Source organism: Brassica napus, chromosome C9, assembly GCF_020379485.1.
Source record: "Brassica napus cultivar Da-Ae chromosome C9, Da-Ae, whole genome shotgun sequence".
Taxonomy (NCBI): Eukaryota; Viridiplantae; Streptophyta; class Magnoliopsida; order Brassicales; family Brassicaceae; genus Brassica; species Brassica napus.
In genome coordinates, this window is record NC_063452.1 from 15,792,302 (window position 1) to 15,858,505 (window position 66,204).

Below are 66,204 nucleotides of genomic sequence, written 5' to 3' on the forward strand. Positions count from 1 at the left end.
AATACATCAATCGGATACATCGACATTCTCGTCATCACTAGAAACATCATCATTTTCATTAAACTCGTCTTCAACAGCTTCGTCTGTGGCATCATCGGTAAGATCTTCGTACTCGTGATTATGCGGATCAATGAGAAGGATGTCATCAATTTCTTGTTCAGGTTCCTCAACTTCATTTTCTGTTCTTCTTGCAATGGTGGTTCTTCTCCACTGATGATTCGTCCTCGAGGTGTAACTTTGATCACTGCTAACCAATTTATACCTGAATCTCTCATCCGAGGGTATGGAAGGAAGCTAACTTGGTCTGCTTGTGAAGCTAAGATGAAAGGCTCGAATTTGTTGTACCTTCGTCCACCGTTGACATCAACTACACCGAATTTGTTAGACCGAACACCTCTGTTGACGACGGGGTCGAACCATTCACATTTGAAGAGGACGCATTTCAGCTTCAGTATCCCTGGAAATTCGACTTCAATAATCTCCGTCAAGATCCCGTAGAAATCTGTTTCCCCTTTCACACATATTCCATAGTTACTGGTCGCCCGCTGTCTACCATAGTCATATGTATGAAAAGTATAGCCTCGTGTGAAATACATCTGTGATGTGGTGACCTTTACAAGTGGAGATTGAATTACTTCGTGTAACCACTTAGGATAATCTGCATCGTCGTCGTCATAATCAACCTGCAAAAATAAAGAGAATGTTAATGAAATACAGATAATGTATGAAAAAAAAGTTTTAGTTAATACCTGATTCCGCAACCACTTAATGAAGTGTTGATCTTTCCTTTTGTCTACGTCACTTGTGGATATACCAGGAAATGTTTCTTCGACTTGAGAAACAAATAGGCTGTAAAATCACATTTTATAGGAATGAATCTCTCGCAATTATACAATTAATTATACTTATATGTGTTTCGAAGTGTCAATATATGTTACCTTTCAAAATAACGCATCAATGGATCTTCGCAATTGAGTAGAATATAGGTGTGTGCACTATGAGCGTCTTCTTCACTCGACCACCAAACCTCTTTAGACTTCCCACCGAGTCGCCCAATCTGGCTAAAGATGTCTGGAACACCAGCAACTGCATATGTTGGCGCAACACCACCATCATCATATCTTCTTGGAGCTCTTCTCCGTGTACGTACTTTTGACGCAAAGTAGTACGATGTGAAGTGAGAAACTTCTTCCGTCAAACTTCCAGCAATTATAGAACCTTCAACTTTGGCGAGGTTCTTTGCTTTTCCCTTCAAATATTTCATGGCTCGCTCATACTGATACATCCATCCGTAATGTACAGGTCCACGAAGCAATGCCTCATATGGGAGGTGGACAGCTAGATGCTCCATGACGTCAAAAAATCCGGGAGGAAATATCTTCTCCAAGTTGCACAATAAGATGGGAATGTTCTCCTGAAGCTGTTCCACAACTTCTTCTTTAAGAGTGCGTGTGCTCAGATCCCTGAAAAATGCTCCAATGCCTTTTATATTCAAAAAAAAATTAAACACATTGTTAGTCATATATTATTTTGTAAATTATTGTGATATAATACACTACGTACCTGCAAGTGCTTCATGTACGTTTGTTGGAAGTAGCTCCGCAAATGCAAAGGGCAGTAGTCGTTGCATAAATACATGACAATCATGACTCTTCATCCCGGAGAACTTTTGACCCTTTTCAACACATCTAGAGAGATTCGAAACATACCCATCGGGGAACTTCACTTCTGATGCCACCCAGTTGAACAACACCGACTTTTTTTCTGAAGATAATCTGAATATCGGAACGGGAACTTGTCCATTGCTTTTAATATGTAACTCGCTTCTTGAGCAAATATCCGGCAAGTCCAACCTCGATTTTATGTTGTCTTTTGTCTTCCCTGGGACATTCAATATTGTATTCATGATGTTCTCAAAGAAATTCTTCTCTATATGCATCACATCGAGGTTGTGGCGCAGAAGAAGATCCTTCCAATATGGCAACTCCCAAAATATACTCTTCTTGTGCCAGTTGTGATGAACACCGTAAGAATCTGGCATATTACGAGGGACATGCCAATTACCACCCCAACGAACTGTTTCGTTAGCTCCGTAGTAGTCGATTTGCGCTTCAATTTGTTCTCCAGTTAGATATGGAGGAGGAGTGTCTCTCACAACCCTTTTGTGCCTAAAAAAATTCTTGTTTCTTCGGTAAGGATGGCCAATGGGAAGAAATCGACGGTGACAATCAAACCAACTTGTCTTCCTACCATTCTTCAGTTGAAACGCATCTGTCGTTCCATTACAATATGGACAAGCTAATCTCCCATGTGTAGTCCATCCAGACAACATCCCATAGGCAGGGAAATCACTTATGGTCCACAAAAGCATCGCTCGCATCGTAAAATTCGTCTTCGTTGAACAGTCATACGTCCTCACCCCTGTTGACCACAAATCCTTCAACTCTTTTATCAGTGGTTGTAGGAAAACATCCAGGGACCTTTTTGGATGGTTCGGACCAGGTATTAATATGGTCAAGAATAGTAACTCCCGTTGCATGCACATCTCCGGTGGCAGGTTGTATGGAGTAAGAAAGACTGGCCACAATGAATATTGTCTCCCTGACATTCCGAACGGACTAAATCCATCTGTGCATAATCCGAGATACACATTCCGGATATTGCTAGCGAAATCTGGATGTACTTTGTTGAAATGTTTCCAGGCTCTTGCATCTGATGGATGAGTCATCTCACCATCCGTCTGAGTATGCTCGGCATGCCATCTCATCTTTCCAGCAGTCTGCTCTGATTGATACAATCTTTTCAATCTGTCTGTAATTGGTAGGTACCACATCCTTTGGTACGGTACCCTATTACGTCCCCGTCCTTGCGGCTTGAATCGTGGCTTCTTGCAGAATCGACATTCTTCTAGCTTCTCATCATCTCCCCAATAGATCATGCAGTTGTCGATGCAAACATCTATCATCTCCGAAGGCAACCCAAGACTATAAACCAGTTTCTGAATCTCATAATAAGAATCAGCAGACACATTGTCTTCCGGCAAATACTCTTTAAACAAGTCCGCCCATTCGTTCATGCAACTTTCAGGTAGATTGTGATCAGTTTTAATATTCATCATTCTAGCAGCTAACGACAATTTAGAGAGACCTTCTCTACAACCACTGTAAAGTGGTTGATTCGCCGCGTTTAACATTTCGTAAAACTTTTTTGCATCTATATTAGGTTCTTCATCTTCATCATGAGCTACGAATGCATCAGCTACCATATCATGAACCCTATCATAATCTACCATCTCCTCCTGATGGTAACTATGTTCATTATGCAAATGATGATCAACCGGTTCTTTTTCCTGAAAATTGCTATTACTACTACTAGCTTCATTCTGATCATAATTAAAACCTTCTCCATGTTGAAACCAGATATAGTAATTTGCCGTGAAACCTCTATTTATTAAATGCTTCCAAACATTTTCACGATTTGCCAGTTTCGAATTGTTGCATTTCCGACAAGGACAGAACATCTTACCACTTTCTTGGGCGAGCGGTGTTGAATCTGCTTGATGCATAAATGTCTCCAGACCCGCAAGGTATTCTTTCGTCACTCTCCCGTTAGCATCTCTATGCATATACATCCACTTCCGCAACTCGTAAATAGTCCCGGAGCCAGCCATTTTTTTTCTTTCACGTTTTTTGTTGTTGGTGTGTTTAAAATGATGTTCAAACATCCATATTTATAGGAAAATTCGAATCTGGTAGTTGTAATTTTGCTATGAATTTACGACGAAAATTAATTAGGTGGGCAAAAAAAACGTGTAACACCTATAAAGTTGGTGGATTCAAAAATTTCCTCGCTAAATACACGTAAACTATTCCCTCGTAAATACCACGCAAAGTTTACGTCGTATTTACGAGGAAATAGTTTTTCCTCGTAAAATACTCGTAAAATTACATCCACTTTACGACGAAACAGTTTTGTCGTTACGTTACGAGGAAATAATGATGACTTTAGTTTTTCACGTAAATTCGTCGTAAACTCGACGCAAATTTACGAGGATTGTTTTTCCTCGTTAATTTTCGTCGTTAAGCATGTGTTTTCTTGTAGTGCTCCTCTCAACTGTAAACCCTAAGGGAATGACTTGTTTCCCCGCTACCAACTGTAAAAACAACGTTTGCGGTTGGTATCAGTTGTTGGTGTTTTGCAACAATCACTCAAACCTCTCTAAACTGCTTCAAACAGTTCTAAACCTCTTAAATTCAAAAGCTGGTTTCAGCTAGCATTTGGAGTTGCGGACGGTCACGAGAGGGTAATTTTTTAAAAAAACAATATAAATACAAAAATAAAAAATAAAAATTTTAAATTGAAATAATAGAAATATGAAAATATGTCTATGATATTTTAATTATTATTATAAAATTTTAAAATAAAAATAGTTTATATAATTTTTAAAAATTTAAAAATATAATTTTATATTTATTATAATATTATGATGTTTAATATTTTTATAATTATATAAAATATAAATATTGCTAATTTATTATTTAACCGTTGTTGTATTCGGTTGTTAACCAGTCATAAGTATCCTGCAAACGCACCAATTTCTAACCACAGTACCAGTCCTACAAATCTCTTAAAACCACTTAAAGCCGCAACCACCCGCATCTAAAAACTCTCGCAACCGTAACCGTTGCGGTTACACCAGTCAGGTCAACTCTAGATTAGCTAACCTTAGGGTTATAAATGTTTTTTTTAATATGATATTTTTTGGTAATTTTCGTTTATAATATCAGTAAATTTTAACATTATTTTATAAGTAATGTTTAAAAAAAAATTTCTTACTGTATTTAAACACTATATAATTATACTGTTTTATATTTATATTAAATTGGAAAACTATCTTAATATTTGTTAATTTTGTTTTTAATTATTTCAACTCATTTCGTTACGAAGATTTAATAAGATATATGTAATTTGTTTGATTAAATTTCTGATATATACTTATTTAATAAATTTTTAATTATAATACTTATTTGATGTTAATTTATTGGCTAACATTTTATTTATATAAAACTATTTGATGTCAACTTAAACCAAGCATAATATCGCATATATAATTATATGTTATTAAGAATAAAAAAACCTAAGAATAAGAGTCTAATATTTATCAAGTTTAAAGGAATTCAATTATTTATTTATGAAAATACTAAAAAATAATCTATTAATTTCATATTAAATAATTTTTTGTAGTATCTAAACCCACAAAAATAATTATACATATTTTCAACTTTTTATAAATTATTTGAGTGGTTTTAAAACAAATAATTTAAAAAGAAGATAAATAAAAAAATTATTAAAAAGTATGACTTAATATTTTATATTGTTTGGACGCAAGATTAGTTATTGTGTCGTTTGAAAACACATTTAGAAGTATAAATGTTATTTTTATAATTATAAAAGTGAATTTAACTATATAATATAGTGTGCATTTAATTTAAAAACTTACAAAAAAAAAATCCGTTCATGAGAATAGTTCTGTTTAAGTAAAAGAGATATTAATAATTTGTTTTTTAGAACCTTATTTAGAAAACTACCGATAAGGTTGCTTTTAGAGTATTCGGTACAGTGTGTTCAAAAAAAAAAAAGAGTATTCGGTACAGCTTACCCAAACATACTCATATTTGGATTTGAGGGATCTCCCTATTCTTACATTTAGATATGTATGAATCTCCGAGTTGAATCTTATATGATTTTGGTTAGGTCTAACCGATAGGTCCGATGATAATCTTATATGATCTAATTTAGCAAGTGGCTAGCTTCCCCATTTTTATCGACCTCAATAGACTGCTTAAGTTGTCGTTCTTGAGCATTCTTTAGATTGCATTAAATTTATTTTTCTTTGCGAGAGCTTCACCAACAATGTTAGTTTCTACAAGATTTCGGTTAACTTATTTCATATACAGCGGTGAATGACGGTCTACACGATTTAGTATTTTTATTGTTTCGTATGGAGATATTACGATGCTTCCACCATAATACCATGATCCTGATGATAAAGAGGTGTCATTTAAGCAATGTAACATCATTCGATGTATATTTTTCAAAAAAAAAAAACATCATTCGATGTATTCTGACATTCTGTTGGTTAATTATCTAAGGTAAATGGATGATTAAAATTAAAAAAACTTTTAGAAGGAAATTATAAATTTAATGAAACGTACATCAATGCACAGTAGTGCGGACATTTTGAAACTTAAAGAAAATGGATTTATAAAATGAATTATCTGTATGAATCCGTTTGTTGATGACAAAAAAAAAATGAATTATCTAAAAAATGGAAAATATGAAATGAGTTTTTAAAAAAGTCAACGGAAACCTTTCTTTTGATTATTAATCGATAAATAGAACGGCAATGCACAATTGTGTCGACATTATGAACTTGGGTAAACCAGACATAAAAGCAGAGAGAATAAACAATTATATACAAACTAACGAAATTTTGACTATAAATAGATCACAATACATGGATATGTTTCACAAAAACTAAGTTTACTGGCAAGAAAAACAAAAACAAGTTTAAGAAAGAGCAAAGCAAAACCAAAAGAAATGGCGAAGAACCTTAGCTCCGTCACCTTTACCGTTCTATTGCTTGTCCTCTTGATGGCTTCAACCGGTATAACTTTGATGAAGTTCTCTATTATGCTTTGCAGTTGTCTTTTAAATACTTTGTTTAGATAATCTTGATGAATATGTCAACATGTAGAAATCCTAAAAATTGAGGCTATGAACATCAAGGCCAGATGCCTTCCACAGGGATGCAAAAATGCTACATTCTCCGAGTAGTGCGGGCCGGAGCCGTTCACAGGTTCAAATAACGATTGCTGTCACTGTTGCGTAGCCAAATACGGGAGGGAGGCAGTCTGTAAAGGAGTTGTTGAGGGACCAGACAAACACTGTCATTGCTACAAAGAACGTGTTTGAAATAACCTCATACAATTACCAAGTGTAATTGTGTAACTTTTGTATTCATTTGGTGTGAGGACATTACATGTGTGTATGTGTATGTTCAACTTTGTTTTGCTTCCAAATAAAACATCAAGGGCAAAGCATATCAATGCTTTCCCCGAAGTGTAAGCTCATGTTGTGTGAATTTTTTGCTTCATTCTGAATATTTGACTTGTTTTTTGTTTGTGTTCCTCATTTTATCGCCGCCTACATTCAAATTTTTGTCCCGAAAAAATAATATATAAATATTGACTACATCTTGAGGTATAGACTTGGAATAGTAAGAACAATCTTTAAGAGGAATAATTGTGTCATTTCAATTTATTAACTCATGTACAAATGTAATGACAGTTTGTAATCAATCACTGAAACTGACACTGATCAATTCAATATATGTTCAAATGGTGTAAAAAGACTGTCAATTCAATAGAAACTAGATTCTTGCCATCCGCACAGAAATAATAAACGAAAACCTAAATATAAACACTAAACCAAATATCAAAAACACACAAGGGACATAAATAACCACACTAGACAACATAAAAACACAATCTTCCATTTCAATTGACTGATTATTCCTTTTTGGACGAGGATTGAATATTTACCATGAATGTGGTCTACTACTTTGAGGATGTTCGAATTGTCCCATGTCAAAACCCTAACCTTAGGCATAGAAGATAATTCGGTGCGCGAGAAGTAAACACCCTGAACCTCTCTTAGGCTACGACGTGATATCAGAGAGAGAGAGAGATGCTTCGTGAAAAGTAGAAGTCGACACTGGGTTTTGGAGGAAAGAGTAGTACGGAACATTAGGGTTTCCGATTTTAGAATGTTTGAACGTGACTTGGGCATGGGTAACATAATTAAAAAAGGATAAGTTGACACGTATGGTCCTTATGAAAAAGGATGAGTTGAACCGTGGAATATCCTTACACTATATTCCCCCATCGGTTGGTTATCATGTCTCTCAAGGGTTTATAAACAGTTGCATATTATAAAAGATTGTCAATTGGTGGGAGGTGGGAGTTCATGATTCAGATTCGTGGAGATGGTACCCAGAAGATTGAAAGATTAAGGCACCATTTCTATTGGATGACATGGACCAACCTGTTCTCTTACCAGTTGACGTTTTTGAAAAATTGTTAACTAGATTAAGACGCAAGATTGCGCGAGACACTAGTAAAAAATATCATTATAGCCACATTACTTTTTCGTAGCTATAGTAATTTTTTTAATTATATATATGTTTGTTATCTGATATGAAACGAAAAAAAAAGAAGGACGTGGAAAACAAGATAGAAATTGTTTACAATGACACTGTAAACCAATTGAAAGGGATGTAGCGCAGCTTGGTAGCGCGTTTGTTTTGGGTACAAAATGTCACGGGTTCAAAACATGTCATCCCTACATATTCCTGCTCTTCTGAGCAGTAACGAGGAATCTATTTTAGATTTATTTTTTAAAAATAAAATTGGACATACATATAATTCCAGTGGACCAACCCCAGGTCCACCGGTTTCTGCTGCTTTGGTTATTGCTGCTGGGTTGGCTGTTGGGCTTACTTCTATTGGACCCGGGGTTGGTCAAGGTACAGCTGCGGATTAAGCTGTCGAAGGTATCGCGAGACAACCTGAGGCAAAAGGAAAAATACGAAGTACTTTATTACTTAGTTTGGCTTTTATGGAAGCTTTAACAATTTATGGTCTGGTTGTAGCATTAGCGCTTTTATTTGCGAATCTTTTTGTTTAATCTTAGAAATAAGAAAATTATGAATTTTATTTTACTTTTTCGTAGCTATAGTCTAAATTTCGTAGCTATATGGAGAAAAAGCTACGAAAATTAAATCATAGCTATACGATCGTAGCCAAAATCAATCGTGTCAAATTCCGTAGCAAGTAAATTTCGTAGCTTTTTTTTTCCTATGAAATTTTCATGGCTAATTTAGCTAAGAAACAAATAGTAGCTAAGATGTGTCTTTTAAAAAAAAAAAATATTAAAAAAAAAAATATTTCAAAAATACATAAAAATAAATTTTTATTAATTAAGTTACAAATTATGAATATATACATATATATATACACACAAATATATACACAGGCTCAACCACCGACTCCACCACCGGTTCCGCCACCGGCTTCACCACAGACACCTCCACTGGCTCCGGATGCTACGTCTGAAGCGGCGACTCGATCTGCTTCTGGAGCCACCGGTGTAACGGATGAAGCAACGCGTCACGCCTGCTCCGCCATCACGCTTCTTCTGCTTCCTCACCGTAGCTTCTCCTTCTTCACCCTTCAAGCCGGTTCTGCACACGAGTCACGAGCCACCACCACCTCTGCTAACTCCTCCTCCATCAATCTCCTCTGCCTCTTCTACCACTACGCCGAGAAGCTCCGATGGCGTCCAGCAAGAAGACCTGAAAATATCCAGAAGAAATAAACAGTTATGCCTTCTTCATTGTAATAAATTTTATATAAATCAGTTTAACTAAAACAGAGCAAAACTAAATCCCAAATAAGCAGTCGCAATAAAATTAATCAATTTTTGGTTTGCTACGGTATGTGTTAACGTAATCATGACTAGTGAATAGTGATTCGTCAACTATTTCATTCTGCATAGATTTTTCAACTATCACCGACTTGGACTGTTTAAAAATGCTAGAAAAATGGGGGAAACAAAAAAGAGACAGAGCTAGGGGTGTTCAATCCGGATATCGGTTCGGTTTAGGTTCGGTTTTTTTCGGTTTTCAGTATTTCGGTTAGTAAAATATAACTACCATTCTAAATCCATATTTACTTCGGTTCGGTTCGGTTTATATACCGTCGGTTTTCGGTTTATTCGGTTTTATACAAAAAAAACATAATTATTTAGTTTGAGATCATATAAAATGAATTTTAGAGTCATATTGTAAACACAGTCATTTATTAAAAATATATTACATGTTCAAATAAATGAACAAAAAAGTAAAAATGCTTCTACCATCATATAAAATAATCAAATCTATAATTAAAATCAGAACTTAAAATTTTGAAAATAAAAATATGAAACAAAACAGAAACATGAAATAAAAGTTTTTCCACTCTTCTATATTTAGTGTTCATTAAAGTCATGTTTTTTCGATTGAACATGAAACTCTGTTTGTTTATAGATAAGAAAAAAGTTATTAAAATTTTCCATTAATTATTTTCTATCAAATTTATAATCTTCATATTAATTTAGTGAATACTAAAATAAAGCAAAAAGATAAAAAATAACTTAAAAATAAGATGTGTGAATTGCGATGTATTGTTATTTAATTATAGTTCAATTGTTTTACAAATTGTTCTTTATTACTATAACATTATGGTAATAGTTATTAACACAAATTTAACTTATATAACAAATAGATATTCATGTATTGTTATAAAATAGATACATATTTACATGTTTTTACTTTTAGTCGGTTTTGTTCGGTTTATTCGGTTTAGTCGGTTATATACCAAACCATATCCAATTCCTACGGTTTTTATAAAATTATATCCATTCGGTTTATATGGTATATACCAAAACCAAACCATATTGTCTATTTCGGTTCGGTTCGGTACGGTTCGGTTTTACCATATTGAACAGCCCTCATAGAGCTCACAGCGTATTGAAGCGTAAAAGTTCCTAAAAAAATTAGTTGCAAAAGCCGAGAATCGAACCCGGTTCAGAACAGTGGCAGGATACTAACCTACAACTAGACCCCTGGTGCTAGTTGTGTTATGCCCTCCTTCATTTTTTACTTATCATAACGGATAAGTGAACAAGTTTAACTGCTAAAAGCATGCCAGTGTCTGTTTGAAGAAGTTACCATACAATTTTTTCCCAGGCAGCAAAGCGAAAAGTATATGTAGTTTTAGGTTACTAATATGGATTGTGTATATAATCTGATGTTGTCTGGTAATTTCTAACCGGTAAGAGGATAATAACATAACTACAAGGGGTGTTTTAATGAAACCAAAGACCTATCATTATCCAATACACACCTTGATTGTGTCTAGACAAGTACTAAATTGATCTAGACAAACCAATATCTCCGTACAACAAAACCCCCAAAAAAATACATTCAAACTTCTTGCTAAGAGGTCCAAAGAAACTAAAGAAAGATCAGTAGCCCTCGTAGTCGCCTTGCGCATACTTGTTTTCAGGGTAATACACAGCCACCACTTGGTTTCCTCTAAACTTTCTTCCATTCATCCCCGATCTTGCCTTTGCTGCGCCGTCCAAATCCGCATACTCTAAGAAAACCTGCATTGATGTTAAATATAATAACATCATTAAGAGGAATGTGTTGTGTGCATGAAATTAGTAAAAACTGCTTCTCTGAGCTGAAAAACGAACCTTCTCAACTCCTGGTGTTGGATCATGCTCCGGATTGGGCCTCGGAATCACAACATTCACCAAGTTACCTGCGCAGAACAATGACTTATCAAAAGTTCCAAACATGTAAAAAGAGCTCGACTGTGAGTAGATATGGCAGATCCTCAGGAACATAAACACAAAAACTGAAATTGCTTACCGAGTTTTCCACCTTCCTGTCTCATGTCCTCCATTATTTCTTCATATTCTTTATCGTCTCCAAGAACATTAGCTGTAACCACGTGAGTCAAACAGACAATCTTGGTGGGCGTGCCTCCTGGTTGTAGCATAAGCCTCTGTTACAGAAGTTCAAGAGACACTTAAATCAGTGATATTGAGAAAGTTTAGATATATAGTAGTAATAGGACAAAGCATAAAGTAAAACAGTCACCTGCAAAGCAATCTGCTGTTTGGTATGAAGTAGTCTATCTTTTTGCTCAGGCTTAGGTTGAACCCCACCTTGGACTGCACGCCTCACCGTAAGTGTCTTATCGCCCATCTTAATCCCGTTTAGAGCAGCACATGCCATATCTGAGACTGAAGGATCCTGGAATACACAGAATGCCTATCCCATCGAGTTTCCGGTTTCCCTGTCTTTGACCAAGTTGAAACCTCTTAGCGGCCCAAAGGACTCCAAAAGCTCCCTGATCTGATCCTCTGTCAAGTGATATGGAATCCCACCCACAAATAAGCGGTCCGGACCCTCAAGCCCACCAGTAGACCCCGAGGAAAATCCAACAGCCGCTAAGTTGAGATTGGGATTAGGCTGGCTCGGACCAAGAGCTGCAGCAAGGGATGGGTTATAGTCAGTAGGCCTCTTCACCTTTACAGGAACCCCCTGGAGATGAGCATAGCTAATATGTCAGTACATATTGTACTTAATAAAGAAGAATAAGACTGTACATCTAAACTGAGCAAGAGATAATGAATCAACTCTAATATAATTCCGTCTAATGCCATTGCATTACTAGCCTCCTCAACTGTTCTCATCTCAACAAAAGCGAAGTTCTTTTCATGGTTTATGTAAACATTCACCACCGCCTCGCCTATGAATGAAAAGAGAGAATGAGTTATATTGTCTACGCTTGTCAAAGGTATAAGACAAGAAAAAAAACACTGGAAATTTAGATACCTGGCCCAGCAGTGTTTCCCCCAACCGCTGACATCACTTGGCTAAAGAACGTTGCAACAGACTACAATATGAAGTTGAATTCTCAGTACTCATGCAATGATATTGCCAAAGTCTGTGGTTTTAAAATAGTTACAATAGACAAAAAAAAAAAAAAAAAAAAAAAAAAAGTAACAAAACCTGTTTGTTTGCAGTGGGTGGAAGGCCACCAACATAGACACGTCTAGCATGCCTAGTTGCCTGCGATCATAACACAGTATTAGGAAGTCAATCTTGATAAAAGGTGAAGAACCAAACAATAAAATAGATCTTACCTGCTGAGTCATTGCCTGAACTGGCAATAAAGGAAGCGCTCCCAGTTGCTAGGTGAGAAGAAATAATGAGAAGTTATAAGTAACAAGAAAGATGTTCTTCTCTTTTCAAAGTGAAAGCAGCACTCACTTCGTTCTTCTTGTTCTGTATCCCTTCACTCCTCCTTCTTGCAAAAGTTGTAACTCTCTCTGTAGCAGCGAATTAGTGCAGGGCGTTGTAAACATCGGTGACATCGTGGAGACTGAAGATGTCCACGGCTGAGAAAAGCAAAGAGGTGGCTAGAGCCACGGCATGACATCACTCTTTGATGACGCCAGCAATAATTAAGCGGCGTAGAGCTTGTGCATATGAAGCATGGGAGATCCATTCTCTTTGGAAAAGAAAGAACAAGAAACGTTGAAATTACGAACAAACTCAGGAAAAGAAGAACCGACCTAACCATTCAAAAACCCTAAGACTAAGACCGATGCAAAACCCTGAGTGATTCAATATTCAAAAACTCAAATTGATGGGAAACCCAGACCGATTCACTATCCAAAAACCCAGAAGTAAGGCAATAACTATAACAAGAACATGTAAAGAAAACAGATATTACCGAATCGATTTTCTGAATTGGAGAGGAAAGACTTGATCAAGCACGAAGTCGTAGTCCGAATTCTCGAAGGGAGAGAAAGCACGAGAACGAACACAAATTGTTTCCGTGGGCGAAGAAGCGGGAACTGAAAACCAAAATCGACTAAACCGTTCGACTCTTGGATCTGTTCGTTTATATTAACATAGTTATATAATGAGCCTCTTGTATTTACTCTCGAGCCAGGCCCAATGTGGGAATAGAAAGCCGTGTTGTGAATTAGTAGGCGAATAATATATATATATATATATATATATATCAATTAATGTATATATGATATGTTAATAATATATGTTCCCTCTTTTTTATCTTGGTAAAACATTTCTATTTATAGGAGAGAATGAATTAAGTCGGTTAAAATATATTTTTACAAATAATAAATAGGCAAATCTCCAAAATATCACCTTTCTAATTTTATATCACAAAAATAGCATTCAAAAACTAAAATGACCAAAATAACACATTTCTAAGTTTATCATTTAAAAATTTTAATTTTTTTATTTTTCAAAATTTGAAATCTTATCCCCAAAACCTCATTTCTCAACTCTAAACCCTAAACCCTAAACCCTAAACCCTAAACCCTAAATCTTAAACTCTAAACCCTAAACCCTAAACTCTAAACCCTAAACCCTAAACTCTAAACCCTAAACCCTAAACCCTAAACCCTAAATCCTAAACCCCACCCTTTAACTCTAAATCCTAAGTTTGTGACTTTTGATAAAACATTAAGTGCTATTTTTGTGACTTTTGACCTTGAGTGCTAGTTTGGGAACAAAAACTTGATTTAGTGCTATTTTTGTCTTTTTCTCATAATAAAATAGTGATGGATAGATATTTATTGTCCATTATCGGTATATATTATTATCTTCAACATTTTCCCTTAATTATCCATTTCATACTAAGTATTGTTTTTTTTTAAAAAAAAATTCATGAAAAAAATCGACGGGATAAAAACTATGTTGAATGAGAAAGAATATATTGACATAATCTTCCTTTAAGAATGATAAACATGTTGACAAAACCTCTCTGACACGTTTCCCAAAGCAAAATCAATGGCTCGTCCCTGGCCGTCTTTCCGGTCTCAAACCACCGTCTGTTGATGCTGATGACCCCTCCCTCCCTCCCCCGGCTCCTCCTGACCCTCCTGACTGTACTTCACCTTTCTCACCCCAGAACTTTCCTCCCCTAGCTTTCCAAAGATGTTCTTCTCTTTTCAAAGTGAAAGCAGCACTCACTTCGTTCTTCTTGTTCTGTATCCCTTCACTCCTCCTTCTTGTACCACCAGAGGTACCAGGACCACCAGAGGGACCAGGACCACCAGAGGGGCCAGGACCAGCAGAGGGACCAGGAAGCTGCAAGTGCAAGTCTAAGTTCAGGTCAGGCTGGGGATGGTTGTATGTGACACAGTTCCTGCTGTTTCGTTGAAAACAACCGTAGCAGAGTACGGAGTTGTCCTCGCGGCAAGTTATCACAGCCGGTTGAAGACGGCAGGAACGGCAGAGGGGTGAATGTAAATGGCCATCTTGATTCCAAGCGTAGTCAGCTGAGTCATTTCTTGACATCACACATAATCTTCTTTCCGTATGGAAAGAGCAAAAATTGAAACGCGTAGGGTTGCTGCACGTATTACACCTAAGATATGCAAGAGACTTAAAACTTACAACCCAGAAAATGATAGAGCGATTGACAGAAGGAGATGAATATAACATTGATTGAAAACCAAGAGAAACAGACCGATTGATTGAAATACAAAAGTAACAGAGCGATCGACTGAAAGAGAAGAACATAGAGATGATTGAAAGAATCGAATCATATTATTAACAACCGTACGTCGACCCAATTGAGTTTGGTGACTAAACGATGCGTTTATCCTTGGGCCACTCTTGCGCGTGGATCTGGGCTCAAATATTTATCCACCTTTCGGGTTTGGCCCGGGCCAGTTCAGCCCAAATTAACATCCCTAATTCGCCCAAAAAATTGCAAGTGATTGCTGATAGAAAATGAGCAAGGAAAATAACTACAAATCACTTTGACACTCACCATCGACCGTTCATAAACTCGTCGATGACCCGTTTCATTCTGTACCAGGGGTTTATCCAGACTATGCCGGAATTTTTTGTTCTACAATTTTAATTATTTTTTGTAACAGTTTTTAATTATTTTTCTATATAAATATAAATAATTATTTAAATAAATAATGAAAAATAAACAAAACTTTTTATATTTTTAAATTCTAATATTTATATTTTTTCTAAACATTTTTTTCAATTTTTTTTTTTTGAAATTCGAAATTTTTTTTTTAAACTATTTTTAAAATTTATTTTGAAATTTTAATAACTTTTTTAATAATTTTAAAATCCACCGAATACTCCATCCATTAATTCTAAACCTTAATTTTATATTAGTTAACCATAAATGTATAAATGTATAATGTAGCCTTTGATAAAAAAAAATTCAATTGTAGGCTCTTTTAAAGAAAACAAATTAAATAGATCATCTTACAGAATTTCTATTTTTATATTTAAATGTAAAATATATGAATCTAAAAAAGAAAATTTTCTGTAATTTAGTAAAATACTAGGATAAGATATGCACCTTGCGCGGGATAAGATGATTAAATTTGTTATTTTGAACATAAGAAGATATTACACTATAAGAAAACTAGGCAAAATCCGACGGAAATTCTAACAGAGACAAAAATCGTAGGAATATCTCGACAGTTTTCCAACGAATATCCGACGAAATGCTAATTATGCTAGTGGTAGGAAATTCGTCGGTATATTTCGACGGAATTCTGACGACATATGTGCTTGTCGGAAAATTCTGACGACAAAGCGACGAAATATCGAGAGATGTAAATAACCGTTACACGATAGTTCGATAATTTGGGTTTCGTCAGTAAGTCGTAGAGAAAAAACGACAAATTTCTGAGGAACATTTTTGACCGTTGAAAATATTTTAAATTATTGAATATCCGACGAATTTCCGACAAACAATCCAAAAATTTATGACGGAATTCCGACGACTTGTTTTTGACCGTTTTATAGCCTTTTAAATTTTTCTGATTTCTGACGGACTTCCGACGACCATTCCGTCGAAACTGTCGGCATATTTTTCTATAAATACGAGCTCCCCTCATCCACCTCATTTGCTCTCCACCCTCTTCACTCTCTTCATTCTAAAAATTCGAAAAAATCATGTCTCCTTCAAATTATTTTCGTTCGTGGATGGATAAACCTCATATGGATCCAAACACCAACTTACTTACGGAAGAATATGCAAAACGCATTACCGAATTCATGACGTTTGTTCAACAACAACCAGAAGCAAATACCGGTATGTTAAGATGTCCTTGTTCTTCCTGCAAAAATAATAGGAATTTAAAGGAATGGGATGTTTGGACTCATTTATATATGAAAGGGTTTATGCCGAATTATAAATTTTGGTATCTTCTTGGAGAAACTACTGGTTATGAATATGGTAGTAGTAGCGAACCTCAGACTGTGGATAGGTTAGAAGAATCTAGAACGGAAGTAGATTATGGTGTAAGTACCGAACAGATGGTAAATGATCATTACCGAGGGGAAGAACCCAAAGTAGAAGCTAGGAGATTTTTTGATATGTTGGAAGCAGGAAAACAACCTTTGTACAAAGGATGTAGAGATGGTCATTCACCTTTATCATATGCAACTCGATTGATGGGTATTAAGACAGATTATAATTTGGTTGAAGAATGCGTGGATGCGATTGCTGATTTTGTTAAAGGTGTTCTGCCAGAGGATAATCTCGCACCGGATTCATACTATGAGGTTCAGAAACTTGTAGCGGGTCTTAATTTACCGTATGAGGTGATATATGTATGCATCGACAACTTCATGATATATTGGAGAGAGGATGAGAACCGGGATAGCTGCAAATTTTGCGGAAAACCTCGTTATCAGGATATGAGTGGAAGAGTTCCGGTGCCATACAAGAGGATGTGGTATTTGCCTTTGACGGAAAGATTGAAGAGGCTTTATCAGTCCGAACGCACAGCCCAACCAATGAGATGGCATGCAGAGCACTACACAGATGATGGTCAGATTCGACATCCTTCAGATGAAAAAGCTTGGAAACATTTTCAATCAACATATCCAGAATTTGCGCATGAGAGAAGAAATGTCTATCTTGGATTATGTACCGATGTTTTCAACCCCTATGGGAAGCATGGAAGACAATATTCTCAATGGCCAGTAATTATGACACCGTACAATTTACCCCCAAGTTTGTGCATGCGACGAGAGTTTTTGTTTCTCTCCATTCTCGTTCCCGGGCCAGAGCATCCTAAGAGATCACTTGATGTGTTTCTTCAGCCACTGATATATGAGTTGCAACAACTATGGATGCATGGTGCTGAGACATACGAGTTTCGTGTAAAGAAAACTTACAGATGCGGACAATACTTATGTGGACAATAAATGATTTTCCAGCATATGGTATGTTATTTGGATGGACAATGCATGGAAGGTTGTCATGTCCACATTGCCAAGATAGCACAAATGCTTTCCAACTTAAACACGGAAGGAAATCGTGTTGGTTTGACTGTCACAGAAGATTTCTACTACCCGATTATCCATATCGTAAGAGTAGGACTTTGTTTACGAAGAACAAGAAGGTCTTTGACAGTCCTCTTGAACTAAGTGGGGATGATTTGTTGAAACAGTTCAGAGATTTTGGTGCAGCTAGGACGCCAGACGTAGGTGGACATGAACATGTTCCAGTCGATGTTGCTGGTTTAATTCACAACAGGCACAAAAAAGCATCTTCTGGGATCTTCCATACTGGAAGGATCATCTGTTGCGGCATAATTTAGATGTCATGCATATTGAGAAGAACTTTTTCGACAATCTGATGAACACGATCCTTAATGTCCAAGGTAAAACGAAGGATAATTTGAGTCAAGACTAGATTTGGTCAATATTTGTGATCGGTCTGAACTTCACGTTGATGAGAACGGCAAGGCTACTGTTCCCAAATACCGGTTAAGTGAAGCTGCGAAAGAGGAGTTCTTTGATTGGATTACAGAGAGTGTCATATTTCCAGACGGTTATGAGTCTAATTTGCGCAACTACGTCGATAGAAGTGAAGGAAAATTTATTGGCTTGAAGAGTCACGATTGTCATGTAATGATGCAGCGCCTCATTCCGTTTGCATTTTCAGGACTTTTACCACGTAATGTTCATGAAGCAGTCGCATGTATTCTATATTTTAACCTTTTTAGTTGGTTGCATATTAATTTATTATTATTATTAACGTACTTATAATGGAATTTGTTTTATTTATATGTGTGCAGGGATAAGTGTTTTCTTCCGCGATTTATGCACGAGATCAGTCACTGAAGAGGGTATCAAAAATTTGAAGGATAACATAGATGTGATCCAATGCAACCTTGAGAAGATATTTCCTCCTTCATTTTTTGATGTCATGGAACATCTTGCTATTCATCTCGCAAGAGAATTGGAACTTGGTGGTCCTGTGCAGTATAGATGGATGTATCTTTTTGAGCGTTATATGTTTCACCTGAAGAAGAGAGTCAAAAATTTGAGCAAGGTTGAAGGATCTATCATCGCACAGGTGATCAACAAAGAAACTTCAAACTTTGCTGAAAATTACTTTCCATCAGAAGTGCAGACAAAAAACCGAAGACCTGCTCGACATGATGACGGAGGGGAAAGAGCAACGTAATATGTTTACGTCCCGAACATCTTCACGGATATTGGACGACTTAGTGGAAAACCAAAGAACCGCAGACTTACTGAGAGGGAGCACGCTCATTTGCACACATATTTGCTTACCAACTGCGAAGACATTCTACAATATGAGAGGTAAATAATTTTATTTAATTAATAAGATTATATTAATAAGTTGGATTTTAGATTAATGACATGATATTTTTTACAGGATTTATTTGGCAGAGATGCAGTTCACTTACAGACACGCAACAAAAGAGAAACTTGAACAACTCAAGCTGAAAGAATTTGCTGGATGGCTTCTTAATTATGTAAGTGTGTGCAAGAAATTTGTTATTTAATGCAGTAACATATCACCGATAATGCACTAATTAACATGCTTCATATTTATAGGTAACGGAAGGTGTGGCTAAAGGTGAAATATTTGATGATTGGATACGCGAATTTGTGCGTGGACCAAACTATGTGGTGAAGTCATATCCGAAATATTGTACTCGGGGATATGCATTCGCAATTCATAAGGAAGGTCGTTCCAAGACAACTTATGATGCTGGTGTTTCGTCTTCATCCGGGGACGATGTGTACTATGGAAACATAAAAGAAATTTTGGAAATCCAGTATCCCGATATGGTTGGATTGCGGTGCACTGTATTCTACTGTGATTGGTATGATAACACTCCAGATCGAGGTGTGAAAACCAACGCATTTAGTGTTACATCAGTACATTCGCAAAAGAAACTGCAATATTATGATCCTTTCATTCTTGCTTCGCAAGCTGATCAGGTATGTCAATTTATTCATAATAGTTAATCAATATAATTATCATTTCACATATTACTTGCTGATAACAAAATTTAAATTATAGGTTTGCTACATCAGATGCCCTCGGGTTACATACAGAGACGATCCTTGGATCGTTGTTATGTCAATCAATCCAAGAGGACGGGTACATGGAAGTTCTGATAATGGCCCCTTGCAACCAAACTCTACCAGCAACGTAAACCCAGTTGAAGATTTAGCAAATGTTGAACTCGTTGTCGATTTAACCGAATTTGGCGATGATGCTGTTGTGCACTCCGAGTCAGAGGCTGAGGTTGGAGTTTGACGAAGATTCTGATTCTGATTCTTCGGAATCTATAGATTCAGAGTAGATTTGTGTAATCGTATATGTATTTTTTATAAATTGTTTATGTTTTTTTTTCATTTATGTTAAATTGGAAAACTAGGAATTGTAGTGTCTTTTTTATAAATTATTGGAGTTTTTTGTAGAATGTTGTTCCAAATCAAAAATAAATATAACTGTAATTTTTAAAAAATATATTAGAGTTCTTTCGTTTAATAAATATTGCTGTCTAGGAAATAGATTTCCTTAAGAAGGTGTCGAAATTACGTAGGAACATTCCGATGAAATTCCTACGACCGCAAACTTTGGAGTTTCGATTTGAGATTTAGTCATCCGTCGGACATTCATCGGAATATTCCGACGGAATTACGGCGAGTATAAAAACTTTGAGGTTTCGTTAAGAGGTTTGGGTATCCGCCGGAATAGCATCGAAGTTTACCGACGAATTTCCGACGAATAACAAAACCTCGTCGGAACTTTCCCACTGATTACCGACGGAACTTCATTTTTGAGAACAAAATATCAATATAAATGTGTGAATAGATACCGAAAATGTCCGAGTAACACATATTAAGTGTGTTAAAAGATGTTCAGTTACAATAGTTTAACTTTTTCAATGTAAAAAATTATTTACCAAAATTTATCACCGTATACTTAACATCTCTTTTAAACAGTTACATACTTAAAAAAACATGTTGCGGTTATCTAATTTAATAATATTAATTTTGTGTTATATCGATTTCTATAAATATTTCTTTCATGAAATCCCTACAAATCATATAATTATTATCAAAGAATAGTAAAATAGATCATCAAAATAAATATTGAAACCACCAATCTTGAACTGTCGGAAATCTGTAGGATTATTCCGACGAATATCCGACAACCCACGCACCAACAATAAGAAATCATGCAGGGAATATGCTTTATCCGCCGGAAATCTGTCGGAATATGAACATTCTGACGGATAGAGCATATTCCATGCATCGTAACTTGGACATTCGAATTTCTCTATATTTTCCGACGAAATTCCGACAGAATATTGTAACAAATAATCTTGTTTTTTTGAAGGTTCAAAAAGTCGCACAATGGCATTAGCAAGAGCATTAACCAGATGATGTATTCCATGCTGAAGACTGGCTACAAGACCTATAGCAAAGTCTCATCAGATGAACGCGAGTTGTGCTTTCGTCAGTTTGCGGTATATTTTTCTAAATTTTGTTTCTGTTTTTGAATATAGTTTTCTATTATATTTATACTAATTATATGTTTTTCAGCAAGAATTTAATTGGCCATCCGGGGATACGGAAGTCTTCCGTAAGGCGTTCCACAGAAAGGCCATGGAGATTTACGGGAATCAGATTTATGAGTGGAAACAGCTATGGCTTAAGGGTAAGAAACCGAAGTTTATCAACTCGAAGGTTTGGCAAGACTTAGAGGTGCATTGGTCTAAGCAGGAGACTAAAGAGCAATCAGACAGGAACTCCCAGAACCGCTTGAGCGACCATGGTGGACTAGGTGTTTATGTCCACAATCTCGGTGCTTGCAGTATGTCCTCCAAAGAGGATCAACTTGTAAGTTTATATATATTTTTCTTTATATATATATATATATATATATATTTATTAATTAAATTTTTTAGGTTGCTGCAAATGACGGTGATCTCGTCGCTTATCTCGATGTCATGAGGGGTGCATACACTAACAAGAAGACTGGGGAAATTCAGAATCCCCTTATTAGGGATGTCATAGACTTGGTAGAATCCCGGAAACAAGAATATATAGCTTCACAGCCCCTCTCCAATGAAGGTTCTTCGGCTTCAACCAACTTGTCACGAGCTCGAGTTAACGAAATGGTAGAAGAGGTAATTTTTAGATTTTTCATTTCATTAATATAAAATTTCAATTATATTTTATTTAACTAATTTATTTAATTTAATTTATTCTTGAAGGCGGTTCCAAAAAAGAAAGGTCGTTTAGTCGGGTTGGCTCGTCGTGCCTCTTCCTATCCTTCTTCTTCACAAACTCCGTATGTGGATCCGATGATTATGATGGAGCTGCAGAAAAAGGATGATCGGATTGTAGAGTTGGAGTCTCAAAACGCTACAATTCTTGCACAGATGGCCCAACAGGATGCTCAAATAGTGGAACATAAAGCTGAAGTAGCGGAAGCTAAGAGGATGAACCAACACATTATAGAAAAGATGAAGCGACTATTTCCTGCAGAATTTTCGGATTAGAAACTTTTATATGATGTTTTTAATTAAGTAAAAGTTAATTTCTATAATATTAGTTTCACTACAAGAAAACACATGCTTAACGAAGAAAAACAATCCTCGTAAATTTACGTCGATTTTACGAGAAACTTACGTGGAAAACTAATGTCATCGTTATTTCCTCGTAAAGTAACGACAAAAGCGTTTCGTCGTAAAGTGGATGTAATTTGACGAGTATTTTACGAGGAAATACTATTTTCTCGTAAATACGATGTAAACTTCGCGTGTTATTTACGAAGAAATAGTTTACGTGTATTTAGCGAGGAAATTTTGAATCCACCAACTTTGTAGGTGTTACACGTTTTTTTTCCACCTAATTAATTTTTGTCGTAAATTCATAGAAAAATTACAACTACCAGATTCAAAATTTCCTATAAATATGGATGTTGGAACATCATTTTAAACACACCAACAACAAAAAACATGAAAGAAAAAAAATGGCTGGCTCCGGGACTATTTACAAGTTGCGGAAGTGGATGTATATGCATAGAGATGCTAACGGGAGAGTGACGAAAGAATACCTTGCGGGCCTGGAGATATTTATGCATCAAGTAGATTCAACACCGCTCGCCCAAGAAAGTGGTAAGATGTTCTGTCCTTGTCGAAAATGCAACAATTCGAAACTGGCAAACCGTGAAAATGTTTGGAAGCATTTAATAAATAGTGGTTTCACGCCAAATTACTATATCTGCTTTCAACATGGAGAAGGTTTTAATTATGATTAGAACGAAGCTAGTAGTAGTAATAGCAATTTTCAGGAAAAAGAACCAGTTGATCATCATTTGCATAAATTGGTTAGCAGTGATCAAAGTTACACCTCGAGGACGAATCATCAGTGGAGAAGAACCACCATTGCAAGAAGAACAGATAAATGAAGTCGAGGAACCTGAACAACAAATTGATGACATCCTTCTCATTGATCCGCATAATCACGAGTACGAAGATCTTACCGATGATGCCACAGACGAAGCTGTTGAAGACGAGTTTAATGAAAATGATGATGTTTCTAGTGATGACGAGAATGTCGATGTATCCGACTGATGTATTTGATTTTGTGTAGTGTGTTTTATGAATAAGATGTGGGAGTTTGTTTTATGAATAAGGTAATGTGGGGTTTGTTTTATGAATAACGTAATGTGGGAGTTTGTTTTATGAATAAGCAAATGTGGGAATTGTGGTTTGGAATGAAAATAAAGATGGGGTTTGGAATATATGAAGTAGAAAATAAGGAATATGGGGTTTGGGGTTTCGGATTTTAGGGATTTAAACATAACACTCGTTAATTCCACGTAAGTAAAAATCGTCGTAAAGGACTCGTAAGCCAACGAGGAAATAACGAGGAAATATAAAAATAAAGAACGCGGGGCTCGTTAATTCCACGTAAGCGCAAATCGTCGTAAAGACCACGTAGGATGAAATCGTCGTAAATACCACGTATGCGAAATCGTCGTAAACACCACGTAAGCCAACGAGGAAATAACGACGAAATTTAAAAATAAAGATGGGGTTTGGAATATATGAAGTAGAAAATAAGGAATATGGGGTTTGGGGTTTGGGGTTTCGGATTTTAGGGATTTAAACATAACACTCGTTAATTCCACGTAAGCACAAATCGTCGTAAACACCACGTAAACGAAATCGTCGTAAACACCACGTAAAAGGATTTAAACATAACACTCGTTAATTCCACGTAAGCAGAAATCGTCGTAAATACCTCGTAGTGTAAAAACTAGAAAAAAAAAAGAAAAAAGGAGAAAGATACCACATTCACATGTGGCAAGACTTCCAGCAATTATAATACGTAAGTCTCGCCCACATGAATTCTAATATCTTCTCCTTTTCCTTTTTTTCAAATATTTATAATTTGAATAGGATTTTGCTGAGGAATGTGATTTGAGATAGAGTGTGATTTGGGAGTTTGTGTGTGGTTTGAGAATGAGAGTTGTGGGTATATTTATTGGAAAGCGCGGCTCCTTAATTCCACGTAAGCAAAATCGTCGTTAATACCTCGTATATAAAAACACGGGCCTTTGTAATTCCTCGCTATTTCCTCGTACAAAAAAACACGGGCCTTTGTAACTGTTCGCTATTTTGTCGTAACCTTACGAGGAATTTGCGACGATATGTAATCTTATATATACCCCCGAGTGCTCACTCTTTCTTTCCTCTCTACTTCCTCTCCACTTCCTCTCCATTTCGTAGCAATGGTAAGCCTCTCTAATTCCTCTCTAATTTGGTTAGTTTAGGATAGATTAGGTGGTTAGTATAGGGAATTTAGATAGGTTTACGGATTTTATGTTATTTAGTGTTGATTACGTGGATAATGTTGGAAAATATACTGTTGATGTTAATTTTAAAAATTAAATTTTTTCCCAGGTTCGAAAAAGAAGACTTACTGCCCATTACAGAGAGATGTTCGGTGAGCCGGGTAGTCGTTTAGCCCCGGCCTCTTCTTCAGCTCCCGGTTCTTCGGGTCAGGAAACAGTCCTCGAGACTCAGTACACTCAGAGAGTCTCTGGGTCTACTTCTTCTAGTGCACCATCGGCTCCTCATGTGCCTTCCCCGATGGCTCATCCGACGATGCCTCCTCCTGTGCCTCCTCCGAGGGCACCTCCGATGGCCGCCGATATTCATCCCGATTTGATGGTGCCTCCGAGTGCTCATTACTCGCAGTACACTGTAGAGGACATTCTCCGTCTGCCAGGCAGAGAAGGTTTACCAGTCATCGACCTCGACCGACCGGACGGAACTTTGTGGTATGTTGCATTAATTTTTTTTTTAATTCGTTTAAAATTCTTTTATAACATTAAAAAATATTTTAAAATTTTAATTTGGATTTTCCAGGTGGGGGGTTGACGGATGTCTTGCATCGGACGTAACCGACACGATCAAAGGTTACTTCTCCATGGCACATCCGAAATGGAGTAAGACGCCTCACTACGTCAGAAAGACGTGGTTCAAAATTTACGCTGTAAGTTTCTATTAATTAATTATATATATTTTAATTTTTTCATGATTTATATATATACTTTCTAAAAAACTAATTGTTAATTTATTTTTTCCAATAGCAAAAATATAATCTGGCCTTGGGGATCACTGAGAGGGTGAGGAAGAAGTTTAACGCGAAGGCGAAAGTTTGCTTGTTGGACACGGTCTCCAACTGGAAGGGTGACTGGATCGTGAAGGGGTATGAGCGTGACAAACCCGCTGAGCTCACCACGGATGTGTGGGATGGCCTCATCCGTTATTGGCGTCTTCCTGATTCCATTAGAATCTCCCAGTCTTGCTCTAACTCCCGTAACACGGACGATGAGCACGGAAACGGGCCGATGCTTCACACTACGGGCCAAAAACCCCACGCCGGTGTCCGTTTGGAAATAGTAATTAAATATTTTATTAAATAAATTTTTTAATATATATATTTTTATTCTAACTTTCTTAAATGTTTTTTATGCCAAAGAGACGGGACATCTCATGTCTCTTATGGAACTTTACGAGAGGACCCACAAGAACAAGGCGGGCGTATTTGTAGATGGCAAGTCCGAGCAAATCTACAACGACGTGGTTGCTCGGGTTGAAGACCGCCAGACCCAGCTGACCCAGCAGTCTACCGACGGATTACCCGTCGCCTTATCCACACTTGAAGTGGATAAGATTTACGAGGAGGTAAATTTTCTAAAATTTTAATTTTTTATTATTCATTTAATTTAACTTTAAATTTACTAACAATATTTATTTTTTGTTTTTAAGGTTGTCCCTAAAAAAAAGGGACGGACGTTGGGATTGGTTCCGTCAATGATGTTCCGAGAGCGACATCGTCTTATGGTCAGCGACGGGATGATGAAGTCACTGAGCTGCGTAACGAGTTGGCCGCGACAAAATCTCGTATGGGTGGAGTCGAGGGCTTCTTGGACGTTATAGCGGCCACAAATCTGGAATGAGAGTCCATGTTGAGGAACATGCGACAACAACATCCCATTCGAGGCGAGTCATCCGACATACATAACGAGGCGGATGTTGCGAGGAGGAGTGATGATTTCTATCGGGCGATGAACGACCCTTAGTTCTTTTTTTTCGGTTGTTGTATTATAAATTCAAAACTTATTTATATATAAAATATTTTTGTATTGATTTATTTTTATTTTAAATTATAATTTTATTAATAAATTAAATTATATAATTATTTTTTTTAATTATATTTTTAAATTCTGTAAAATAATAAAAACGAAGTAAATTCGTAGCTAATGTACGACCTATTTGCGTGAAAACCTTACGAGGAAATGACGAGAAAAAATAAACGAGTATTTTACGAGAAAACATTTACGAGGAAATGACGAGGAAAGATAAACGAGCATTTTACGAGGAAACACTTTCGTGGTAGTTACGTGTATTTTGCGAGGGAACACTTTCAAGGTATTTACGTGTAGTTTACGAGGAACTCGTTTCGAGGTATTTACGAGGAAATATAGCGACCTCCTTACGTGGAATATTTATGTGGTCTTTACGACGAAATGATGTACTTCGTCTTTACGACGAAATATTTTCTTCGCTAAGTTATGACGAATTGGCAAGGAAATATGTGTTACGACGGATGAGTAACGAGCAAACATGTTTCCTCGCTAATTCGTCGTAAAGCCTCTTTTACGACGAACTCACGAGGAAAACCGCCCTCGTTAAGCTTATGTTTTCTTGTAGTGTTTGCTGTTTCATTTTTTAGTCGATTTGGTTATCTAAAATGCAAATATCTAAAATTATTTTCAAATAAATAAAATAAATTAGATAATAATAATAATTTTAAATAATAAAATCAAAATTTTTTGTCGGACATTTCCGACGACAAAATCCGTTGGAATTCTCTGGCAACAACATTTCCGACGAACAGAGTTCCTCGTAAATTACCGACGGAAAAGAGCGTCGAAATCAACAACCAAAAGGGAGTCGTCGGAAATTTCCGATGGACAAGCTCGTCGGAAATTTCCGACAGAGAGCTCTCGTCGCCTCGTCGGTATTCTCTGACATCGACAATTCCGACAATCTTTGTTGGTCGGAACATTTTTCGACAAATTACCGACAACGTCTTACCGACGAAGTGTTTTGACGGAAATCCATCGAATATCTGGCTGTCTTAATCTGTCGGAAAGCCGTCGAAAATTTCGACAGATTTCCGACGGATATTTGTTTTCTGACGAATCCATACCGACGAATACTTTCGTCGGAATAGCCGTTTTTCCGACGAAATTCCAACAAATATGGTCGTCGGAATTAGTCTGTTTTCTTGTAGTGTTAGATCTTTTTAATTTGGATATTAGTTTGTTGTGGGTTGGTTATTTCGGTTTCTTAATGTGGTCAAATTCTATAACTACATTTTAAATTCATTATGTTTTTGTTCGGCTATAATGGTTGACGTTTTTGATTTTATGTTGATAACCCAAAGATTATTTATTTGGTTTCATGTTATATGAATTTTAGACAATTCTAATATCAACCAATCATTTCATATTAAAATTTCTAAACGCATGCAAATTAAATAAAATTGAGATAATTATCGACGAAAAAGAAATAATTTATAATAAAAAAAGCATTTCAGTACAATTTGGTTAATAGTCAGATGAACCATTAATTTTTTTTTTCAAAATTACTATAAATTTAGAATCCTCACTTCCGTTGAATATTTTAATTATATAGATATTCACTTCAATGTACATATATGTACATGTATGTAAAAATATAAAAAAGTGGTTGATAAATATATAGAAATACCATTAATAAATATTAAAACAAATGTTTGGTCAATATCACAATTGAAACTTAAAATTCTTAAATAGAATTAGTTAAAATTAATTAATCATTTAGACAAAGTTATTTTATCATATAAAAAAAATCAAATTGTATACATAAACAATAAAATTAATACATATACAAATTGGGCCTGCTGAATTTATTCTTATATTGTCTTATACATTGGCCCAATCAGTTTTTAAATTCATAATTACTGGTTCAACATGAATTTTTTTCGGCAAATTTCTTATTCAAAAAATAAAACTGATGATTTCAAGAGGACTAACCTCAACAATCTGACCGATAACATTTACATTTATGCAACAGGTCATAAGAACACATTATATACATGAGAAAAATATTCTAATTAAATATAAAATCTGGAGTGAGGCAAAGAAAACTCACCAACCAGAAATTCTGTATTTAGACTACCATCCAATATTTCCAAAAATGGACTGGCTGAAAACCAGTCAATCGTAGATGTTAATCTCCAAGTAAACACGGGTCATGGGTAGAAACTGAATCTTATAGGCGTGTTTGGTGGTTCGATAAGATCCACATGAGTGGGCAACTACAAAATTAATCAAAAATTTTTAGCAACCTTCGTTTAGAACTGCTTCAAAATGGGACACCAAATCAGTTTTACAGTTGCATGTATTTTTTCACCCTGAAAAATATATAAGAGAAAAAACAAAATATATATCAAAGAGGTACTTGAATCCATATATAATAATGTCAGATCGATAATTATAAACATTATCACATGACTTACACTTGAATAGACTAAAACCATCTCAATGCTCTCTCCAGCCTGAGCAGAGTATTGTTTCTATAGCTGAATTATCTTAACCCTTAATTTTCCCATTGTTTTGAAAGGTTTCAATGCAGAGACCTGATCAAAATTTGTGACTGTTTTATTCGTTATCAACTTCTTGCGAGTCTTTCTTAGTGTTTGTGAGAGATATAGTATAAGGGCTCATTATTAAATAGTAACCATCAACCATTAGGTTAAAAAGTAGGTCTCATTGAGAAATAAAATATATACCATGAACATTAAGAGTTGGTAAAAAAAATGGAAAATAACACATAATATTGTGTTCCCACAACTTTATAACTCCAGAAACAATAAAAATATTTTCAAACAGGCAATACTTGGTGCAAACTCAAGATCTTAATTACGAATATATTATATTTCCGATTTATGGTACCTTATTTAATGGGTTGCGTGATCTCCAAAGTAAAATCCGAGCTCCAGCTTATAAGTTGGAGTATAATTTATTTCCGATTTATGCACCTTATATGATTTTTTGCTTAATCTCCAAGACTAACGAGAGAGTTAATAATAAGGGGACCGATAAAGTATAATTCAAAAATTAGAAGTCATAAAACAATGAATCAAAAATAACTTTACTTCAAAATTTAATATGTAAATTCATTTTAATATATACTATAACATGTATCTAACGTAAACCAATAAAATCAAGCTTACGGAATTCATATATGAGGTGTATCCCGGACTAGTAAAAATAGTCGAAAGATATTTAAATGGTCAAACCGTTAGTACAAAAAAAAATGAATTTAAATTTATTACTATTTTCTTAGATATTGTCATTTAGTATGTCATAATTGTAAAGTTAAATGGTCATAAACAAATAAAACAAAACTGAACAAAGTAATAAAACAGAGGATTTCTATTAGTTTAAGAATAACAAAGAGACAGACAGATCTCCAATAACTCAAAACGATTGTAAAAGACAATTGCAATATAGTAAAAAAAACACCAGATGAAAACGAAAGCTTCTGTAAAACGCCCTGCAATCCCTAATTTCCTTACGTGCATGCATGAGCTTTTTAGTAAAACAGACCAAACGCATCAATTAATAAAAACATATGTGCATGAGCTTTTTAGTAATTGAAACAGACCAAACTCATAAAATGTACGTGCATGAAACAGACCAAACTCATCATCCTAAACTACTCATCAAGTTATGAAGCCGTTATGAACATGTAAACGTCCGACGAGAAAATGTTTTGACAAATTATTTGAGATTATAAAAAAAACACACACAAGTATCACACTGTCCATAGGAAAATATTTTGACTCTTGTATAGATCCACCAAAGTCGTCTCCCTCGAGGTTTATAGATAATAACATCGATGCAAAAGGACAACACTTTGAGCTGTTATCGTTTGGGAGTGGTAGGAGAATCTGTCCTGGATTAAATGGGGACGATTTCTGTGGAGTTTTGTCTGGCGAGTCTGTTGTATCATTTTCACTAGGAGTTACCTGAACGCATGGTGGTTGAAGATGTCGACATGGAGGAAGCTCCTGAGCTTACTGTGGGCAAGAAAAGTGAGCTTCTATTTGTTCCTGTAAAGTACATCACTTAAAAAGTAAATTATTCACCGATTGTACTGCATATAGAACAAAATCTATCTTTATCTAAAAATATTTTACCGTGTGGTAATTCTGAAGCTTGGAAGAGTCTCAATGCTGATGTATTATTCCTTTGTAACAGCAAAACATGTTGTGCAAAATATTTATAAACGTAAGCAGTAAGCCGTTTTGATTCTTTGTTACTCGTCGTTTATTCTGCTTGTCTACGTTTTCCATGGTGGATCTTTTGGATCACAATTTTCTTTCGTCATAACCATGAAGGTGACCACCACACCGGCTGCACATTTAATTAGCTTTCACCAACTTGGCTTACTGCTCACCCTTTGATCTCTCAGTTCGCCATTCCCGGCTCCGACCTCTTCCTGGCTCCGACCTCTTCCTCACCAAAGTCGCTGACGTCCACACTGAAAAGTTTGTATCCCATTAGTATTAGACTATTAGTAAACTTAAATTAGGAAACCTTGTCTTTGAAACACAAAAAAAAAATTGAGAAGCTCTATAAAGTCGCCACGTCAGCGGCCTTGTTCTCAAATCTTTGTCAAGCCGCCACTTCTCAAAAGTCAATGTGAATGCATTTAAGACAAATGTTTCTCCTTTAAAATAAAATGGATCAAAATCTCAATATTATTAATTTACAGAGTTTTCAACTGCATGTAGTCAATTTTGGGTTTGATTCATGATGTTATGGTCCTTTAGTGATTAAACAAAAAATAAGAATATGAAGAAAAAAAAATTACAATAATCAAAAAAATAAATTTTGACAATTTTAAATCGTTAAACATCTATACTATTATTTGAGAAGTAAATTTGCTGATTTGTCATGCTTTCCATAATTTTAAGTTTAGTCATATTTTATGCTCAATTATTATTAATTTTAATAAATAATTTTAGTGACTTAGCTGAAAATTATCGTTATCTTGAGAATAATTAAAAACTTCTAACGATAATGTCATAGCCAAATTTATATTATATTAATTTGTTTATATTATAATATTATATATATGTTGATATTATAGTTGAATTAGTAATATTAAACCGACTCTATTTTAATATATATCACATAAAATAGAATGAATCATCTATCATTTAAAATATATTTCTTAGGACAGTCAAATTCACTTATCATGATCATTTCTAAAAAACAATTGGCAAAGAATTCAAAATATTTATATTATTATTTTCAAAGTGATCATTTTTTGCTCTCACTTTAAAAGTTAGAGCATTTAAGTTTTTGTTACCCTTGATAAATAATTAGATTAGATTTGTTAATATATAACTACCCATAAATTAAAAACAATTTTCATTAATTTGACAATCATCATTATCGAAAAAGATTATATATTTTGTTATCCAAAAATATTTTACATCATAATATTATTTTAAAAATAAATATAAATCCTCGTATGTAGTCTTATTTATATATGAATAGTTTCAATTTTATTTTGCCTGGTAAAATATATTTTATTAAAAAAATTATCGAATATAAAAAAATTAATATTTAATTAATTAGTTAATATTTCAAAACATAACAAATAATTTTAATAGTTTTTGAAACCATTTACAATTTTTTGTAAAACTATTAAGTTCGCAAATGCGGACATAACACCTAGTTTATATATTCCTTGATTGGAAGAACATTAGCATTATGCTCTACATTATCCAACCAACAATTGTTAGAAAAGCATTTAGAGAAGTATTTACTAAATGCTAATGCTCTCTAAATGCTCACTGGCCAATGCTCTCATATGAAGCTCTTAGAAAAGCATTTACATTTATAATTTATAAAATTAAGGATAATATATGATTAATTCATTTATTTAATTTAATAATATCATAAAATATTTTTATATCCAGAAAATAAAATTGTGATTTCTAAAATTAATTTCCAATAAAAATAATTTTTAAAAAAATAGTATTTCACACTTAAAATATAATATAATTTATTTTAAATTTGTAAATTATTTTTAGAAATAGATATTTTATTATAAAATTTATTTTAAAATAATAATTTTTGATATAAACATAATTTTTAAATTTTTAAATAAAATAAATTAATTATATGTCTTTTAAATTTTATATCTTAATATATATATATATATATATATATATTAGAAATATATATATATATATATATTAGAAATATATTCATTAAAAATAAACATATTATATATTATATATTAATTTTTATAATCATTTTAAATAGCATACTCATACTGCTCTACCATTCATCTTATTAAACAGTTTAGCAAAAGCATACAGCTCCTGCAGCATACTGGTTCTATAGCATACTGCTACTATAGCATACTACTACTACTAATGCTAATGCTCTACCAATCAAGGTCTAAGAGTGTGTTGTGCGTAGTTAAAATAAAATCAGATTCTTATTTATCTTTTGAACAATAAATCTGAAAGTTAATTGTTATATTTTTAGTTTATTTTTTGCTTATTAAAATCATGAATGAATAAGTTCTATACTTATAAGTTATAATCTGTAAAAAATAACACTACAAGAAAACAGCAAGGATTCTGAGGGAAAAAATCGTCGAAATTTCGTCGGAATATCGTTATTCCGACGACATACCGACGAAACAAGTCGTCAGAAATAATTCCTCGGAATTTCTTCTTTCCTCGGAAATCCCTCGGAATTTTCCGACGGAATTCCGAGGAAACAAACTTCCGGGGAAATTCCGAGGATCACTAGTTTGTCGGAAATGTCCTCGGAATATACCGAGGGAGAACTTCGTCGGGATATTTCCTCGGACGTTCATCGATCGATGCGTTTTTGGACATATATACATCGATCGATAGGAATATACCGACGGACATATTCCTCGGAATATTCCGAGGAACATGTCCCTCGGTATATTCCGAGGAACCGGTTCCTCGGAATATTCCGAGGGAAATGTGGGAACAGTTCCTCGGTATATTCCGAGGAACAGGTCCCTCGGTATATTCCGAACGTTTTTTTGTAAACAGATCGATCGATGGATTTATGTCCAAAAACGCATCGATCGATCGAGTAAAAAATATAATTAATTTCCTCGGAATGTAAAAAATATTAATTTTTTTAAAAAAATAAAATTTCTGAAATTTAAATTCGAAAATATGAAATTAAAATTAAAATTGAAATCATATTAATTAATATTCAAAGTTTCACAAATAAAAATAAAACATTTCGAGTTTTTGGAAAAAAAAAAATACTACGGGTCTGGCACGTCCGGGAACACCTCGTTCGGGTACATCCTCTGCATCATCTCCATCATTTGCTGGTTCAGCCTCCTCTGTGCCTCATAGCCCGCCTGTTGAGCCGCCATCTGGGTCTCCAACAAAGATATACGATCATCTTTGTCCTTCAACTGAGCCGTAAGTACTTCTGGATCAACAAAGGGCGGTGGTGCAGAAGAAGGAGGAACCGACCGGGTGCGACGACCCAAACCGACCAAACGTCCCTTCTTCTTTGGAACCGACTGAATAGAAAATAGCCAAATTTACAAATTTAAACCAAGAAATAAATGAATTGAACTTAAAAAAAAAAAAACTTACGGATTCAACGATTTCGTTGATTCGAAACCGGGATAAGTTGGTCGAAGTCGTCGAAGCGTCATCCTCGGTTTGAAGCTGAGACACTTCGTCTATCACCTGAGTTTGGACCAGGTCGACCACGTCCCTTACAAGACTGTCATCAATCTGGCCGGTCTTCTTGTTGGTATACGCCCTCCTCATTAGGGCGAGATCATCAACCGGCTCGCCATCATTTTCTTCCGCCTTGGAAAAAAACATAAATTAAAGAAACATTAGAAATTAGAAGAAATGCACAATAAATTAAAATTCTGAAACTCAAATAATTGAAGAAAAAGCGGTTGAACTTACCATGCGATCTCCCAGAGTGGCAATAGATTGAGCACCCAAGTTATGCTTGTAGATGCCCTTCCCTTTACGGTCGCTCCTGCGGTTGGTGGAGTTGGTGGAAGAAGTTTCTTTCGTCTCTTCCTTATCCCAATGCGCACACAACTCCTTCCAGACCGTGTCGTTCATCGACTTTGGGACCTTTTAATAAAAAAAAAAAGAAAATAGTTTAATAAATTAAAAAATAGTTTAATAAATTAAAAAAATTGTTTAATTAATTAAATCGAACCTTATTGATTTCCCACTTCTTCTTCCACTCGTGGATCTGCTTCCCATAGTTTTCCATAACTTTATGGACGAAGTGGTGATAGATAAAGAGTGTCTCATCGGAATTCCAGTTGAACTCTTGCTGGAAAAAAAAACCAATTAGTAGAAAATTTATATTAAAGATTAAAAATATAAGTAAAAAATTAGAATACTTACCGCAAACTGACGAAACCACAGAACCTAATTGTCGGTAGGGAAGTGAGTGAAAGTCGGATGTCCACTGTCGAGGGCCGAGTACATCATACGGTTGATCCATGCGCTGATCCCGTTCCCGGATCGGTTGAACCTAATAAAAAGAATAAACGGTTAATAATGAATCCAAATTTAAAGAAAAAAAAATGTTTAATTATCATGTTTGACCCCGTCCATGTGGATACGGAGTGAGATACGGAAGATGGTCACGACCGGGCTGTTGAACCAACTCCGCAACACGCATCACTCCCGGAGGACCCGGAGGAACATGAGCGGATGCAGCAGCGGGAGCGAGAGGAGCAGGAGCGGGTGCAGCAGAAGGAGATGTATGGTTGGAGCTGTGGGGCGAAGGGGAATCCTGAAAATGGTTGGAATCCCGAGACTGGCTCCCCGTACCACCACGACCACGACGCTGTCGAGGCCGGGTCTGATCATCATGAGACCTGTAAATTATAAAAATATATTAAATAAATAGAGAAATATATAAATTAATTTTTTTTAAAAAAAATCCCAAATAATTTAATCACAAAAAAAGATTTATATATATTAAAAATATTTAATAAATATATAAAAATAGTTCTAATAAACAAAAATTTAGTTTTAATAAATAAAAATAGTTTAATAATTACAAAAAATAGTTTTAATAATATATATATATATATATATATATATATATATTAAAAATATTTTTAAATCCCAAATAATAGTTTTTAATCACAAAAAAAGTTTTATAGATATTTAAAATGTTTTATAAAATCCAAAAAATCGAATTTATATACAAAAGTTTTTTTTGTAAAATCCAAAAAATCGAATTTATATAGAAAAATCGATTTGTAAAATACAAAAATCGATTTTATATACAAAAATCGATTTTATAAATACAAAAAAAAATTAAAAAAAAAATAAAAAATTCTAAATCAATTCAACAAAAAAAAATTATTCAACCAAATCATAATTCTAAACCTATTATACAACCAAATCACAATCCTAACCAATCACCCTAACAAAAATCTATCAAAACTACACAAAAACCTAACAAATAGAACCTAAGAGAGTGGGATAGGGTCCTTACATGATTTGTGTAAGAGAATGGGGAGATCGCCGGAGATATCGTCGGATTTCAGGGGAAAATCGCCGGAAAGGAGAGAGGAGTCGCGCAGAGGAAGAAGAGGGAAATGGGGAAGAAGAAGCGGCTCGTGGTTATAAAACCTAGGGTCCGACGGATAATATCCGTCAGAATTCCGTCGGAATTCTAATTTCAATTTTCGCGAAATATTTGCTCGGTAAATGAAAATATTCCGAGGAAATTCCGACGGATAGTAAAATATCCGTCGGAATTTCCTCGGAATATTCCGAGGAAATACCGAGGAACTAGTGTTTGGGGTTTCAAAACATCAATTTTTTTTGCCGTATTTCATTTCTTATACAATTGTAATGCATACCATTGAGGATTCTTTGTATAGATGAGCATAAACTATGAAATAACAAATTTCAAACTAATTGAAAGTATTCCCTTTACCGTTCATTAAAAGGTATAAGTGTTTCTCTTATGTTGTGGGATTTCGTTCATACAATCGGAAAAGTGTTAATTATACGGTAAGGAACAAATATTTGACTTCATAATGAACGTAAGACACTTAATAAGGGTTATATAGGTGTTATTCAAACCGCAAAACGTTGTTTTCGGTTTAAAAACCCTATTTCCTCGGAATTTCCTCGATTATTCCGAGGGAACTCCGAGGAAACCCTCTTCTTCCTCGGAATTTTCTCGGAATATTCCGAGGAAATTCCGAGGAACTAGTGTTTGGGGTTTCAATACGTCAATTTTTTTTTATAAACGGATCGATCGATGTATATATATCCAAAAACGCATCGATCGATCACTAAGATGGACCGGACCGTAAAAATGTGATCGATCGATGAGATTATCCCATCGATCGATCGAGAATCTCAAGTGTTCCTCGGAATGTCCTCGGAAAATCTTGTAAGTTTTTTTATAAACGGATCGATCGATGGATATATGTCCAAAAACGCATCGATCGATCACTAAGATGCACCGGACCGTAAGAATGTGATCGATCGATGAGATTATCCCATCGATCGATCGAGAATCTCAAGTGTTCCTCGGAATGTCCTCGGAAAATCTTGTAAGTTTTTTTATAAACGGATCGATCGATGGATATATGTCCAAAAACGCATTGATCGATCACTAAGATGCACCGGACCGTAAGAATGTGATCGATCGATGAGATTATCCCATCGATCGATCGAGAATCTCAAATGTTCCTCGGAATGTCCTCGGAAAATCTTGTAAGTTTTTTTATAAATGGATTGATCGATGGATATATGTCCAAAAACGGATCGATCGATCACTAAGATGGACCAAAGCGTAAGAATGTGATCGATCGATCCGTTTTTGGACAAAAACGCATCGATCGATGCGTGTTCGGGAAACAGAATTATAAGGCAAAACCCGACCTTTTTTGGATCTAAACCTCAGAACTCTCATCCCCTCCGATTTCCCCTATAATTCGCCCCCCCCCCCTTTCTGTAACGCCCCCGAACCGTTCTAGGCATAGGTCAAACCACCGGCCAACAATCAAACAAGAACATGACCAACGGCCGACCGTCTACCAAGGATTGGGAGTGCTACATGACGGGTTAACGGCCGATCCGGCCAAGGTCACGAAACGTGCAATTCGTAACTAGGCCAGGCCGCCCACTAACACGTCCCGTCAGACCAAAGCCTAAGGCTTCTCAACCCGTACTCCAATCTGACATTGTGTTAGCTCGGACAAGCTAATATCAGAACAACAAGGCAGTTTCACAAAACATTCGCTTTATTTATCTTATATAATATCTGGTTTATAATACACAAAATATTATACAAGTGGTGGCATGCCAAGAAAGCGAAAGTACATACTTATAGTCTGAAAGCGTCTTAAGCAAAAAGATGCAAATCTACACCAGCCAGCCTAGCCTCCCGCGCTTTCTACAAGCTCACTACTGGTCACCTGAAAACAACAACGAGTGAGGAGTGAGTAATCTAGCATTACTCAGCGAGTTACAATCCCCCACTAACAAATACAACCCTTCGCTATCCCACCCCAAACAATCTAAAGCGAGAGGTTCACCTAACAACACAATTTAATAACAATAAGCAATATCAGAAATATGCAGCGGTAAAAGATAGCAAGATAACTAGCATTATGCTAATTACTAGCTCATCACCAAACTCAAACTCGATTTAAACCAGGGTTTAACAACCCAAAACACGATATAATATATATATCAAACTCGGGCCCTGGTGACGTTATGTTCCTCCTTCACTATCGGCGATATCCTATCTTCCTACCACGAAGGCCAAAAGAAGGAACTTTCAACCGACCGCGGCCCACAGTCCTTCGGGTCACCGCGCGACAGCCCACAGTCCTTCGGGTCACTGCCACATTACACCGTCGTGTAATCACTCAGCCATAGGCCATGACCCCGTCTATCTGAGTCTTCCCGATCCAGCGAATAAGGGGTTTCCTTGAACCCGCCGTGTACGAGGTCTGAAGGAACACTAACTCACCCCAATATGCCTAGCATTGTGGGTTACACAAATGCTGTCGGCCAATATACGATTAATACTAAACCCGGTAAAAATAACACAAGGTTTCAAGTAATAATCACAACACAATCAACCACATTCCAGAATCTAGCATAAAGACTAATTCCAGAATACCTAACTATCCACAACTTAGCGATATCATCTAAGCATTCTGCATTCGCTAACTAACCAATCAACCTAACCATTAGCATGCTACTACGGTTCTCAAACAATAACAAGCATGCCATCAACTCAATCAACATAACCTCAATTATTCAAACCGTTACTCAGTTAGACCCGGCCTCCTGCCATGATCCAACTTCCAAGTAACGGGATCCTGCATGAAAACAACTCAGCAATCAATCGATTATAACTCACAGTTTTTGGTTGACCGTGGCCTTGACCCCAAACCCGACTTCTGCGATCCGAACCCTTTCCCGACCTTCAGAAGTAGACCCTCTTCTTGACTGAACTCCACTTGAACTGGTCTCCACTATAACTGATCTCTCTTCACTTGAAAAGAACCTTCTCCAAGTGCTGACTCAAAATCGGCAGAGTAACTGTTCTCGAAAACTGCCTAAATCGCTCGAAAACTATCGAAACTCGATCTTTCTTTCTTTGCTTTCTCTTTATGTTTTGAAGTAGGTTTGATGTGTTCTGGATGGTTTGAAATGAGAGTGGGTCGTGGCCTATTTATAGGAATCAGCAACCAATCAGGAACAATCCGTGTGGCAGCCCGTGTGTCGCTTCGCATGGCTCCGGACGCATGCGCGGCGGCACCTCGTGCTCCACATGTCCTTCAGCATGGCCTGCTCACATGCAAGCTGACACCACGCCCTCTACCTGTCTGAATGCATGGCCTGCTCCCATGCAAGCTGACACCACGTCCTCCACATGTCTGGCCGCATGGCCCGGTCGCATGCATCGCAACACCTCGTGCTTGGTCGTTCCACCTCGTGCTCCACATGGCTGGCTGCATGCCTCAGTCTCATGCAGGATGACAAACCCCATGTCCTGATGGACTGCTGCATGACTGAAGTGCATGCAGGTCGACACCCCATCTCACACATGGCTGGCCGCATGCTTCGGTCGCATGCATCGCGACACCTCGTGCTTGGCCGTTCCACCTCGTGCTCCACATGGCTACTTGCATGTACAGGTTGCATGTACTGCTACACCTCCTGCTTCCCTTGACACACACACTGACAGGAGCTTGCCACCACGTCCTGAACACACACACATCTAGCCACCTCGAGCTTCTCGGTCAATTGTCCGATATCGGCCTTCTAGTGAATTTTTCGTCCCGCGATCACTCCCAATATTTTTCGACGCCCGTTCTGATGATCTGATTATTTTTAATAAGCTCCAAATGAATCCTGACTTGATTGAAAATATTTCCCGAGTTTCCGGCTTCTTCGAAAAATTCCATAATCCCGAAATTAGGGTTTTTCGCCCAATTTCCGGTCTTCCTGTTGTGCTTCCAAAAGTGTCATGCTTCAAACGTCCTTTGAGTAAATATACCACATTGTCTAACCATTGTCTAGTGGGATACTTGACTCATGGTTCAGAAAAAAACAATCTGATCGTCCACGACTCGATCACCCAAAGGATACTCGACCATTCTTTTTTTTTTTTTTTTTTTTTTAAAGGGTTTCTACACTTTCTCTCTCTATAATCATCCGATTTGAACAATTTTGGGCTCTATTCCCCTTGATTTTTCGAGCTCTTCCTGATTCCTACACTCGTTTTCACCCTAAGACAGGTATACTCCACGAATCTCCACATTCTGAAATCGTGTTCTTGAGCAATTTTTTGGGTTTTGTGAATTTCTTATTTCCGTGTTGATTCCTTGATCAAATATGCATGAAACAAATGTTTAAACATGGAATAGAACACAATTGTCTATGATCAACGAGTTTGGAACATGATTTGAGATGATTTAGGGATTGAGAATTTTTTTCAATTTGGTTTTTTTTATCACAATTCGATTTCGCCTTTCATTTTCATGTTGCTTTGAGTTCTTAATTGATTATAACCATGTTGAGAGCAATGATTCTATTTTGTAGAGAATGAAGCGCATGAAAACATCAGCAAAGAAGAACACACAAGAAGAGGGTTCGTCTCAGCGAGAGAATCAAAGGCCAAAGAAGTGGGATAAGTCTGATACCACCCACTACAACAACATGAAGAAGGTAGCCGTTCCGGCTACACAACTAGCATGTCCTGAGACGATGACAATATTGGGAATCAAATCAGACATTGAAGGGCTGTTCCAGAACATGGGTCTAGGCCAACTATGAAACCTCAACGAACCCACTTATCCGGATTTGGTACGCCAGTTCATAGCATCCGCATACGTCAGCCGTCCCGATGATAGCCATCAGGAAGGTTTTCTAGCATTCGTAGTGCAGAAAGTATACTTTGAGGTATCTTTCACAGACCTATGCGGACTATTTGGATTGGTTTTCCGCTAAGTCGTCCAACGTCTGTGAAAATGTCTGGAACCGTAACATGATATGTTGCCCGTTCACCTCTATCATCATGCCGAGCAGGTCTTCTGTTTTTGGTCTGAACTTCTGCTGGAAATTAGTACTCGGCAAAGTTTGAAGTTTCTTCATTGATCATCTGTGCGACTATAAAACCTTCCACCCTACTTAAATTTTTCACCATCTTCTTCAAATGGAACATATACCGCTCATACAGATACATCCATCTATACTGCACAGGACCACCAAGTTCCAATTCTCTTGCCAGGTGAATAACAAGATGCTCCATAACATCAAAAAATGAGGGAGGAAATATCTTCTCAAGGTTGCACTGAATCACGGCTATGTTAGTCTTCAAATTTTCAATACCTTCAAGAGTCACTGATCTCGTGCATAAATCGCGGAAGAAACCACTTATCCCTGCAATTGCTTCATGAACATTTCGTGGTAATAGTTCCTTGAAGGCGAACGGAAGGAGGCGCTGCATCATTACATGGCAATCGTGGCTTTTCAAGCCAGTAAACTTTCCTTCCTTTTTGTCGATACAGTTACGCAAATTTGATGCGTAACCGTCTGGAAATTCCACATCGTTTGAAATCCAATCAAAGAACGCATCTTTTCTCGCTGCATCAAGTCGGTATATGGGAAAAGGAGCCCTACCATTCTCATCAACATGAAGTTCTGAACGAGCACATATATCGACTAAATCCAGTCTTGACTTCAAATTATCCTTTGTTTTACCTTGAACATTAAGGATCGTGTTCATGAGATTGTCAAAAAAGTTCTTCTCAATATGCATGACATCTAAATTATGCCTTAGCAGATGATCCTCCCAGTATGGCAGATCCCATAAAATACTTTTTTGTGCCAGTTATGTAGTTCTCCAACAGCATCTACCAGAAAACGCTCATGTCCACCGACGTCTGGCGTCCTTTCTGCACCAAAATCTCTTAGTTGTATCTTCAAATCTTTCCCACAAATTTCCGGAGGTGGACTGTCAAACACCCTCTTGTTCTTCGTAAACAAATTCCTACTCCTACGATATGGATGATCAGGTGGTAGGAATCTCCTGTGACAGTCAAACCAACACGTTTTCCTTCCGTGTTTTAGTTGGAAAGCATCAGTGTTATCTTGACAATATGGACATGATAGCCTTCCATGCGTTGTCCATCCAGACAACATACCATATGCTGGAAAATCACTTATTGTCCACATTAGTACTGCCCGCATTTGAAAGTTTTCTTTACACGAAACATCGTATGTTTCAGCACCTTGAGCCCATAGTTGTTGCAACTCATATATTAGTGGCTGAAGAAACACATCAAGTGATCTCTTAGGATGCTCTGGTCCGGGAACGAGAATCGAGAGAAACAAAAACTCTCGTCGCAAGCACAAGTTTGGGGGTAGGTTGTATGGTGTAAGAATGACGGGCCATAGAGAATAATGTCTTCCACTCTTGCCAAACGGACTTAAACCATCAGTACATAATCCAAGGTAGACATTTCTTCTCTCATACGCAAAGTCGGGATACTTTGATTGGAAATGCTTTCACGCTTTTGCATCTGAAGGATGTCTGATCTCACCATCTGTTGAGTGCTCCGCATGCCATCTCATTGGTTGCGCTGTGCGTTCAGACAGATACAACCTCTGCAACCTTTCCGTCAAAGGTAAATACCACATCCTTTTATATGGCACTGGAACTCTTCCACTCGTATCTTTATAACGAGGCTTTCCACAAAATTTGCATGTAACCCGCTGTTCATCCGCACTCCAATAAATCATGCAGTTGTCGCTGCATACATCTATTACCTGATACGATAAACCAAGACCAGCTACGAGTTTCTGAACCTCGTAGTATGAACCAGGAGCTACATTATCCTCGGGTAGAATATCTTTTACAAAATCAGCAATCGCATCCACACAGTCTTCAGCCAAATTATAATATGTTTTAATGCCCATCAATCTTGTAGCAGATGATAAAGCTGAATGACCATCTCTGCAACCTTCGTACAATGGTTGCTTTCCAGCATCCAACATATCATAAAATCTCCTAGCTTCTGCATTGGGTAAATCTTCCCCTCTAAAATGATCATTTACCATATGCTCAGTACCTACACCATAATCTACATACGTTCTAATTGGTTCTTCTAATCTAACCGCTGGCTGAGGTTCGCTAGTACTACAATGTTCATAATCAGTTTCCCCATGATGATACCAAATTTTGTAACTTCGTGTAAACCCACTCAAATATAGATGAGTCCAAACATTCCACTCTTTAATAACCTTTCTATTTTTACAATTAGAGCAAGGACATCTTAACATACCTGTTTTTTCTTCCGGTTGTCGGTGAACTAACCCCATGAATTCGGTTATACCTCGTTGGTATTCTTCCGTAAGCAATCTCGTGTTCGGATCCAAATGAGGTCGATCAATCCAAGAACGAAAATAATTTGAAGAAGACATATTTTTTATGAATCAAATTCGTGTGTAAATAGAGTAAGAGGGAGGATGAAGATATGGAGTGAATGAAGAGGAAGAGTAGTGCTTGTATTTATAGTTTAAATCCTGCCGACAGACCGAGGAAATTCCGACGGAATTCCGACGGAAAAGGCTAGTTCGTCGGAATTTCCTCGGAATTTTGTAAAATCCCCCAACGGCTCTCCAACGGCTATAATATTTCCTCGGAATTCATCGGTTTTTTCCGAGGAACACATTTTTCCTCGGAATTTCCTCAGAATATTCCGACGGATTGATATTTCCTCGGAATTCCGTCGATATATTCCGAGAAAATTCCGAGGAAACCCAATTTTGTGTTTCCTCGGAATTTCCTCGGGATATTCCGAGAATTTCATTTTCCGTCGGAATGTCCTTCAGAATACCGCTGTTTTCTTGTAGTGTAATAATATTACATATTTACTTTTTGCATAAATATTATACTATTTTGCAGAACATGTCGAAATAAAATGCCATCGAGGGGGCAAGCTTGCCTGAATGCTGAATTCCTGAGACAGTGAAGCAAGGGATCTCGAACTTGACACGGGTAGGAGCTTTTCGCTCAGGTGTTGCTTCCTCTGCAGTTATACTTGGAAGATGGAACTCTGCTCTTAACATGTACCCCTATGTTGTTTTTATAGAGGTTAGCATTCATACTACAATGACTCATGATGGGTGTTTCAACTGGATTAAGGACCATCTACCTTGTTCCCGGAGGAAGATTTGATTTTTATAGAGGTTAGCATTTATGCATCTTTCTCAGGAGCATAAGCAGCAAACCCTAGATGTCCTAACGGGGAGGTTCGATGCATCCGTAAGTACATGCACTTAAATCACAACATTCATTTTGGTGCTGCAAACAGAAATTTCTCAATCATATATTCAAATAATCTGGCCATCATGATATGTGCATTACAGTTAAAGAGAAGGAAAAGTGGAACATATCTACTTTTCTTCCTTGAACTGACTTCTAGCTTTTATGAGCATCTCAACACGACTTCTAGAATGCCTTTCTATTTGCGCTTCCACCCATATAAAAGGCTTTACCTGAGCAAGGAGTAAATTACAGTCACACATCACGTCTCATCTAAGGTGGATTTTTAAAGGTGTAGTCTCCTATTTAATTTTCTAAAAATATATCAGATTAAATATTTAAAATATGGAAAAGATCAGAAATATAATTTTTAGTATATCATAAATTCTTAATAAATATAAATATTATCAATGAAAAAGAAAAAAAAAAATTACTAAGAATGAAAAACATATTTTCATAAATTTGTTTCTCGGCCCGGGTTGCCAAAAAAAAGAAACAAATTTGCTTGTCTTCAAAATGGTAAGATCAGCCTTGATAAAATTCACATGGAAAAAATTTCCACCAATTTCTTTTCCACAATCTTTAAAATAGGTACAGATGTTTGGTTTTGTAATGGCTGATTGAAGAAAACAATAGGGGTCAAGCGTTGATCCAGTCTTCAAATAGAAAGGATTGACCAGGATTCAAAACTTTTGAAACGAGACTCTCTCCATCTCGTTACTTCATTGAATACTTGCACGGAAAATCTATTATACAAGGCTTGGATATATTAATGATTAAAAAGGAGTATGTGTAAATTAAATTCATGAGTCTTAGAGTCACGCGTTTCCTCGGGTTCCTTATTATCATACAAACCTATTTGAATACTTTTGCTCCATGTTCACTCACTCTCACACACATTCTCTATTCTTCAAGGATCACACATACATTCTTCCACAAGTGGTTTTAGTCATCAATAGTTTATTTATAATTCGAAGATCCTTGGCTTGCTCTTGTCTAACGAGTCCCATTTCGAATTTAATTTAACCATTTCGTCACCGTTCAAAAAGACAGTCGTAGTAGTATTATGCGGATATATACTCATTTAACAAATTGTGAAATAATTACTTTTATAAAGTTATTTATAACGTTAATGAAACTTTATTCATCGATCGTAATTGGTATATCTATAAGGTTCTAGTCTCTTTGTTTCAATTATTTATGTGGGATTTGGTCAAGAAAAAAAATTATTTGAGTTTTATAATGATAGAAACCATATTTTAAAAGCATATATTAGATTAATATAGTCCTTTACCCTCCACAAACGGAGGAGGAAGAGTTTAACAAAGCAAGACAGACCATCTCCGATGTATTTTTCTATTTTTACTTCTAAAATATATGAACTCTATAATAAAGATGAGTTTTACTCCAATATATTTTTCTAAAATAGAGATTTCTACATGTAAAGCAAAATATAGAGGAATGTTATTTCTTACTCTATAAACAGAGGACAAAATAGCAATCTCTACTTTAGAAGCAAAAATAGAGATGGGTTGGAGTGATTTTGTCTCTAAATGATACTCCCTCTGTTCCTAAAAAATGCATATTCTAGAGACACTACAAGAAAACACAAGTTTAACGAGGAAAATTAACGAGAAAAATTTTTCCTAGTTAATTTACGTTGACTTTACGAGAAAATTACACGGAAAAATAAAATTAGCGTTATTTCCTCGTAAAGTAACGACGAAAGTCGCTGTAAAGTGACGTGGCTTTTATGAGGAAATCGTATTTCCTCGTACATTCCACGTAAACTTAGCGTGGTCTTTACGACGAAATATTTTCCTCGCTAAGTTACGACGAATTGGCGATGAAATATGTGTTACGACGAACGAGTAACGACAAAACGTATTTCCTCGCTAATTCCTCGTAAAGCCTCTTTTACGACGAACTCACGAGGAAAACCGCCCTCGCTAAACTTATGTTTTTTCGTAGTGAGAAAATTTTTGTTTCAAAAAGATACATATTTTATATTTCCAATGTATTTTTGTCAACTAATAATGAAAAATTGTGAAGTTTAAAAACGTTAATTGCATTTCTTAAAATCTTATTGGTTTAAAAATATAGGAAATATAAAATTACAAAAAAAACTATGCATTTATAGATAAGTTTTAATATGTTTTATTAAAAGTGTGAAAAATTCCAAAATATAGATATTTTCGGAACAGAAAAAATATTATAGAAGTAGAAATAGAGGTGGGTTGGAAATGCTCTTAGCCAAAACTTCAGCCTTTCCCTCTTACATAATTATTTGAGATTCTTAGCTAATGAAGTGTTGTTTGATTAAAAAAGACATCTCAAATCAAATATAACCTCGTCCAACGTATCAACAGGGTATCCAAATCATTGTTAGATAGGTAAAACCCTTCTAGTTGACAACGATATCTTTAATCTACACCAGAAAACCTTATGTCACCTTTTCAGTTTGTGATGAACAAAAAACTACAATTGAATAACCTTATAGAGAGGTCCAAAAGATTACACAGTTGATATATATTATGCACCTTTAACATGTATATATAATCCAAAATAATGCTAAAAATGAATCTGCATACAGTATTTATTATTATGAAGGTCATATATCTCTCACATTTAATAAAAATGCAATGTACACTCGATCTCACTACCTTTCGGTTCTTTGAATGTTTTCTTTTTAAACCAGAAAAAAAAAAGAAATATAGAAAAATACGAAAATTACAGAAACAAATTTTAACCAAGCAAAATAACCGAATCGACACTGATCCGTTTTCTTCAAGTCGCTGTTGACTTGACTACAAGAGACTCTTCTCTAAATCACACGCTTCATTATTCTTTTCACATTCTCTATTAGTTACAAACTGGTATAAACCCTAGAAACCATTCCTTTTTTAAAACCACTTTCCCTTATTTTTCCAAAAACATAATCTCTTTCTCTCTAACCTCAAACGACAAAAACTTATGGGACTTTCCGGCAAGACCCACCACCAGTTCAACGTCGAACATCACGAAACTTCCGAGGAATGGGCCATTCCTGGAATCTCCTTACGTAAGCCGATGAAGCCGATTAGCCTCCCCTCAACTACCGTAGCCGACACGGAGGGTGACGTTCATCAAGATCAGTGGCCGACGACTCCAACGGCGCCTTCCTTTAGAATACCGACGGTTTTCCCGTGTCCTCCGCCGCCAAAGAAACGAAAAGCATCGTCGAAGTTTGGCTACAGCGGCGCTAGAGAATTCTTCTCTCCACCGGATCTCGAGACCGTCTTCATACATAAAGCTACAGCCCCTTGATTCTAATGATAATTATTTCGTCTCTCTAACCTATTTAGGTTTATAAATCTTAAATTTATAAAATCAGTTTCTTCATTAGTTTAGCTCGTTACTCTTTAGAGCTTTCTTCGTTAATTAATTTCGATTTATACAAGGAAAATAATGTTAGGAGTTAGGACAGTACTAGGTAAGGTTTGAAACTCTATGTTCTTGTTTAATTTTGTTTTTCAGTAAAACTGATGGTTATATAATTTGTGTCCTTTTACCTTTTCTGCCGTTACATATGTAAAACTCCTTTGATTGTTACAATATAAAAACCTGATGGTTATATAATTGCAATATAAATCAGTACGATCAGGGCCGGCTCAGATGTATTGTGGACCCTAGGGCGAGATTTAAAATATGCCCTTTAGTTATTCATTGGTCCAAATTAAATCACTCAATTTTCATTATTTATTTTTATATGTGTATAAAACCCAAATCCACAAGAAAATTATAAAAATGATGTACTATCGTCTACCGCAATGGTCCATAAAGCCCAATATGTTGAACATAAATTTGATGTTTTTCCTTTGACATTGCCGACAAACAATTATATTAAAAATTTAAAGAGGAACTCGGTTGGAACAGTTTAGACAAGGCCCTTTAATTATTCAACGATTGGAATATATGGGCCCCTATTGTACGTTGGTCTTGGCCCTTTTGTACGTGGACCCTGGGCGGATGCACTGCTGGCCCCTGTCCTTGAGCCGGCCCTGAGTACGATCCTAACTATTTCATGTTCATGTGTAAATGACAACATGCATCTCAACTTCCAAAAAGCCTTAATTAGCCTTAACATTTATTAACCAAAAACATACAACATCTTTTGCCCCCAAATCTTTTCGTTTCAAGACTTTCAATTAACTAAAAAAAAGTGTCGGAAAGTAAAAAATATATCCACTTTTCTGTATCCTTCGAACAGTCTTGATATTTACTACCCTTATTGGAGGTCCATATTTCATCTTTTAGTTTAACGTAAAATATTTTCAAGCTAGATAATGATGTGAATGAGTTCTACTGCGACATGCTGATCCTTGCTCTTGAAAGAGTTGTGATTTCACAATCGTTCACTCAAATCCCCCATTGTTTAATTGGGCATAATTAAGCTCTTTAGGAGACTTTTAAGGATGTCAATAAAAAGGATTTAGGAAGACTTTCAATAATATAAGAAGATTAATACACTAGCATAAATTTTACAAACTAATTAAATTAGAATAATTGGTTATTATTTTGTTGTTGTTTTGAAATTTAGATACAGTCATAGAATAAAAAGAATCGTAGGTCAATAAACTGCACATCACAAAAATATAGCTCGAACTATAAACCTTTGAAAGAATATTTAGCACCATATTAGATACCAGCTTAGCCACAGATATTATCTGAAGGAAAGACAGAAAGGTGAAACCACTATTGTATCACTCTTTTTAGCGACTTCTTTCTTTGAAAAATTCTTCTCCACTCATCGTGACAACTTAAAGCGATACTTAGAATCTTAAGCACTCAAACTGAAAAAAACTTTTGTAGTCTAGGAAAAAAAGAAATTAAATTTAGTTTGATATCTATTCTGATAGCATGTAAAATAAGGTGGGGGTATTGGATTTAGAAATTTGATAGAATTTGAAGGAATTATGGTTTCCATTAAATTCTAGTGTTATTCAATTGTGTATTTTATCAATTCTTTTAAATTCATGTGTTATTCAATTGCGTATTTTACCAATTCATTTAAATTCTAGTGTTATTCAATATTTGCTAGATTTAATAGGAATGTTATTTGAAAGGAATTTAATGGAAAATGTAATGTAAAATGCAAAGGATCAATTCCTTGCTTTTACGAAGGGATTTGTTATTTTTAGAACCAACTTGACCCCACGGTAACCCACTACGTCTTTAGAAGACATATCACCTACATCAGCCCAATTCCATGTCTCTCCTCTTCCAAAACCGGAACCGAAAAACTGAACTAGAACCAAACTAAATTATTCGAAACCAAAACCGGACCGCCTCAAATACCTGAATGGTTTCTATATTTCTATATCTGAATAACCGAACCGGAAACGGAACCGAACGGTACCCGAATATCCGAAAAAACAAGTTTCAACACTTTGATATAAAATAAAATGTCATCAGTTTCACTCAACCCGAATGCCCATGGCTAGTTCACCCAAAAAGATTCCTTTAGTAAAAAAAATCTATCTACAAAAAGTAAAATTTTTCCAAGTGTTTTATTTTGATAAAAAAATATCTAAGAGTTAACTACTAGTTGTGTATTTTTTCGTTATCATTCATAGCGTTAATATTACCATTTGAATTCCATCAAATTAATTTACATTCACTTAAATTCTATGGCAAAAGGTAAACATAAGAATTAGACAATTGCATTAAAATCTCATAAAATCATTTAAAATACTGCAAAAGTTATTACATGTGAATTCTTTCAAATTCTTGAATTCAATACCACCCCCTAAGAAAACAGCTTGATTCTATTATTCACATCTCAAAAATACTTATACACACGCCCTTAAGCTGATTTGCTTAAGCTCCAACTTATCTCGACTAAATATATATAATATATATATCACCGAAATACATATCACTATCCAATAAAAATAGTCCTTACAAAACTAATGGGTTTAAGATAATTCAAACGTGACCATGCAATGCCTATACACAAATCCATACAAACCAGTAAACGTAATTTTTCGTGCACTAATACAAAAAGATTGTAGGAATACAAACAATAATACAAAACCAAAGGACTTTCGACTACCACTTAGACGCGAGACCGGCCTTTAACAGAGATACGTATAAGAGCTGGTTCCATGTGTCCGGCACACCCGGTAAGCACCAGTGACTACAATCTTGGTGGCTCACGGCCTCTCTTTTCTCCTTTTCCGTCTTGTACACCGTCCTATATATAGAAGGGTGACCATCTTTTCTGAAATCCGTTAGTCTGCTTATGTTCATGTAAATCACCGGTGTTTTCATTTTATCACGGAGTATGTAGTCGAGAGCTCTCATCTTTGAAGGATACTTTTTTAAGTAATGCGTGTTATAGATCGGTTCTGTCTCGTTATGGCATTGTCCTCCTGAGTTCCATGGCCCTCCTCTGTAAAAGAACATCGGTTCAATACGGCCAAGAACAACGTTTTTGAAGTAAATATAAAGTATTACCTGAAATGTTGTAAGGAATTAACCTACTTGTGCTTTTAAGAACTTAGAATAAAAACTGTAACCAAAACGTATTCTCTTTATTAGAATATGTAATTAAGCTTGTATCTTCACAATAGAAAGCTTAGAACCGTAAAGACTAACCCCAACCTAAAGCTCTATATATAACCCCTTATAAATTCCCTGTTACAATAGGCTTAAGACAAATTTCCTATTCCTATATGACTTTGTGTATTTGACCGACACTGTCATAAAAGGAAATAACGTAATCTTCACTTGTTGCAGGATCTGCATATTGGGCTTGAGAATATCAATTGTGGCCCACTAGTTTCTACAAACTCCACCTTGGGCCCAAATGATTTCTTCTCCTCGTGTCTCCTTCCTTTGGTATCATCGACGTCGTCTAGAGCTCTCTTCTTTCTTCCATGGCGACTCTTACGATGATGGCGATTCCAAAATGATGATGGCATTTAATCGTACAGATCCTTCGTCAAGGATCTCCGATCCACCACTGCATCTCCCCTTTTAAGGATTCCGGCTCAGCTCCTTCGTATCTCTGTCTCGTGAACCCACCACCGAGGTTTCTTCGGCGGCGCCTCTCACTCCGATCCTCACCTATCATGAGAGAAGATCGCGACTTCTTCTTTCTTTTTTTTTTTTTTTTTTTTTTAGCCATCGGAGATGATAATTTCACCGAAAATATGACGTCCCCTTTTTTCGGTAAGTGTTCATCGATTCTTCAATTTTAGCTGATGTCTCCTTAGTTTCCCTGCTTTAATCCTGTTTTGATAGTGAAAATTCCTTAGTAACATCTCAGTGTTGCCGATCTTTTTTCAGCTTCGCAGGCGCAATTTGTATGCGTCTCCTTTGCTGTATCAACGACTCATGTCTCCCTTCAGCTTTGTTTTTAGCTGTTTAAGACATTCCTATGTCGTTAATCTTTATCCGTCGATCCACCGAGCCTCTTTGTTACCGCTTGAGGTACTCGTCTCCCTTCAGCTTTTGCTTTGCCGTTTAAGACGTTCTCTCATATGTCGTTAGTTAGTCATTCCTGTTTTGGTCTTTTCTCAGCTGCTCCACCTCGAGCTGAGAACTCCTTTCCTTTAGAACTCCTTGCCTCGCATCTTCCTAGCAGGTAACTTCCTTGTAACCATTGAGCTTCCTTGTTATCGATAAGAAGTAACTTGTTTGCTCTAACCTTATTACTTCTTCTTGTGCGAGGTGTATCGATAACGAAGTTACCTGCCGTGCTGGTTTCTCAAGCTATCTTGAGGAGTTCACAACAGAGATCAAACTTTTGCCCTGGTAAGGCCTTAGTTAGAAAGTCTGCTGGGTTCTTGCTAGTATGGATTTTAGATAGAGTAACACTGCCATCTTCAACCACATCTCTGATGAAATGATATTTAGTGTCAACATGCTTGGTTCTTTCGTGATGAACATGATTCTTTGCTAGGGCTATAGCGCTTTGTGAATCACAATTAATCTTGACACTTTCTTGATCAAAACCGAGTTCCTTGCATAGTCTTCTTAGCCATAGAGCTTCTTTCGCAGCCGCGGTTAGTGCCATGTACTCGGCTTCGGTTGTTGAAAGGGCTACTACGTCTTGTAACCCCGATCTCCAGCTTACCGTATTTCCCCAAACTTGAAACACGTATCCTGTGACTGACCTTCTTCTGTCAAGGTCTGTAGCATAATCAGAGTCACAAAATCCCTCAATGCTGAACTTCGATCCTTTAGTAAACGTTAGACACCTTCCTGTTGCTCCTGTTAGGTACCTTAAAACCCACTTAGCAGCTGCCCAATGTTCTCTTCCGGGTTCAGACATGTAACGGCTTATCAATCCAACAGCAAAACCTAGATCAGGTCGGGAACCGACCATTGCGTACATTATGCTTCCTACTGCACTTGAGTATGGAACATCTTCCATATGTTTTCTTTCCTCTTCCTTTTGCTCTGGTTTTAAACTTCTTAGTTTGAACTGAGATGAAGTTGGTGTTACCACGGCCTTTGCATCTGTCATTCCAAAGGTTTCTACTACCTTTCGTAGATAGCCTTCTTGTGATAATATTAGGGTTCCCTTCGCTCTATCTCTTATGATATCCATTCCTAATATTCTTGATGCTTTTCCCAAGTCTTTCATCTCGAATTCCTTGCTCAAACTCTCTTTGATGTTTCTGATTTCTTGATGATCTCCTGAGACAATGAGCATGTCATCAACGTATAGTAGTAAGAATACAGCTTGTGGCGTCTTAACATTCTTCATATAGACGCATGGATCTTCTTTGCTTCTTACGAATTTTTGAGTCTTCATAAAACAATCAAACCTATGATTCCATCGCCTTGGTGATTGTTTGAGCCCATATAAGGATTTCTTAAGTAAGCAAACTTTGTTCTCATCCCCTTTCTTAACATAGCCTTCAGGTTGCTTCATCAGAATTCTTTCTTCTAGATCCCCGTGTAAGAACGCCGTTTTCACGTCCATTTGCTCGAGCTCGTAGTCGTTGTTAACCACAAGTGAGAGCATTATGCGAATTGATACATGTTTCACCACCGGAGAAAACACTTCGTTGTAATCAATCCCTTCTTGTTGTGAGAAACCCTGAGCTACCAATCTCACTTTATATCTCGGTTCTTCTACTCCTGGTATCCCGGGTTTTAACTTGAAAATCCACTTGCACCCTACTACTTTTGCATTCTCAGGTTTCTCTATCAAGATCCACGTTCGATTTCGTTGGAGTGAGTCCATTTCTTCATCTGCTCCATTCTTCCATAGCTTTTGTTTCTTGCTCGTCATAGCTTCAGTGAAGGTTTTAGGCTCCTCAATTTCTAACTCGTCTGCTGCGGCTAGTGCATAGGCTACGAAATCTTCATCTTCAAATCTTGATGGTGGTTTTATTTGCCTTCTAACTCGGTCCCTTGCCAGCATATACCCATCGAGATTTGTTTCTGCGTTTGAAACAGTCTCGTCTTCTTCCTCGGTCATGCTGTCGTCTGAGCTGTTTGACGTTTCCGGTAAGATAGATACTCCACCTGGAGCTGTTAACTCCTCGTCATCGGCATTTGAAGGAGTTGGTCCGTCTATCAAATTTTCTTTGAACGTCACTCGCTTAACTCTCTTTTCTTTTGCGTCTTTTTCAACGCCTTCAACTTCAGTGCCTTTCTTAGGATCTTGTATCGTGTGTTTGTAGAGTTCTTCTTCATTGAACACAACGTTCCTACTAGTGTCACATCTTCTATCTTCTTCAATCCACACACGATATCCCTTAGTACCAAACGGATATCCCATAAATACTCCTTTTATGGCCCTTGGACTTGTTTTTGCTTGAACTTTATGAACAAAAGCGGAACACCCGAACCTCTTAAGGTTGCTCAGGTCGCACTTAGTACCTGTCCATCTCTCCTCAGGTAGTTCATAATCAATTGCAGAGTTAGGAGATCGATTTATCACATATGTGGCCGTTGAAGCAGCTTCGGCCCAGAACTCTTGCCCTAACCCTGTCTCCACGAGCATGCACCGAACCTTGTCCATGATTGTTCGGTTCATTCGTTCTGAAACCCCGTTTTGCTGCGGAGTATATGGACAAGTCTTGTGTCTCTTAATGCCTGAGTCTTTGCAAAGTTTATCAAACTGCTGATTGCAAAACTCAAGGCCATTATCTGTTCGTAGGCACATTATTTTCTTCTTCGTTTGATTTTCGACAGCTTCTTTCCACTCCTTGAATTTGCTGAAGGCTTCATCTTTCGTTTTAAGAAAATAAATCCAAACCTTTCGAGAGTAATCATCTATGAAGCTTATGAAATATTTACTTCCGGATAGACTTTCTGGAGTTGATGGAGCTCCCCATAAATCTGAATGTATGTACTCGAGAATGCCTTTAGTGGTGTGCTTTGCAGCGGGGAAGCTCTGCTTATGAGATTTTCCAAGGACGCACGTCTCACAGAACTCAAACTTGTCCACTTCCTTTTTCGGTACGTAGCCCTTTTCTACTAACACATTCAGATTCTTTAAACTCATATGACATAACCGAGAATGCCATATAGTTGTCTTGTCTATCTCTGCCTTTGACACGTTAACTTCTCCTTTGGATACGGTCCCTTGTAAGTAGTATAGACCTTCGTTGAACTTCCCTGATATGACCTCCTTCCCGTCCTTGTAGAACCTGATCATAAAGTCTTTCCCTTCATATTGGCATCCAGACCGCTCAAGCATCCCATAAGATATCAAGTTCCGGCTCATAGTCGGCATGTATCTCACATCCTTGAGAACCACCACGGTTCCATCGGGTCTCACGATCCTTATTTTACCAATACCTTTTACATCACAGTGTGTATTGTTTGCCATTAGAACTCTGCCACCTTCGAATTCTTCTAGGTCAAACAAGACATCTTTGTTTGGAGTGATGTGGAAAGAACATCCTGAGTCCATTACCCATTCTTCTTTTGTGTCTTTAGTACTTACAGTTAGTACTAAGGGTTGTTTCGGTTCCTCAGCTATATTAGCGGACTTGTATGACTTCTTATCTGGACACTCTCGCTTCCAATGTCCCTCCTTGCCGCATATGAAACAACCTTTATTGTTTTTGTCATACTTCTGCCTAGATTTAGATCTCCCATACCTGCTCTTAGACCTTCCTTTCCCATTACCGTTGGCTCCTTTGTTTGATCGGTTTGACGATCTTCCTCTATCCTCAACATATAAGCCCTCATCTTGAGACTTAGATAGCTTACCACTTTCCAATAACTCTCTCTCCTTAGATCGTGCAGCTCCGGTTACTTCGTTAATCTTGAGAGTGTCTCTACCGTATTTGAGGGTCTCCTTGAGTTGATCATATCGCTGAGGCATTGAGTTTAGTAGTAGTATAGCTTGAACTTCTTCATCAACCTCCACGCTCAAGTTATTTAAATCTGTCACTAGTTTTAGGAAGTCATCAACGTTTGCATCAATCGTCTTTGAATCGTTCATCTTGAAAGTGTAAAATTTGTGTTGTAGGTAAATACGATTCGGCAAGGACGTCTCCGTGTACAGCGTGTTGAGAGCTGTCCACATCGCAGCAGCCGTATCACAGTTGCAGATCTTTCTTAGGACTTGGTTTCCTACATTCACAACAATGAGATCTTTCGCTTTCTCTGATTTCCCGAGCTTGACGGGATCAATGGTAGGGATAGCTTCAGCTTCTTTCTTCTCCGTGTCCTTCAAGGTATCATCACCTTCTTCCTTGTTGACTGGTGAATCCATTAGAAGCTTCTCATCTGTTAGGATATCCTTTAGCCCTAGGACACCAAAGTGAGCCATCATCCGAACCTTCCATAGCGAAAAATCTCCTGTTCCATCGAACCGATCTATGTCGATCCTCTCAATCTTTGGTTTAGTCATTCTTGTTCAAGCACCCTTGCAATCAAAACCTGGATTGCTCTGATACCACTTGTAAGGAATTAACCTACTTGTGCTTTTAAGAACTTAGAATAAAAACTGTAACCAAAACGTATTCTCTTTATTAGAATATGTAATTAAGCTTGTATCTTCACAATAGAAAGCTTAGAACCGTAAAGACTAACCCCAACCTAAAGCTCTATATATAACCCCTTATAAATTCCCTGTTACAATAGGCTTAAGACAAATTTCCTATTCCTATATGACTTTGTGTATTTGACCGACACTGTCATAAAAGGAAATAACGTAATCTTCACTTGTTGCAGGATCTGCATATTGGGCTTGAGAATATCAATTGTGGCCCACTAGTTTCTACAAATGTGTCTCGGAATAGCCTCTAAATACAACATGGGTTTGGTTGCGGTCGATGTTCTTGTCGACCCACTTGGCCCAAGTGGTGAGAGCTCGTTTATAAGCTTCGAGAACCTTGAGCCTCGGGTACACTACGTTACCCTCTTGGTAATAGTTTTCTCTGCCAAACAACATCAAAGTCACTGTTAGGCCTGCAAAGAACCGTACCGTACCAAAAAAATTGAAACCGGACCAAATTTCGTCCTATATCTCTAGAACCGAAAAACCAAAAAAAAAAAGCCAACCTAGTCACTGTTAAATAAAACAATGTTACAGAATCATACCCTAGTTTTGTTTTGTCATGAGTCCACCAATGACCAGTGTTGAATACGAGTATATCAGCATCTCGATACATGGATGTCGTCTTGTCCATCATATCCAACCTTAGTGTCTCCAATGTAGTCCCGTTCACGCCTCTAAAACTTGATTCCCTTCCAAAGAAGGGCGAGCCAACGAAATCAACCGTGCAGTTATAGTCCTCGAATCTGAAAGCGTAGAAGCCTCTCTTCTTGAACTCTCTTCTCCCTGAGATCTCATAAACTCGTTTCTTGTCCTTGAGGCTGTGTCTAAGAATGCAAACCAGAGACTCCCACATGTTCCTGTTAATCGAGTCCCCAACAAAAACAAGCTTCTTCCCTCTTAGCTTCTCAAGAAAGTCTGTCCCGTTCAACCTTTAAGATTCCAAACACAAACACGTTGTAATACTCCAAGAAACGAGAACATCAAGAACCAAAAGGTAATAATAACTTACCTGGGAATGTCACACCCGTTAGGCTGCCATTTCCATTTAACATAACCATCATCAGGTCTTTTATTAGCGTGACAGTTGAAATCTCTGTCTATATAAGGACACGAACCAGGCGGGTAATACGGCATCGTTTCATCGTCAGCTCTCACCCAGTTTCCATCGTAGATATCACAATCCTCATAAGAGCCTCTGCTTCGATCTGCTTCCACAGTGGCATTCTTCTCATTGCTCGAGTTTGCAGGCACAAACCTACCTCCCAGATCAGATACCAAGCTCGAGCTGTTGCCTACACTTATCGTAGCATTTGCTTCGAGGGTGTTTTCGTCATTTCGGCCTGAGACTTTTCCATCTTCAGACAAAGTCGAGTTAATCACTGTGTCTCCAGATCTTGGTCCAGATTCAAAGCTTGAGACTTCACCTTCTCCAGACAAACTTGTATTCTTCGAACCAGTATCTCTTGTTTGTCCAGATTCAAAGCTTGAAGCTTTGACATCTGGAACTGGAACTACTTCAGGCTTCTTCTCTTCAACTTGATTGGAAGAAGAAGAAGATGGCCCTGAAGAAGGGATGTTAAGATTGGAGTTTCTGAGACCTTGAAGCAGAGGAGAGACGAAGGGGACATTGAAGGAGGAGTTAGCGAGGGAGAGAAGTGTGACGATAACGAGAGAAGCTGCGATTCCTAGTCCGAATCTGGACAGGATGTTTCTTCTTCTCGCAGAGAAGAACTGGTCGGGGAACAAGAGCTTCTTCGACGAATCCATAATTCTTGGTTCAGTCTAAAATGCAGTTAGAATGAACAGAGCATTGGAGACTTGGAGAAGAAACTGAAAATTAATAAAATGGTAATTTCTGGTTTATTTGTGTAAAAGAGAGGGAGACTCTGTTAGATTTTGATCTAAGGTGAGAACTTGAGTTTGAGACACAGCGGTTTCTCTCGAGGATGACGATTTCGTTTTTCAGTTTGATGTTTGATAAATGTTAAATTAGTCTCTTTGTTAATGCATAATTTTGGAAGTTTTTTTTGTTAAAGTATGTCAATAATTGAGAAATTATGTGGTTTTCTTTTTCTTTGCCAATTATGTGGGTTTACTTTTAAAAATTCAATTATTGCGTTTCATTTATTATATATGATATGAAACTTTTATATAGGAAAATTGGACCATATAGCAACACAGTATTAATATAGAAAAATAAAGACGTATATAGATCTGTTAGGGCAATCTCGTAAATTCAGCTATTCTCAACGAAAATACTAAAATTTTGATAATCTAAAATTTACTTGGGTTCAAACTTGAAAAGAATTATGCATTTGCTCAATTTATAATTTTAATATTTTCTTTAATAGTTTGAAAATTATAACCGGAAAGTTAGTGAATAATGGTAATGTCCGAAAATACTGAGCTACAATTTACTAGGTTTAAATCTTTTTTAATCTTTGAAAAGAATTATGAAATTGCTCATTTAGTCATTTCTTATTCTTAATATATTTTTCCTTTATAAATTTAGTAAATGAATATAATTAGGAAGTTTGTGTTAAAAAAAGGAATATAATTAGGAACTTAATGGATCGTGGTAATGACCAAAAAATACGGCAGAGTACCACCTACTGCATCTAAGCAACGTGTCTTAAGAACGACTCACGAGACTTTGGACCGACATCCCTTTAACAGCGTTTGCTTATTGCCGCGTGATCTGACGGCTATTATGTGGTCTCTCAGTTGCAGGTGCACGCTTTTGTCCTCACACCTGATTAGCCTCCACGTTTACGACTCTGCTTAAATTCGCTGATGCAGTTGAGAATAACGACCATTGTATGTTCGTGGCTTTGTCTTGTGGCTAGAAATTGCGAGGAAAAGAAGTTGTAATCCTGGATAAAGTCTTGACCGGATACAATCCGGCTCGCTTGAACCACGTCCGGTTTAAGAGTTTGTATGGATATAGAATTTTGTAACCGTTTTCAAGCTAAACCAAAATTCAGTTCTTTTTCTTTTTTTTTTGGTTTACGATATATTTTTTTTTTTTTTTTGGCGTCTTTTGGTTTACGATATTTCCATTTATGTTTACAAAATTTCAATCTAATTATATGCTGGATCCAGACATATGTTCAAGTTTACACAAATGCATGTAAGCATTTCCATGTACATACCTTGCAAGGTTTCAAAAACCAAAAACGTGAAGACTAAATATTCTCAGACCAAATTTGAAATACTACAAATAGAGTCGGTTGTTTTTAACACCGTTATATCAAAATGTAAGAAAAAAATAACAATCATTATTTTAGAGTAAAAATAGCTTGGATGTCTAAGAAACAATACATATGGTAAACACTTTTGATAAAAGAGACCAAACTTGTTGCATCGGTTTACTCTGGTTGTCAATTTGTTTTGGATGAGAAGAATTTTAAAAGAGTTTGGTTTGATGCAAAATAAATAATATTTCTTATGTTAGAATCATATATATAAGAGATCATTTCATATTTCACTACAAGAAAACGTGCCCATAACAACGAACATTTACGATGAAAATATTTCGTCGTAAATTTACATGGCATTTACGACGAAAGTTAGATTTTCGTCGTAAATTTACATGGTGTTTACAACGAAATTACGCGAAATCTAACTTTCGTCGTAAACGCCATGTAAATTTACGACGAATAGATTTTGTCGTAAACTCCATGTAAGTTTACGACGAATGTACGTGGAATGAGAAATACGTCGTAATCATTACATCGACATTACAACGAAGCATGTTACCGTTATATTTAGGTGAAAACGTGTATTCAATGTGCTTTAACTTACCTAATTGCGTCGTAAAGTCGTTGTAAATAATATGTTAAAACCATGTAAAATCCATGTAAAATATTCCTTGTAAAATCGTTGTTATATTTCAACTACCCAACTCGAAAATTTCTCTATATATATGTCATTTCCCACAACTCTCTTCCTCACAACACACAAACGGGAGAAAAAAAATCCAAAAAAAAAATCAGAAAAAAAAGATTTCAAAAAAAAATCTAAGAAAAAAATGGCCGGTGGCGGTAGTATTTACGAGTTACGGAGTTGGATGTATTTGCACAAAGATTCCGACGGGAGGGTGACGAACGCATTTCTGAGCGGGCTAGAGACATTCATGCACCAGGCGGGCTGTACACCGATCACACAGGAAAGCGGTAAGATGTTCTGCCCCTGTCGGAAATGCAAGAATTCAAAATTTGCACGTAGTGAAACTGTATGGAAGCATTTAGTAAACAGAGGATTTACACCACAGTACTACATTTGGTATCAACATGGAGAGGGTTATGGGGGAAATGAAGCTAGTAGTAGTAATAATAATTTTGAGGATGGTCATCATAGTGAAGAACCGAATCATTTGCATAATGAATATAATTATCATCAAGATCATGAGCAGATGGTAGATCATGATAGGGTTCAAGATATGATTAGTGATGCATTTTTAGAAACAACTACAACAATAGCTGATGGAACTGGAAATGTAGAAGAACCTAATTTGGATGCAAAAAGGTTTTATGAAATGCTAGATGCTGCAAATCAACCAATCTACACTGGTTGTAGAGAAGGTCTCTCTAAATTGTCTCTAGCAGCTAGGATGATGAATATTAAAACGGATCATAATTTACCTGAGAATTGCATGGATGCATGGGCGGAGTTGTTTAAAGAGTATTTGCCAGAAGACAACGTGTCTGCTGAATCTTATTATGAGATTCAGAAATTGGTTTATAGTCTTGGGTTGCCTTCGGAGATGATTGATGTTTGCATCGACAACTGCATGATCTACTGGAAAGAAGATGACAAGTTAGAAGAGTGTCGATTCTGCAAAAAACCACGATTCAAACCGCAAGGCCGTGGGAGGAATAGGGTACCGTACCAAAGGATGTGGTACCTACCAATTACAGACAGATTGAAAAGATTATATCAATCTGAGAGGACTGCTGCGTCGATGAGGTGGCATGCGGAACATGTCCAGAGAGATGGTGAGGTTGCACATCCATCAGACGCAAGAGCGTGGAAACATTTCAACAAGGTACACGCAGATTTTGCTACAAATATTCGGAATGTCTATCTTGGGTTATGCACCGATGGATTTAGTCCATTTGGAATGTCTGGTAGACAATATTCTTTGTGGCCAGTCATTCTTACGCCGTACAATTTACCGCCGGATATGTGCATGGAACAAGAATTTCTATTTTTGACCATATTAATCCCTGGGCCGAAGCATCCAAAACGGTCTCTTGATGTTTTTCTTCAACCGTTGATAGAAGAGCTAAAGCAATTGTGGTCAGAAGGGGTGAGGACGTACGATTGTTCCTTGAAAAACAATTTTACGATGCGAGCAGTTCTGCTGTGGACGATAAGTGATTTCCCTGCTTATGGGATGTTGTCTGGCTGGACAACACATGGAAGATTATCTTGTCCATATTGTCTTGGATCGACGGATGCTTTTCAACTGAAGAATGGTAGGAAGAGTTGTTGGTTTGACTGTCATCGTCGCTTTCTTCCACTTGCCCATCCGTACAGAAGAAATAAGACATTGTTTCGGCACAAAAAAATTGTCAGAGACGGTCCTCCTCCATATCTCACCGGCCAGCAGATCGAAGCAGACATTGATTATTACGGAGCTCAGGAAACAGTTAAAGTTGGAGGAAATTGGCATGTTCCTGGAAATATGCCTGATGGGTATGGTGTGTCTCACAATTGGCATAAGAAGAGTATATTTTGGGAGCTACCCTATTGGAAGGATCTTCTCTTACGCCACAATCTGGATGTCATGCATATTGAGAAGAACTTTTTTGAGAACATCATGAATACATTACTTAACGTCCCTGGGAAGACAAAAGATAACAAAAAGTCAAGGATGGACTTACCTGATATTTGCTCAAGAAGTGAGTTACATATCAAGAGCAATGGAAACGTTCCTGTTCCCATCTTCCGGTTGTCATCAGAAGCCAAAACAACCTTGTTTGACTGGGTTGCATCAGAAGTTAAGTTTCCTGATGGTTATGTTTCAAATCTGTCAAGATGTGTTGAACGAGGTCAAAAGTTCTCCGGAATGAAGAGTCATGATTGTCATGTGTTTATGCAATGACTACTTCCATTTGCTTTTGCCGAGCTCCTTCCAGCAAATGTCCATGAAGCACTTGCAGGTAATTATAAAACGTTAATATATATAAATATGTTATGAAATGTTATTAATTTGATTACTTTTGCAATATACAGCCATCACTTTTTTCAGAGATCTCAGCACACGTACGTTCAAGGAAGAAGTCATCGAACAACTTCATCATAACATTCCGATCATATTGTGCAACCTGGAGAAGATATTTCCTCCTTCATTTTTTGACGTCATGGAGCATCTAGTTGTCCACCTACCGTATGAAGCATTGCTTCGTGGACCTGTTCACAACGGATGGATGTATCCGTATGAGCGACAGATGAAACATTTGAAGGGGAAAGCAAGAAATCTTGCAAAGGTGGAAGGTTCAATAGTTGCGGGAAGTTTGACAGCCGAAACATCTAACTTCACATCATACTACTTTGCTCCAACTGTTCGTACGAGGAAAAGAGTTCCTAGAAGATATGATGATGGTGGAGTACCGACATCATATCCAATTGATGGTGTTCCTGACATTTTCTGCGAAATTGCACGGTTTGGTGGTAAAACGAAAGAAGTATGGTGGTCATGTGAAGAGGATAAACATAGTGCCCACACTTATATTCTGCTCAACTGCGAGGATGCAGTGACCCGTTACTTTGAAAGGTAAATATTTTTGTGAATGTTAATTATATGAATTGCAGTTAATTATGTATGACTTGATTATTTGTTTAATTTGCAGCATGTTTGTATCTCAAGTTGAAGAAGCAATACCAGGAATATCTGCAACTGATGTGGACACACGTAAAGATAAGCACTTTGTCAAGTGGTTAAAATCACAGGTACGTAATATATCTCATACATTGATTAATTAAGTAAGTGTTTTGATACTTCAATATTAATTAAGAATAACTGCTTTTTGCAGGTTGATTATGACGATCCTTATTATCCCGTATGGTTTCACGAATTGGTTCAAGGTCCAGTTGCAAAGGTCACCACATCACCTATGTATTTCACACGAGGATTTACCTTTCACACATACGAGTATGGGAGACATCGGGCAACGAGTAACTACGGAATATGTGTGAAAGGTGAAACGGACTTTTACGGGATCTTGCAGGAGATTATTGAAGTGGAATTTCCGGGGTTATTGAAGCTAAAATGCGTCCTCTTCAAATGTGAATGGTTCGATCCTGTTGTGAACCGAGGGATTCGGTATAACAAATTTGGTGTTGTGGATGTCAATTTTGGGAGAAGATACAACAAATTTGAGCCTTTCATTTTAGCTTCACAAGCCGAGCAAGTAAGCTTCCTTCCTTATCCTCGGCTTCGAACTTCCGGGATAAACTGGTTAGCTGCTATCAAAATTACACCTCGTGGACGCATTGTCGCTGGAGAAGAACCGCCCTTGCAAGAAGAAGACGCTATCAATGAAGTTGAGGTACCAGAACAACCAACTGATGAAATCCTTTTGATCGACCCGCAAAACTTTCAATATGAAGATATTCCCGAAGATGCGACAGATGAAGCACGTGAAGACGAGTTCGAGAGAAGCGACGATGATGATTGTAATGATAGTGATGAGAACGAAAACGATTTAGAGTGATGTAATATTGATGAGAACGAAAATGATTTAGAGTGATGTAATATATGTCTCTGATGTTGTATTTCTCTATTGTAACGTATGTTTAAAGAAATATTGTTTTTTTACCATCCTAATGTATGTATAACAAATGTTGTTTTATATAATATGTATTTGTGTTAATTTTAAAAAAATTATTTGGAGTTTTAGGGTTTTAGAGTTTAAGTTGGAGAAAGAGCACAAAGTAGTAGAGAAGAGATATGATGTTAGATGATATGTGACTTTGGGGTTTAGGGATTTCATTCTCGGTGTTTAGGGTTAAGCGTTGTAAAATCGTCGTAAATGGTTATCTATTCCACGTAATTTCGTCGTAAATGAAAAACGCGGGCCTGGTAACTTCGTCGTAAACGTGGGCCTTGTAAATTCGTCGTAAACCGATGTTTCGACGTAATTTCGTCGTAAATCGAAAAACGCGGGCCTGGTAACTTCAACGTAAATGAAAAAACGCGGACCTGGTAACTTCGACGTAATATTACGTCGCGTTTACGACGAAATATTTTCTATATATTGGGACGCCGAGACGAGGCTGCCTCGTCCATTCCTCCCAAACTCCTCTCCTCTCCCTCTAAGGTACATTCTCTTTCCTCCTTTTTTTTTTTTTTTTAAGTTAGTTTAGGTTATTAATTAGTTAGGTAATTAGTTTAGGTGATTATTTAGATAATTAGTTTAGGTGATTAGTTAGATGACGGAATCCTATAGTTTAGGTGATTAGTTAGGTAACGGAATAATTTTTTAATTATGTCGTCATAATTGATTAAATTTATTTAATTTTTTTTAGATGGCTCCTAGAAGGAAACCAGCAGCACCTACTTATGCCCAGTTGTTTGGCGATGGTTCCGGTACATCTTCTTCCGGTCCATCGTCTTCCGATGCAGTTCCAGACTCTCAGACTTCTCAGAGAGTTTTTTCGAGTCCTCCTCTTCCACCGCAGATGCCTCCACCTCCTCCTCCAGCGGCTGCACCTGAGCCTGTCCCAGAAGGTGCAGTTCATCCGGATTTGCGTGTGCCTTCATATGCTCCCTTCGCGAGATATACGGTGGAGGATTTGCTTGCCCAGCCTGGACGGGAGGGTTTGGATGTTCTAGACCCCGATAGACCCCGAGGAACTTATTGGTAAGTTATTAATTTTTATTACTTTAAAATTTAATTAATTTTTATTTTGTAACGGTTAAATTGTTTTTTTTCAGGTTTGGGGCTAACAACCGTGTTAGCCGGAGCGTTTCGGCGACGATTAAGGGTTACTACGACGGGGCATACCCGAACTGGAGCAAGACACCAAATCACGTTAAGATCACGTGGTTTAAATGTTTTGCGGTAAGATTTTTAAATTTAATTAAATTTTCACTTTTAAATATATATATATATTTTTAATATTTATTATTAATTGTAATTTTTTCAAAAATTTTATGTTTCAGCAAAAGTGGCATTGGTCTTTGGGAATCACCGAGAGGGTGAAGGCGGAATTCGTTGCAAAGGCAAAGATACGCCTCTGCAACACAGTCTCTGATTGGAAGGACAAGTGGGAGATCTACGGGTATGAGGGAAAGCCCACTGAGCTCACGACGGATGTGTGGGATGGCCTCATCGCCTATTGGGAGCACCCCTCTTCGATCAAAAAGGCCAATTCGTGCTCGGCTTCTCGAAGGACGAAGGATAAAGATGGTCATTTGCCCATGCTTCACAGAACCGGACAAAAACCTCATGCAGGAGTCCGTCTAGAAGCTGTAAGTTTTGTTTTAAATATATATTTTAAAATATTCAATTAATATAATTTATAATATTTAATTTAATTTTTTTTTGTAGTTCGAGAAGACGGGAGTCTTACCTTCTCTGTCTGACCTATTCAAGATGACTCACGCCACATCCGACGGAGTTTTTGTGGATCCTGCATCTGAGAAACTCTTCCGAACAGTGGCTGGTCGGA

General features: G+C 36.8%; 3 protein-coding genes, 1 long non-coding RNA gene and 1 pseudogene across 4 annotated transcripts; 3 read left to right on the top strand and 2 right to left on the bottom strand.

The window, feature by feature from the left end:
• Positions 1-10,943: 10,943 nt before the first annotated feature.
• On the bottom strand, positions 10,944-13,598 carry LOC106376680 (annotated as a pseudogene).
• A 7,822-nt stretch (positions 13,599-21,420) lies between these two features.
• LOC125592489 lies at positions 21,421-22,542 on the top strand. Its single transcript, XM_048767688.1, has 4 exons — positions 21,421-21,504; positions 21,581-21,877; positions 21,946-22,167; positions 22,255-22,542. Exons 1-4 carry the CDS (start codon positions 21,421-21,423, stop codon positions 22,540-22,542), a joined length of 891 nt encoding a protein of 296 aa, XP_048623645.1.
• A 24,324-nt stretch (positions 22,543-46,866) lies between these two features.
• On the top strand, positions 46,867-48,368 carry BNAC09G14560D (cyclin-dependent protein kinase inhibitor SMR15). Its single transcript, XM_013868121.3, has one exon. The coding sequence runs from the start codon at positions 47,478-47,480 to the stop codon at positions 47,808-47,810; it is 333 nt and encodes a 110-aa protein (XP_013723575.1). The 5' UTR covers positions 46,867-47,477; the 3' UTR covers positions 47,811-48,368.
• Positions 48,369-50,402: 2,034 nt separating this feature from the next.
• LOC106427354 (protein trichome birefringence-like 2) lies at positions 50,403-58,585 on the bottom strand. The gene is made up of 4 exons (XM_048770103.1): positions 57,533-58,585; positions 57,066-57,452; positions 56,747-56,902; positions 50,403-50,940 (listed from the first exon to the last, which is right to left on the bottom strand). The coding sequence occupies exons 1-4, from the start codon at positions 58,288-58,290 to the stop codon at positions 50,595-50,597; spliced, it is 1,647 nt and encodes a 548-aa protein (XP_048626060.1). The 5' UTR covers positions 58,291-58,585; the 3' UTR covers positions 50,403-50,594.
• LOC111204468 lies at positions 51,292-56,865 on the top strand. Its single transcript, XR_007329353.1, has 5 exons — positions 51,292-51,719; positions 51,837-51,980; positions 52,071-52,304; positions 55,990-56,197; positions 56,697-56,865. It is a non-coding gene; the product is annotated as an uncharacterized LOC111204468 (long non-coding RNA).
• Positions 58,586-66,204: the final 7,619 nt, after the last annotated feature.

Excerpts from the sequence above, each read along its gene's own strand:
- LOC106427354 (XM_048770103.1), bottom strand. The coding sequence starts at position 58,290 with ATGGATTCGTCGAAGAAGCTCTTGTTCCCCGACCAGTTCTTCTCTGCG. Across the intron at positions 56,903-57,065 it reads CATGACAAAACAAAACTAGG|AGAAAACTATTACCAAGAGG; the intron begins GTATGATTCTGT and ends GTTGTTTGGCAG. Across the intron at positions 50,941-56,746 it reads GGCTATTCCGAGACACATTT|CAGAGGAGGGCCATGGAACT; the intron begins GTAGAAACTAGT and ends GATGTTCTTTTA.
- LOC125592489 (XM_048767688.1), top strand. The coding sequence starts at position 21,421 with ATGTATTCCATGCTGAAGACTGGCTACAAGACCTATAGCAAAGTCTCA. Across the intron at positions 21,505-21,580 it reads TGTGCTTTCGTCAGTTTGCG|CAAGAATTTAATTGGCCATC; the intron begins GTATATTTTTCT and ends TATGTTTTTCAG. Across the intron at positions 21,878-21,945 it reads CCTCCAAAGAGGATCAACTT|GTTGCTGCAAATGACGGTGA; the intron begins GTAAGTTTATAT and ends TAAATTTTTTAG.
- BNAC09G14560D (XM_013868121.3), top strand. The coding sequence starts at position 47,478 with ATGGGACTTTCCGGCAAGACCCACCACCAGTTCAACGTCGAACATCAC.